The sequence below is a fragment of the Dasypus novemcinctus genome, chromosome 4, assembly GCF_030445035.2.
Source record: "Dasypus novemcinctus isolate mDasNov1 chromosome 4, mDasNov1.1.hap2, whole genome shotgun sequence".
Taxonomy (NCBI): Eukaryota; Metazoa; Chordata; class Mammalia; order Cingulata; family Dasypodidae; genus Dasypus; species Dasypus novemcinctus.
In genome coordinates this window covers 121,829,637-121,901,725 of record NC_080676.1, presented here as the reverse complement: position 1 = coordinate 121,901,725, position 72,089 = coordinate 121,829,637, and positions in this window count along the sequence as shown.

Genomic DNA, 72,089 nt, shown 5'->3' with positions numbered 1-72,089 from the left:
GTGTAGAAGACCTAGTCAGGACCTCACCTAAAAACTTGGAGGCTGAGTGAGAAGAGACATAGTATAAAACGGATTTTAGACGTGCTAATCATTTCCCAGGGACAACTAAAAATGAACATGTTACAATACTTCTTTGATATTTGGTTCAACTTGTTCTCAGTCTTTAAAATTGCCCATAATATTATTATTGAAATAGTACAAATGCAATAATAATGATTGAAATGATGAATGCACAACTATGTGATTATACCAAATACCACTGATTGTACACCTTGCATGATTTGTATGCTTTACTAATATGTATTAATAAAATTGATTTAAAAATAAAATAAACATTAGGAAGGCAAGTCATATTTTCTGTAGTGAAAATTAGATCAGGATTACCTAATCAAAATATTTATATTGTGTATACTGACTTATTCCTAAATATAGTCTTTAACATTACTAATGATTGAATGCAGCAATCTCCAATAAGATAGCATTTTGTAACATCTTTTATTATTAAAAGTTAAATATACATACCTACCTCATAAATTTAGTCCTTCCATTATCTGCATCTTTCTCTCCTATTCAGAGTCCATAGTGGTAAGTCAATTAATTTATTATTTCAACATGTGAAAATAATTTTGTTTTTTAAAGATTGCAGTTTCCTGAAACTGGGAGACTGAAAAAAAAAATTAACACAAATATTGGAATGGAAGTAGTGGTTTGCTGGAAATGTTTAACAACCATTTATCTGAAGAGGCTGGGGAGCTGATTTGAATTTTTCATTGTTTTCTACTGTGTGAATTCTCCAATCAAGTTTAGTATCAACCTATCAGTATGACATTACTGAAAAAGATTTTTAAGACATTGTGAGTTGACTCCAGTGCATATGATTCAAAGCCATGTAATACAAAACTATAATAACAGTGAGTAATTTCAAGGGCTATTAATAGGTGTTTTAATAGCCAGATGTAGAGTTCAGTATAAGAAGTTACTAATTTTGGAAGATTTAAAATGATGTGTATCATGTAGTGTTAATTTACCTGAGTGAATGTTTCAGTGAATCTACTCTTACAATTGAAATACATTTTTTCAATATTACTATTTTAAAATTATGAAAATTTTAGTGCTCATAATGAAAACTCTTCATTAAAAACATTTCCATTTTTTTCCATAATTAAACTAGTTAATAAGTCCCTAGTTTCTAGAAATAATTCTGATTAAATATACTGTTGCTCCCTCAAAAAAAAAGGTAAGTTAAGCATATTTTCCATTTCCATGGCTGTGATATGCTCTTTTCATGTTAAGAAAGAAGCATTAAGTGAGAATCTACAGGATAACAATATTTTGTTTAATCTCATAAAAGTGACTCTGAGCTATGTGAGACCTTGGAATTTTTACAAATTATTTACACAACTGCTTTTCATATAAGATTTTACACCAATTATTCCTTCTGTGATAAAATAATTTCATTTGTAGTTACATATAATACTATATTAGCATATAATGTAGTCACAAAGAAATGGAATATTTGTGTAATACATATTGCTGAATCCAGCACATGACATCACTAAGCTAACCTGCCTTCCAAAACCTCTGCAGGCATCTTTGTTATCATTCTCCTGTAATGAGAACTCTGACATACTGAAAACAGTCGCTCGGTTACAGCTTGTCATCTTGACTATATGACTTTCATGATTTGCACATACCAACTCATAGATTCTCTCAAACAATTCTGAAGAAGTTGTACTTTGTATAATATTCTAATATAATTATTTTCCATCTCTATTAGGTCATACACCGTAGCCTGAGATGAAGGCGGGAAAACCTAAGCACCACCAAAAAAAAATCACTTATAACTTCTTTTCTTACAGGACAACAATCACAGTATTTGTTGGCAGATATCTGGTCCTTATGCGGAATATGCGCTTTCTCTTGACCTCAGTAAAGGATAGCTTTCCAAGAGTGGCATATATGACAAATACTGGTCTTTAAAATGGTTGTTTTCTTTTTAAAATGAATAGAGGCATTGGTTTTAATTTAAGCTCTCATATCACATTTTCCAGGGACACTGAAAAAATTAACATGGGCTCAGAGGCAAATAATGTTCAATTTGAATAGTAGAAAATGTTAATAAGGAACCCAGGGATTAACTAGCAATCCTAACTTCAAATCTGAAGGCCATGTCCTCTGGAGATAAGTGTGTTTCAAGTAAATTTGGTGTTGGAAACTTTAGTTACAGATACTTTGTGTCTTATTCTAGAACACTGTGGCACAGGTAACATCAGTAACTCCATAAATCTTTTTTCACTTATATAGAAAGTTTGAATTTAAGCCATGTTCTCTGAAGTAAAGGGTCAGGGGTTTATCCACTAAGCCACCAAACCCTCATTTCAAGTATTTTTGAATCTGAGTATTTCTTTGGAACAGAAGACACTCATGAGGCATTATGTGCTGTGCCTGAGGGTGAAGAAGTACAAGAAAGACATCCTTATTAAGAGTACACGTGCTGCAGCCAAACAGAGTTTGACCTTCACAATAACACAAAAGCAAAGTTGAATGCAAAAGAGCTTCCCTGCCTTTAAATATTGTAACAAGTCAATCTTCAAGACCTCTGAAAAGAAAAAAGAAAACTGTTTATCACTATAGGCAGAATGAAAGGAAGTTTAGTATTGCTCTGAGAGTAGTAGAGAGAAACTCAAAGATAGCTTTAAAAAGTGAGAGTGAAAGAAGATACTAAGGATAAGAGATGTGAAGTGATTGGTAATCCTGTTTGATATTGTTTGATAATGCTTTGTCTCCCGTGAATGGTCAAAATGACAAACTGCTGTTGCCATTTTGAAAGTAGGAATGCTATTTTTGCCTAAATAGCATTCCGAAAGAGAGGTTACTTTTCAGGTTACTTAAAAAAATATATTAATATATTCTGATTGAAAAAATAAATATACCAAGGTTATCCACCCAAAAGAAATGAACAAATGTAGAGAATGTTATTACTTTCATTGTGTTTTTGATAAAATATTAAGGGGGGTGGGGAGTATTATAAAAAGAAGCTATGAGAAAACCTACCTTGTGCCATAAATACCATGTTGAACAAAGAACATCTGTGTAGTAATAATACTGCTGGAATAATTCATACTTACTTGAATAGCTTCAAGTAAAAAATATTATCACTCATCTGTCTTTTAGCTTTCACTAATGTATTTACTTGCCTTCTGTATCATCATCAGCAGAAAAATATCTCCTCTTCCTCTGGCTTTACCACAGCTTTGCCCCAAATCCCTTGTCTACTCCAAAGTGGTTTAATTCTCCTTCCAGTGGGGAGAAAACAATGAAAAGTTCAGTACAACCTTTGCCATAGAGTTGCCATAGAGTACTCAGCAGCATCATCCAATTATAGTCACAGAAGGTCCTATCCCAAAGATCTATTTTCATTTCAAAATAGAAAAATTTAAGAAATTAAAACTACTACATACGTTTTTATTATGAAATTTCTCAAGAGCACAAATGTTTCATAATTTTCAATGACTTTTTCCAATTACAAGTAATTAAACTATATTTAAACACAATAATTTTTATTTTTATTTTGTCACAATTTGTAAATAAAAAATTTAATGATTGAAAACATACTCATTGCAAGAAACAATTCATCTCATATAATACCTGTAGGTCAAAATGGATGATCATTTTTACTGGATTAATATATGTTAATAATCTTGTCATAAAAACAACACCTAGATATCTGTAAATATAAAAGATTTATATTAATGACAGGACCTACTTAGAAATGCAGATTTTCCAATACTAATATCTAGCTTTTTGCAAACGTATTTTTTCTCATTCACCCTATAGATGACACAAGAAATGGAGAAAAACTTATGCATCCTTTCTATATAATAGCAATTTCTTTACAAAACTTAAATATGGTGATTATAATTTCCCAGTCTCCTTTGATAAACCACAGGGCAAGTAGCACAAACTTGTATGCTAAAGGAGATACAGATACAAATGTGTTGGTCTGTTTATGTCCTCAATATAAGAATGCAATTCCTAGGGTATTTGAATTTGGAACTTCACATGGCAGTCAGAACCTCAGTGCATATAAAATACTTTATATTTTTATTCTAACACTTAGAACAAAGTATTAATTTTAGCTATAGTTTTTTTTAAGTGTCCCATTAATTCTTTTTGTTGTCCTAAACCTAATCTCAACATGTTTTTTAGTGTCTGGCATATGTCAGGTGTTTTAAAAGACAATGATTTGAATGACTGAAAGGTTGTGGAGTGGAAGAGTACAGCTGGCTTAGGTTTACATCACTGATTCATCAGGTAATTTAATGTCTCTCATACTCAGTTTTCTTAACTCTGAAATGCATAAAATATCCTACAGACACATGTTATAAATTAAGTAAAGCATTCATATAATAACTGACTCACAGGCATTTAAAAAACAAAAACATAGAAATAACTGATAACCAGCATAATCTAGAATCAGCATCAAGTGATTAAAAATATGTACAAAATAGACACATTTTCATGTTCGTTGCTTATCAGTCTTCCTCTTTTAAGTATCACAGGTAAAATATTGCATACACTGAGTTAAACAGTTGGATATTGGCTCAATATAAATCTATATGGATATATATATATATATATATATATATATATATATATATATATATCCAAAGCATTTGCATCTTTATGTAGGCAGAATTTCCCATACTTTTTCATCAGATTCATCCTGAATACTTGGTAAAAAGTAACACTGCCTAAGATACTTAACTCAAAATCTGTTGGGCAGTGGTTCTCAAATGATAGCCTGAAATCAGAATTATCTGAAAGACTTATGAAAAGAGATTCTTAGGTTCCATCTCCAGAGTTTCTGATTCAGTTGTTTAGCATGGGAGTTCAAGGATTTGCATTTCTCAAGAATTTCCAATGATGCTAATGTTGCTTGTTTGGGAACCTCACTTTGAGAACCATTGCCTAGTGGAGGATTTTTATCAAATTCTCTGGTGATATTGGTAATTAGCCAAGATTAGGAAAAAACTCTTACATGGTTGAGATCTAGCTAACTTCCTGATTCTCATACTCTTCGACCTGCTGTCATCCAAGCTTATCCTACCCTCTTACTGCATTCCTACCTGATACACTCCCATTCATATATGACAGTGATATTTCTGTGAACTATAAGTAAACACAATCATAAAATTAGAACTTGGAGAAGGAACTAGTTACTTATTTCTTCAAATAGTATTAAATTATTTTTCCCATTTTATGACACCGTATTCTAATTATTTATTTAACCTATTTCTCTATCCAGATCATGAGTTATAACTGCAAATGCCTGCAAGGACAGCAGACAAAATAAATGAGATAAACAAGTTGGATGGACACTGTGAACTGGAGGACCAATGCCCTGTTTAAGTGAAAAAATAAAATCATCTCCAATTAATTATTACTCTAAAACAATATGGGTCCAATATTAAGAAGCATCAAAATTTTTTAATGGAAGAATCAAAGTAGATGTACAGGTAGGTATGTGAATTCAAGTATTCGATATGTTTGTTGAGTAACTGAATGGATAAAATATCATGCTTCTTATTAAATAATCTGTGATTTTAATAAATTCTTTATTTTAGATTTGTTGTGGATTTATAGAAAAGTTGAAAAGACAGTTCAGAAGGTTCCCATATGACCCTCAGCTAGTTTCCCATATTTTTAACATCTTATTTTTTATAATATATTTGTCACAACTAAGGAACAAAAATGGATGTATTATTATTGACTTATCTTCACAATTTATTTAGATTTCATAAGTTTATATCTAATGTTCTTGTTTTTTTCAAGGATGCCATTTACGATACCACCTTGCATTTAATCATCATATCTCCAAGATATCTAATCATCATATCTTCTTGACTGTGACAGTTTCTCAGTTTCCCTCCTTTTGATGACCTTGAAAGATTTAAGGATTATTGACATATCATTTTGTAGAATATTACTCAATTGGGATTTGATGTTTTTCTTATGATTAGATTGACGTATACAATATGTAAGAAGACCATCGAGGTGAAATACCATGCATCATCAACTCACCACTGATGTTAAAGATTCTGCCCAAGGTTCTGCTTGCCAGATTTCTCCACTGTAGAGTTGCCCCTCCCCTCTTTCTATATTCTCTTCTTGGAAAACAAGTTGTTAGGCACATATCTGAAGAGGGGTTAGGGACAGTTAATTCCATCCTCTTGAGGGGGATGTATTTTCATAAATTACTAATTCTTCTATAAAAAAGATTTGTGTTTCCTTCCCTATAACAATAAATCCTTTATTTAAAAAAATAATAGGCAACCATGCTTAATTTGACATAATATGACACTTTGAGGGAAAATATAATCTTCATTTTATTCTGGTGGAACAATTTGATAATTAAAATATTGCTTTCTAAAGTCATCTGCCTTGTGATGCCTTAATAAACATCCTTCTAAAACAAGGAGCATATTGATGAATTACCATTATTAGAAGTGATCTAAATAGTGAAGAGGAACACAAACCTGAATGAAAGCAAATTTCCTCTGGGACAAATCATGATAATGTAAGGTTTTGTGTAGCATGGAATATACAAGGTGCAAGGATAAACAGTGCACAATATACTTGATTTAGACCTCCTTAAAATATTATAGACTGCAATCCCTTACCATATGTGACAATTTGAAGTTCTTCTATGAATCCCAAAAAAGAGAATGATTACGTTTTTGAAGTAACCCATTTCTGTGGGTGTGAAAGCCTTTTGATTGAACTATTTCAGTGAGGTGTGATGCAGCCTGAGCTCTACTCTCTTATTAGAGCAGATAAATAGAGACACAGAGAGAGATGCAGGAAAAGGGTATAACATAATTGATTCTATAATGTGAAAGAAAGAAGGCCATGAAGAGAGGAGGCCAAGAAACAGACAAGCCCTATGCCTGATTGTCCAGAGCTGAGCTCTGGGAGGTGGTAGATTCTGGAGGGGATGGCAGAGATCAGCAGCCATCTATACCACATGGCAACATGCCAGGATCAAGAGTAGTTGGCTTTGGTGAGAAAGTATCTCTGATGGTGCCTTGATTTGGATATTTTATGGTCTTAGAACTATCAACTTGTACCCCAAATAAATCCCATTTAAAAAGTCATTTCTGGTACTTTGGATCAGTAGCCCTGTGGCTAACTAAGATACCATATCTTTACTTTCTTTGTTTATGATCAACAAAGAGACTAAAACAATGATAAAGATAATAATTGATTTTTAGACCAGAAAGGAACTTCAGTCATCATCTAATTTAATAAGATTATTCCATATATGAAGAAATGTTTAACCTGAAAATGTTGAAGATTTGTATTGTGGTATATAGCTATTAGAGGACTACATAGCATTATCTGCCACTTCACTAACACTCAAGTCGATGCTTACTGTCACACATATTTGGATTGCAGTTGGTTAGGAATGGAACTTATTTGAGTTTTGGAGGCAAAATTGAAGCAGTAGCCTTATTCTTTGAAGGTTCTCACAGGCAAACTCAGTCACAGATATTTAAAGAGTTGTCTGTGAATCCTAGCTTAATTTTGCTCTCTTCTGCTCTATTTAGACATGGAGCTAGCCTCTGCTGCTCCCAGTGCCTCCAGGCTAACCATCAGGTTCTTGGCCTGCAGACCCATAGAAGGGGTAGTACCTAGGCAAAAGCTTTCTGAGAGATAGAAATTTCCAAAATCCCTTGGTAAATGTCCCTTTCCCAAGTCTCCTTTAGGTACCAGGTGTGCTTGGTTTATGGGATTTTCTTTTGAGCTCTTTGTGCAGTCATGCTACAGTAGAACTGGTCAATTTTTATCTGATTATCTGATTTCCTAATTCCAGACCTTTATTTCTCTAACACACACACACACACACACACATTTCAGTAAGATCGAATTCATATAAAAAAAATCTCCTTATTCCCACATTGGTTAATAACTCTATTTTCATGGCTAATATCCACCAACCCTGACACAAGCAGTTGACCTAGCCTTCCCCTGAGACCAGATATGGTTGAATCACTTCCCCTGCTCTTTTGTGTCTTTTGTGCTGTGTGAATAATAAAATCGTCCTTTGTTGAGAATCACTTTTTCGTATTTAAGTCTGTGTTCCCTTAATACACCATACAGCAATTTGCTCTGCACTATTGAATCAAAATCTCTAGGAAGCAGATGTACACATTTATATTATGATAAAGCCCAAATTATTCTGAAAAAAAAAACAGATTTAGAAACAGCTGGTTCAAAACAGAAAATCCAATGTACTGGTTATTTGTTTTCAGTCACATTACACCTTGACCCTAATCTGTACGATTACTCTATCTGATCAGCAGCTTGTACCTTGGACATAGAAAGTTGTACCATGGCAGATATTCCAAACATATGTTATGCTATGTTTAGAGTAAAAAGAAGAAGGATGCATAAAATTTCATGCCTGCAATTTACTCCTCTAACTGAATATGATTTCTCCGATAATTAAGTTTTTTTAGGTTTACACAAAAGTAAATGAAAAAAAGTTTGAAATCTATTGAGAACATTTATAGCAAAAGCTAAAACAAATATTATATAAATGTCAAATGTATCTAAACTTTTATTATACTTAAGAAGAAAAGATCAAGAATATAATAAAGGTTAAAAATGTGAGCTATTTTCTTGAATAATGTAAGAAACAATGAAAATCAAATTCTGTCAGCATATAGATCTTTTATAAATAAATGTAAGAGATTTTGGTGAAGTTGCAACTCTTAGAATTAATAAATGTTGGTAAAATGCAACCTCATCCATTTTTAAATAAAAATTTAAGAGTACAACTAAATCAAGCAGAATTACTTGTTTTAGAAATAAGAATTATATAGTGAATATTGGATTTAAAAGTAAATGGTTATTATAGAAATCATATTGAAACTTGCTCTTTTCTGTCTCAGCTAAAGTTATGACAAAACTGGTGATCCATTAAAGGAGAAATCTGAATTCCCACTGTGTGCAAACAATAAAACTAGCTATTTTTAGGGATCAGACAAAGGAAGAGACTAAATGGTCATGATTTAAAAATGTAGAATTTGTTAGGATAAGCCATTGGTAAAAAGAAATTATACATAGCATAAATTTTGGCTAAGAAAACATTGATTTAAAGAAATAAAGCAGAACAATACTAGAAACAATTTGTAAAAAGGTAGATCTTTATTAAATTAAATGGTCCTTCAGCCAAATTAATCATTTTAATTTTTCCAATGGATTATATTTCTCTTTTAAAATATGAGTTAATATTTGGTAGCAAGTAATGCAAATATATGTGATGAAGATACCGCAGGGTTATCAGAATGTGGACCAGGTGTGGAAGTTAATATTCTGTTGTTAAGACAGCACTTTAGTACAGTGATTTCGAATTTTTAAAATCATCACTTTTGTTCGTTATTTACACATGTCCATTGGCAGCTTGCCAATTACAATGTATGCACAAAGACAAAAGCCACATAATTAGCTGTGGATGACCTGTTTTGGCTGGAAAACTCTCTTTGATATGTCAGAAATGCAAATTTGAAGCAAATATTTTGATAAACTCTATTGTGGAATGGATATGATTGACACTAATAAACTTATGTTTATAAAAACGCACTCATATATTCTTTTAAAGGTTTTTTGTTGTTATAAACATTGGCTCGTTTGGAGGGCATAGATTGTTTTTTATTTAATGTTTGCTAATAATAAAGGAAAAATGTTTGCTATACGCATCAAGACAGAGAATAATGGGGCTGACATCTCAGTAATGACAGTGACTATATTTCTGTATTTTATTTTTATGTGCATTTTGAATTGCCTTTGTACTATATTTCATAGTTGATGTTAACATAGGATCCAGATGTTCCTGACACATCTGTTTTGTACCTTTATATAAATGAACTTGAAAATGATAGTAGCAACTCCAAGGACTGCATTAGTCACAATAAAAGGTACATGTTATTGCCTTGTCTACATGGGATCATCTATGTATAAAGTAGATGCCCAGGAGCTAGTCATTTTTCATGTGCCCTTGCAATGCTGTTATTTACATACTACTGATTTGCTATGCCTGGCCATCTGGTTATAGATGAAATGTTGCAGTTACTTTTTGTTCCCCCTTTGCCTTTGTTTAAATGAACTTTCTAAATATCATCACTACCAAATGTTCTAGGTTCCTTTATGCTAATAGCCTGTGAAAAAATAATATCTTTTATTACAGAATGTTGTATGGTGCTTTCATAAATTTACATACCATTAGATTTTTAGCTGACTGTGCAATGGTGTCATTAAATAGACTCTTCTGGATGTTTTTACATGTAGCGTGTAGCACAAACTCTTTATTAATAAAGATGCAAAATGATTGACCTATACCTCTTGTTTATTTACCAACAAATTGCAGCCTAGTGCTTAAAAATGTAAGCAGAGCAGTCAAAGTTTTGGGTAAGAATTTGTGTACTATGAAATTGGGCAAGTTATAACTAGCTCTAAATGTAAATTTCTTTATCTGTAAAATGGGGTTTGCATCAATTCATATCATTCATATCATTCACAGAACTGTTGTGTGGATTAAATTAGATATCCCATTTTGAGATTTTAGCATCGAGCATATAAGTACTCTATAAAGGATATTCATTTGAATATGATTAAATGGAGAGTAATTCACATATTTTATTTGGATATAAAGAAGTTGACTTTATCACTGTTTACTGTAAATAGTTTATTAATTTTAATATTAAAGATAAACGATTAAACATTATGTACCTTACTGTAATCCACTTATATTACATCCCAAAAGATTTGTGATAAAATGCTCTAAATCTCTTAAATGTTATTAAAAACATTTTAATGAGAAGTCTAAAATACTCTTTGATATGGATCACATTAATACACATTAATATATAGTATTTTTTCCTAAATTTCAAAAGATATATTCAATAGAATGTATATTCTAAAGTAAGGTCCATATATGTAGACACTTACATTGAATGGAAATCTGTAAATGTTACATCTTTATCTATAAAATGTATTTATACTTTACATTTTATTAAAAAAATAAATGCAGTATTTACATCCACAAACATAATACAACTTTTAAACAGAATAATGGATGATGAAAGTTCCAATTTACATTCTAAATGGAATTATTAGTGATCATATAGTTTGAAAAGTTTATCAACTGTCAAATTAAGAATGTGTCTCTTAGATTTTGTTAGGTTAAAGGAAATCTTGCAAAAAAAATAAGCATCTTAAGAAACATGGTAATTTTACAATGATAAAGGTATGAGGTTTTAAGAATCTTAATAATATCACTGCTTACACTTGGGTGTTTTAGTTATATTTTAGGAAACTGATCTGTATTTTGGGTTAATATATAATGAATTATTAAAAATTTTCCATTCTCACTTTTAAAAAGAACATCCAAATTTTAAGGAAAAATTATTGATGTTAAGTGAGGAACAATTACAAATACTGAAATTGTAAGATATTAAATGCTAATGAAACTCTAAAATATATTTAATAACATTGATAAAAACAAACATATTTGAACGAGAGCCCTTCTCAGAAAATAGGAATTTTAATCTATTTTGTTATTTTGTAATAGAGAAAGAAGTTCTATACCAAAGGCAATTGGTTATAAGGAGAACCATTTATGAACATTTAAGGATAAGGCTATATATCCAAAAGTTTTCAATTTTTGAAAAGATGCTGGTTTAATATAATGGCAGAAATAGTTGGGTTTTTTGAATTATGGAACTACAGATGGTATTTCTTATTTCCCCATATTTTTCTTATGTGCTGTAAGAGCATGAATAATTTTTTAAAAACACATCATTTAAAATTTAAATCCCTTCATGTTAAGGGATCTCGCATTCCCAGATATCCATAAGGAATAACACAGAAGATATTTGTTATCTGATTTTACCTAACTGGATTTTTGAAAAAACTCCAACTTCACTTTTGATCATAGTGTGCGCAATATATTTTATTCTTGTACAAGTTTCTGTGGTCGTGTGTATAACAAAGAACAAAATGGTTGCCTGCATTGGGAGTTACCAGAAGGGACCCCTTCATGAGAAAAGATTTTCCAGAAGACAAAAATAATTGGCATGTGGGGGCTTTCTGAGAAAATGGAATAATGCAACATACCCTGTTGATATGCAGATAAATAATATCAGGAAATATACCAGTTTGGGTCAAGGAGAGATAGCTTATCAGAATAGGCATACTATAGTAATCCGTGTTTATCTGCTCCCCTTTTTTAAAGACTTCTTTATGTAAAATAGCCATTCAGAGTATTTCTTTATTTCCTTACCACTTTAGGTTTGGCACTGCCCAATTTGCAAGTTGTTTGTGGCCTAAATAAACCATAACACAATTTTGTAAATACCTGTTTATTTTTGACAAATTTTGTATATACTACATGTAAAAATAATAGTTTATAGTATCAAGTATTTCTTTCTACAACTAAGGAATTTTGACTACTTTTAAAAATTCTTCAATATTTAGTTATCTCCAGAGAATTCACATATTTATTTTGTTAAATTTGCTCTTAGGTTGCTTCTAATTGTGTTGTTATTGCAAATAGGATTTTGCATAGCTTTTCACTGATAAATACTGGTAAACACTAATTCTTTCAAATGTTAGATATTTTTATCAAATCTAAAAGTTTTATGCGTGTCTGTGGACAGTGAAGAAATCATATGCACAAGAAAATAAAGTTAAATTTGTATTTACAAAGTCTGTGCCTTTCCCCCCTTCTCATTTTATCTTGGCATTTTGTATTGCCATGTAAATCCATTACAATATTATGTAGAGGTGATGATAGCAGGTATGATTTCCTGTCAGAAAAATATAAAATACTGTACAGATGATTTAATATAAGGACTTTGTTTAAAAGACACTGGAAATTTTCAAAATGCAGAAGGGAGAAGAAGCTTGACCAGGAGGTACAGAATGAAATAGGTAACGCCAAGATATCAGAACCTGCTAATGGCCTAGGGCTAAAATCCAAGAGAACTATAGTTGGTCTGTTGGAGACTGTCATGGTCTGTACTGGACTAACCATGAAAGAATGCTACAGGTAGGGTTTGAACTATCCAGACTGTACTTCCTCTCCTGCAAGGTCCATAATCATCTTACCACTTGCTGATGTAGCAATAACCATAAACAATTGCAAATACCTGCCAGAAAGAGGACCTTCCTTTCTTGCCCCTGCCTTCTGATCTTCTATCAGGTTCTCTAAAGAGCAGAGATTAACAGGAATTTTATTGACAAGGGATTCTGGGAAAAGCAATGGGCAGAATTTAAACCACAGCAATAGAGAGAAGAGTATATAGATAAAGTTGTTGAACTCAAGGAGGAAAGATAATTTATGCAAGACTTTATTCCTTTTAAGGATATTCTTTTCTTACTTGGCTATGATAAATTTTGCTTTTATTTTTTTGCATCAGTCATGTAAATTGTAATAAATACCTTTTTTGTTTTCTATAACTTTTAGGATAATCCGTTTCATGCTTAATTATTTGGTCAATATGATGTCTTCCTCGAATAAGTATTCTAATTTTGAAACATCCTTTTTCTCCTGGTATAAATCCATTTGGTAATTAGGTATAGTTTGTATATAGTATTGTATTTGATTTTTCAGCATTTTGCTTAGTAATTTTGCCTTGTTCCTTATAAATGAAGTTGGTTTTTAAGTTCTTTTCCTTTTCTTATCTCATTTGTAGATTAAGAATTTACTAGAATAAAATGGATTGAGCATTTCTACTGTTTTGTTATTACCTCAAGTAGTTAATGATATAAAGATTATATATTATTTAAATGTTTGTAAACAGTTCTTAAATAGTGCTTAAATTCTGTTGATTTTTTAAATTAACTTTATTTTAACTTCACAAAATGAAAGAACAGAAAAAGACAGCTCAACAAGTTATGGAAACATGACTCCTAAAAACATCTTTGTCAGGCTTTTTATCTCATCTAATTCCAACGGTTAACTTAGTTTGTACTCAGGTGTTCAGAAAGATACACAGATGAGCACAGATTAGCTAAATGACATAGTCAAGATCTCCTTGTTAATGAAAACAACTGAACAAGAGAAAAAAAACTTAATCATATTCATATCTCACAATACAAACCCATATCCTTTTTTTAATCTTTAGAATTAATATACTACCAACTTTGCTTTTGCCACATAAACATTACAATGTTATTAACTGTAGTTAATAACTGCAATATACAATATACAAATATAACTCATTATATTAGTTATGTTTTTCCCATTTATCACCACATTCATAACACCCTGTAGTAAAAGAACATCCCTGTATTTATATTATTAAATACAATTCTCATTTACTTCCAAAATCATTTTTATGTATTCTCTATATTATCCCCTACTCTCCTCCAACTAACATAAATCTTCCTAGACTACACATTGCAGTCATAATCACATCCAATCATTTATGGATGATTTTGTTTTTTAGGGGTAGAAAGGAATCATAGGTAATGAGACACTTGATTATCAATTTAATTTTCAATCTTCATTTGGCTTTACGTATATATATATATTAATATATGATGGTATATGTGTATATAGATATTTCTCTTGCTAATTGCTTATTGTAATATGTATTTCAAAGATGATTTCAGTTATTGATCAAATTTGCTTATTTTTTAGTGTGTTCTATTTTATTTATTTATGCTATGTATTATTTTCTTCTCTTTGCTACATTTAGTTCATTAAGGGTGATAATTTTCCTATTACTACCTATTCAATTATTTTTGACATATAGCATATCCATTGTGCTTCAGTTAAGATGATTTTTTTAGACTCAGAAGTAGCATAGCATTATTTTAAGTTTTCAATGTAGTTCTTATCCATACTACATTTATTTTTGTTTAAATTGCATTTAATTACATTCTAATTAGAAAATGCAATGTTTCTTATATTTGTATATAAAATAAATACATTAACAATATACACTCAATAATTTACTTTTTATTATTTGGAAATGTATTTGTGATTATTTAAAATATTTCATGTGTTGTTTATATTTATTTATATCTGGTATTGATTCATATGCTGATTTTGTTTTCTTTGTTGACATTTTTAGCCTTCATTAAACAATGGACTACTTCTAGTCCTCAAAATATTTAGGTTCATTTGAAAGGAAGTTTGTGTTTTCTGTTTTGTTTTGTTTGTTACTGATCTCCCTCTGCCTCTTCCTCCATCCCCTTCATGTCCTTGGACATGTCAATATCTTCTCATTAAAATTCCAGTCCTCTGCAAGATTATTAAGATATTGAGGCCAGGGTACCATACCAAAGGAAAACTTGGCTCAGCTATAGGACAGGAGCTTGGGTTTCTGCCCCCTATTACTTGGGCCAGCAGTTTGCTATCAAACATAGCCCTTCCTCCTTTCATGTGCAAGGAAATGTTACCTCCCCTTCTCGATCTAAGACTGAAGTCTGGCTTCAGGCCATCCATCTTGGATGAAACACATTTTGTGTATATTATCAAAAAAAAGCTGAAATCATAGTCTCAGTGCCTGCTTCTGGGGTCAGAGTTGAAATGGTAGCTACAAAACCACCGTCCCCATGGTATTTCTGGGGATTTTGTTTGTTTTGTATTTGTATTTGTATTTTTATCTCTTTTCTGGTCCACAGATAGGTTTGCATTTTTTTTTTAATCTAACCATGTACGTGTGTGTGTGTGTGTGCAGTGTGAATAGGATATGACAGTGTAAACTTAACTGCTCTCTATGGTCCAGAGTTCTTTTTTCTATCATTACTTTTATAGTATTAAGTAAAATAAATTGGCTGCCTACATTGGCATTGCTGGGAGCAACCTTTTTTTCAAGAAGTTAGAACAGTTTTGTAAAGCTTTAAAGATGGGGGCTTTCTGGAAAACAAAACAGAATAAACCCTGTAAAAGTTTCAATTAGAAATAAGCTGGTTTAAGTCCAGTAGAGATAATCTAGTAGCAATAGACAAGTCTGCTCTAATAAGCAATCTATGATCATTCCCTGACCCTCCTTTGTAATAAGGAACTTAAATGTCAACCAAGTATTGTAACTTCCTCTTTAGAAATTCCCTCTAAACTAATATAACTTACTAACCATTTACTTACTAACAACTCTTACTTTGGTTTAGGATCCAACTGCTAAAGCAGTTTTTCTTTCTATAAACACAGTATATTGATTATTGATTATTATTGGTGGCTCAGTTTCTTACGACATATGTTGAAGTATTGTGAATTGTCTGTCGTGATTATGCCATATTGGACATTTTCTACTACACATAAAAGAGTTTTGGGTTTAGTTATTGTTTTGGATGAGTAGCCTGAAAATTATTGGCAGGACCAAAATCTAAATTCTAAGATATGAATTTGTTCCACAGCTTAGAATACAGATTTTCATGACTCACAGCTGGCATCTTAGAAAAACCCTTAAACAAATATTTAAACTATACTTGTTATCCAGCTGATTTTCATATTTTAAAGATGTCACCATTATTTTCCTGTCATCAGCCATATGTAATTTCAGAGATTATTGTGGGATTCTAGAAAAATTTTGTGAAGATAAATGGAAATTTACCTGAATTTAAAGAATGAAAAGAATCCAACAACTGCTCATGTTTCTAATCTTCAAAACCTGGTAACACTAGTCTCTTTCTTACATGAAATTTTCTTCCTGAAGATTAAGGAAGTTATCATAAATCTTAGATAAAATATCATAGTTGGAAAAGCCAGTATATCATGAGTTTTATAATGACTTGATCTGTTCCAAGATCCTCAGATAAGGAGTAATGCTGAATGTGAACTTGGCTCATTGATTAAAAGGGATATGAAAGATGGGAATTTAGGTATAAGGCCTTAAAAACAAATATGGATTTTTGAATGCTTTTATTATAGCACCACATGAGATCACCCGTTGATCAATATCACTGTATTGAACGGATATTAATATATTTACCTTTCAAAGTTTCGCTTTGCTTACCTAGGAAATTACCCTCAACATAAATATCAGCTTATCTCTTGCTCCATATTAAAAATGGACAGCATTTCACATATTCCATTATATTTTTGAAAATGAAACAGTTTTTGAATTTAAAATGAAAAATACTGATGTTATAACTGCAGCCCTGTTTTGCTTTGGCACAGTAATTCAGCATTTCTTTTAATAAACAAGGATAAATTCCTGCTCCATAAAGAATAGTGTATATTAATTATTAACTAGGTTAAAAACCCTGGCCAATATAAAAATATGTACTATGATTACATAAATGGGTGTGATATTACATAAGTAGTAGTTACTATGTTGATTTGGCATCAGAAATTTTGCCTTCCATTTTACCTAGGTGAGTGCCAACAAGTTGCAAAACACTAGACTGGAGGGGAAAACTTTAAAGTCCTAATTTTTTCTCTGAATGAACTAATAGTGCAAACCACAGAAAGTCTCCATTTTCTCATCTAAGAAATGAGTACCTGTATTAAAGAATATTTTTGCCTTTCTACTCTACATGTTCTATATATTCCTAAGCCAACCTAGAGCTTTGGGGGGAAAATCTATTTAATAAAGTGAAATATTGGTGAATTAGTCAGCCAAAAGGGTGCTGATGCAAAATACCAGAAATTGGTTGGTTTTTATAAAGAGTATTTATTTGGGGTAGGAGCTTACAGTTACTAGGCCATAAAGCATAAGTTACTTCCCTCACCAAAGTCTATTTCCACATGTTGGAGCAAGATGGCTGCCGATCTCTGTGAGCGTTTCAGGCTTCCTGGGCTCCTCTGGGCTCAGCACCTCTGTTTCCTCCACAGGGTCAGCTGCAGACTATGGGGCTCTCTCCACAAGGTCATCTGTAGACTATCAGGCAAAGGGCTCTGTCTCTTTCCCTGGGGCTCCAGCTTCAGCATCAAACTCCAACATCAAAACTCCAAGATCAAAAACCCCTTAACTCTGTCCTTTGCCATGACTTTTATCTGTGAGTCCCCACCCACCTAGGGATGGGGACTCAATGCCCTAATCATAACTTAATCATGTTCAGGTACAGATCAGATTACAAACATAATCCAATATGTCTTTTTGGAATAATTCATCAATAATATCAAACTGCTACAATTGGTGATTCTGAAATTTCTTCAAAGAAGCCCAGTTTACGAAAGTATGAAATGATTAAACAAGTAGGAATCTGGGAATTTCAAATATCCCTTTTAGCAAGTCTGTACTTGAAATAATAGTTTTAGAAGTCTGAATCAAATAAGGCAGAACGCAGTTCTGACCAAAAGTCACCTTGCTCTAAAGTTGTTAATAAAATTCCTTTATGACTCTCTGTATTCCAAAGGAATAATGAAAAAAATATATTATTAAAGTAGATACAAAGATCTGTCTGTTCCAGTGAGAATTACAACCTAATTTAAATGATCCCAATAAACTCTTTGGCACCGAAAGGAATCCCATTACATTAAAGTGGATTCAGCCTGTGGCATGTTGTGTATGACAGTGGTCCAAGTGACAGCTCACTGAGACTGGCAGCCCCTCCATCAGTGACTGTCAGGAAGCAGACATTTCTTTGTATTATCAAGAAGCTCCAGGCTCCTCCGCCGGTCAGACCGCGGTGAAATCCTGACAGTGAGCTGCATCACAGAGACCAGCGAGAGGTTCTCAGTCTGTAGTTAAAGGACCCACGAGCAGGAAGGCAGTGTACCTGTGTCTTCTAAGTGGCATGTATGGAGAGATACCTGATTTCGCAGCTCTGACAGCCCACAGGAAACTTGATCGAGGCGGAAACAGAATGTGAAATAACAAACGTTCTCATCATTGAGTTTAAGAAAGAGCAGACTAAGAATCGGAGGCTCTCTGATAAATCATGCATTTGCTAGATGCGTTAAACACATACTTTCTATTAAATTCCCAGAAAAATATGCATACATGCTTAGAGAGTTTAAATAATGTGCCTTTGGTCAATAACAAATAAGTAACTATTGGGGGTGAAAATACCATAATCGGATGTGAAGCAGCGATTAAACCACAGCAAGTAAAAGTGGGGTCTCTGAAATCCAGCGACTTGGTTTGAACCACTTAACTAGTGATGAGAATTTTGACAAGAAAGTTTTTTTTTTTTTCTCAGTCTCCTTAACTGTAAAATGTGAGAAGTGCTCACATCACGAGATTGCTAAAATTCGAAGAAGACTATCTCTATTAATTGCATAGACAAATATATGATGTTTACTAATGACAAAGTAAATGTTATTTCCCAAGGATCTTCAACATTCATGCTCGTTCTAAAACGTCATGCAACCCCTTGTATTTATTGTGATATTTATAATACCCATTGAAATGTAATTTTCAACTTTTACATACCCTGTACATATTACACTCACATCATCCTCATTCATATAATTTTTGGTGATGGTATTTAGGACATTTGTGGATGTGTTTCAACCCAATTTACTTTACTTTGCTTGAAAGATACTATTTGATGAATTATAAGTAATCCACTATTATTATTAGAATAGAAAACTTGATGTTACTTTGTTGTCTCCAGAATTGTGATTAGAGAGCAATGAAGATATCAATAAAATAAGTAAGAAAGAGAAATGTATTAAGAAAAACACAGAAACAGATAAAATGCTTCAAAGATATCATTTTGTACCAATCACCTGAATGTCTCAAAGGTACCTTGAGTTCACGTTTTGAAAATGATGGATTTCCACATCCCTATTTCAAATTGGCTCTTCACTCTATTTTGCATATCCTGTTTAATGGCATAAATTAAAAATTTTATTAATTTACTCTTATTGAACCCAAATTCTTGTGATTTATACATTATGAGAAAAATATGTCCTAAAATGTACTTATTCATACATAGAGCCATTTATATAGCAAATGTTTACCTAAAATCTCCTACGGACATTCACTTTTTTTCAACTTTATGAATAATAGTGAACAAACCGAAATGATTCTTCTCATAAGGAATTTATAAATCTCTGCAGATAAAAGACAAAAATCATACATAACAGAATTATTAATTCTATTAAGTACCATAAAGCGTAAAAACAAAACGAAACAAAAAAGAATAGTGGAGGATGCTAGAAGTTCAGGGTAGACATCATAGTGCTGGAACAAACCTTCCCAAGAGTACATTGTCCTCGCCATACATTTTTTTTAAAGATATATTTTATTTATTTCTCTTCCCTTCCTTCCCCCTCCCCCCTCCCCCCAGTGTCTGCTCTCTGTGCCCATTCACTGTGTGTTCTTCTGCATCTGCTTGCATTATCAGGCAGCACTGAGAAACTGCATCTCTTTTTTTTGCATCATCTTGCTGTGTCAGCTCTCTGTGGGTGTGGTCCCATACCTGGGCAGGCTGTGCTTTTCTCACATGGGGTGGCTTTCCTTGTAGGGTGCCCTCTTTGCATATAGGACACCCCTAAAGAGGGGGTGCCCCTGCATGGCACGGACCTCCTTGTGTACATCAACAGCACTGCCCATGGGCCAGTTTACCACATGGGTCAGGAGGCCGTGGGGATTGAACCCTCCATATGGTAGGCAGATGCTCTATCAGTTGAGCCATGCCCAGTCCTCTATTCCAATGTCACCCTCTCATATTGCTCGTGTAAAATATCAAGCCTTCTCCCATGGGAGGAGGTTTGGATTTACCTTATCCTGCTATTGTCTTGATAATAATAAATATCGTCAGCTGATTACAGCATGTTTACTTACATATTTATTTTCTGTATCGTCCACTAGAATGAAAGATCTGAAAAGGCAGGGATTGACTCATATAATTTCTTTTCTTACCTCCAGAGCCTAGAAGGAACTGAGGTACTAGACATTCAATAAAGAAATAAAGATTGTTGAGTAAATGACACACTAAAGGGTTAGAGGTGGGAGGAGGCATAAATTTGTCAGTAAAGGGAACACAATATGTACAAGCAATGAAATGATAAAAAAAACTTGACAATTTGGGGAGTATGAAGACTAGTGTACCTGGAATATAGTGAAAAGGATAGTGGCTCAAGAAAGATTGGAATTGTAAATTTACTCAGGAATCTCTTTCTAAAATGTCTGGAATTTATTTTAAATGTATCATAAAGCTATTAGAGTTACTGAACTGTCTAAGAGTGTAATAATACCCCATTCATTTAATTTTCACTTAGTCTAATTCCCTTTAAAGTTTTGTGGGTTTTTTTTGGGGGGGAGGGGGCATATTTCTACATTTAAAAAACTTTATTGAGGTTTAATTTATATAAAATAAAATTCACCCATTCTAATTATTCAAGCAGATTCTGATAACTCTATTAAACTACATAGGTACAAACTCAATCAAGATTTTGAAGATTTCCATCACTCCAAATGAACTCTAGTACTCTTTTCTAATTAATCTGCACACATTGATGGATTATGAAATATAGATTTGTTTTTACTGTTCTGGAGATTTTTACAAATGGAATAATACCTTATATACTCCCTTATGTATATCTTTCTTTGCTCACAAAAATATTTTTGGAGAGTTATCCATGCTGTTGAATAAATTAGTAGGTTCTATTTGTTGCTAATACAAATGCACCACATTTATTTCAAAATTTTTACCCTCTCACTTTTTACAGACATTTGCATGTTTAAAGTTCAGGGATGTTAAGAATAAAGCTGCTATAAACTTACATCCACAAGTTTTTGTGCAGATATATATTCTGTTATCCTTGAGTAAATATCTAGGTATGGAATAGCTGAGCCATATAATAAGAATATTTTTAAATTTATAAGAAATTACCATACGGTTTTCCCAAATTGTCTCATGATTTTGCATTCCTACCTGCACTATATCAGAGTCCAAGCTGTTCCACATGTTCAAATGTGTTTGTTAATTTTAGAGATTCTAGTGGTTATGTAGCTGTTTTGATTTGCATTAATTTTATCAGTGTTTTAATTTGCATTTTCTTCTTGTATACTGTTGACCTTCTTTTCTATGTTTATTGGCTTTTCATATATCTTCTTTTATAAAGTGTCTATACAAAGATTTTGCCCTTTTCTTAAGAGAACATTTTTCCTTTTATTATTAATAAAAGGGAAAAAAATGTAAAAAAAGAATTCTTTACATTTTCTAGAAACAAGTTCTTCACATTTGTATTGTAAACTTTTCAGCTTGTCTTAAGAATTTCTTTTATTATTTTCTTAATATTTTTCAGTGCATGTATTTTTTGTTTTGCTAAATTAAATACATCAATTTTTAACTAGTTGAAGCCTTTTATTTCCTAGGAATTCTTTGCCTATTTCAAGTTATAGAATTTTCACAAATATTTTGTCTAATTTTCCATTATTTTAGATTTTAGTCTAATTTGATTCTTTGGTGATAAGGAAATACACTCTATGATTTCAAACAATTTAATTTATTGAGATTTGTTTCATGACCTGTATTTTGTCTATTTCATGAATATTTCACCTGTACATGAGTAATGTTTGTATTCTGGAATATTTTATGGTAGTTTTCTAAAATATCAATTAGGTAATTGTTGCAATAGTACTCAAGTTTCTAAATCCTTAGGAATATTTTGTCTACACTTGGGTGAATTTTGTCTGCACTAACACTTACTGAGATAAGAGTACCAAATTATCCCCTTATAATTTTAGATTTATCCATTTCTCCTTTCAGATAGATTTTGCTTCATATGTGTATGAAGAAGCTGTCTGTTTACTGAACAGTAATACATAAAACACAAAATTCCCATGTACCAGCCTATGATTAACACCTTGTACTGGTGTACATTTCTTGCAGTAAGCAAAAGCATATTTTTAAAATTGTATTTTTAAATATTTCTCTGCATCATCTCCAACACTAGTAATTTAATTTTCCACATTTTATTGGTAGCATTCTATTAGGTGTGAAATGTTACCTCATTGTGATATTGACTTGCATTTCCCTGATGGCTAATGATTTTGAAAATCTGTCCATGTGATTTTGTGCCATCTGTATATCTTCTTTGGACAGATGACAATTCAAATCTTTTGTTTATTTTTAAATTGTTTTCTTTTGTCTCTGTTATTAAGTTAAAAGATTTCCTTATATATTCTGGATATTAAACCCTTATCAGATATGTGGTGTCCAAACATTTTATCCCAGCGTTTAAGTTTTCATTATATTTTCATGATAAAGTTTTTTGAAATGCAAAATTTTTTATTTTGATGAGTTCCTATTTATTGATTTTTTTGTGTGTGTTGCTTGTGTTTTGGGTGCAAAGTTTAAGAAAACATTTCCTAAAACAAGTTCATGAAGATGCTTTCCCATGATTTCTTTTGTGAGTCTAATAATTCTAACCCTTATATTTAGGTCTGTGTTCCATTTTGAGTTGATTTTTATATTTCTTGTGAGATAGTGGTCCACCATCATTCTTTTGCAAATGGAGATCCAGTTTTCCCAGAACCAGTTTTTAAAGAGACTATAAATGTGAGGGTTTCTCTCTGAACTCTCAATTAAATTTCAGTTTGTCTATAAGTCCATCTATATGACAGAATTATGTTGACTAGATTATTATGGCTATTTAATAAGTTTTAAGATCTGGAAATGTGAATCTTCCAAATTCATTCTACTTCTTTTTTAATTCCCCCCTCCCCGCCTCCCTTTGTGGCTTGCTTGCTGTCTGCTCCCTGTGTCCATTCGCTGCATTGCATTTCTGTGTTTTTATTTGTCTGCCTTTTTGTTGCATCACCTTTCTGAGTCAGCTTTCCATGGGGCTTGCGGGCTGGGCAGCACTCTGCTGTGCTTCTGGGCCAGGCAATTCTCCTTGACACTTGCGGGCTAGCCTGCCTTCACAAGGAGGCCCCGGGATGCAAACACAGGGCCTCCCATATGGTAGACGGAAGCCTAACTAGATTGAACCACAACCGCTTCCCTCATTCTACTTTTTCAAGATGGATGGCTTTGCTTATTTGTTGTCCTTTACCTTCCATGTAACCTTGACAACTGACTTTTTATTTCTGCAAAGAAGATTGTTAAATATTTGATTGAGATTGTGTCAAATCTGTAATTGTTTTGGATAGAATATCATCTTAACAATATTTAGTCTTCCAGTCCATGCACACTGATTGTCTTTCCACTTATTTTTGTTTACTTTCATTCCTTTTAGCAATGTATTTTAGTGTTCTGTGTACAAATCCTTTACATACTTTGTTAGATTTACTCCAAGATATTTAATTCTTTTAGTTGCTATTGTGAATGGATTCTTTTTCTTGATATCTATTTCTGAGTTTTCATTGCCTGTATATAAAAGCAGTACTGAATTTTTGGTATTCATCTTGAACCCTGAGAATTTGTTGAATTCATTTATTAGCTCTAAGAGTTTTGTTGTTGTTGGGTTTTTTTGGATTAGCCTTATATAAGATTATGACATTTGAAAATAGGGAAAGTTTTCCTTCTTCCTTTCCAACTGAGGTGGCTTTGTTTCTTTTTCTTGCCTAATTGTTCTGAGGAGAACGTATAGTAAAATGTGGACTAACAATGGTGACACTGGCATCCATATTATATTCCTTTTCTTAGGGAGAAAACTTTCAGTTATTCACCATTAAGTAGGATGGTATAATTTTTTTCATGTGTGTCTTTTATCATGTTGAGGAAAGACTCTACTATTCCTAGATTTCTAAATGTTTTTTATCAAGAGACAATATTGTGTTTTGTCAAAAGTCTTTTATGCATCAACTAAGATGGTCATGTGATGTTTTTCTTTCCTTTCATTCTGTTAATGTGTGTATTACCTTAATAGATTTTCTTATGACAAATCACCGTTGCATATCAGGGATAAATGCCACTTGATTATGTTGTGTAACTCATGCAATGTGCTTATGGATTCCATGTGCTAGTGTTACTTGTTGAGGGTTTTTTTTTTCTGCATGTATAGTCATAAGAGATATTGGTCCATAATTTTCTTTTCTTGTAGTATCTTTATTTGGATTTAATGTAAGGATGACATTGGTCTCATAGAATGAATTAGGGAGTGTTCCATCCTCTAAGTTTTTGAAAAGTTTGAGCAGAAGTGATACTAAGTGTTCTTGGAGTATTTAGGTAAAGTTTCCTCATGAGGCTATCTGGTCCTGAGCTTTTCATTTTGTGAGGTTTTTTATTACTAATCCAATCTCTTTACAGTAGTTGCTTTGTTGACATTTTCTATTTCTTCCTGAGTTAATTAGAGCAGTTTTTGTGTTTCTAAGAATTTGTTAATTTCATCTATGTTACCTAATTTATTGCATTGCATATATTTGTTCATAGTATCCTTTTTAAAAAAATAAATTTTATTTATAAATATTCATAAAGCCTACAATCCACCCAATGTGTATAATCAATGGTATTTGGTATAATCACAGAGTTGTGCATTCATCATTTCAGCCAATACTAGAGTGCTTTCATTATTCCAATAATAATAATAAACGAAAACAAACAAAAAAACTCTACCCCTTAATAATCACTTCTTAATCAGTCTATCCTTCCTCTGCCATACATAGCTGCTATTCTGTTTGCATCGCTCCAATTTATTTGTATTTATATTTTGTATAGAAAAAGTCAAACAATATGTAGTATATTTGTCCCATTTCTTTCACTTAGTATATTTGTTTTTTCCCTTAATGGGAAATTATTAATACGTTGCTATACATTACTATGTATAGGTTGCATTGGTTGTATTTTTGCTTGATATAAAGCAGTACATTAGTTCTGATTCACACGTAAACAGTTTTATATATTCAGTATTACCCACACTCGTATTTTACTTGAGGTTTTACCATGCTATACAATCCCATGTTACATTTATATAGCATGGAAATCAAACATTTATTGGATATATGATGTAGCTGTTTGGTATTATTTATGTATCCCAAAATTAGATATTGGATTATGTTTATAAATTGTTCTGTTTCTCTGAGTACATTAGATTGTTTTGGATTCAGAGATTTCACTCTTATTTGATTAAATTATGATTAAGGTTTTGATTGGGCCACATCAGTAGGATGTTTAGTCCTCAGCTCCCTGGAGGGCATGACTCACAGAGAAAAGGACAAGGCAGAGTAGTTAGTTGGAGTTTTGATCCTGGAGTCCAAGAAGTAAGTACACGGAAACACAGATATGTGAGTAAAGAGAGAAGTCTACGTTAGATACGGCAGAGGGCCATGAAAGAGAGATGAGCCATTTGCCTGTCAGTTTACAGCTGGCCTTGTGGAGAGAGCAGAGCAACTGAGCCAAGAGAGGAATGAACCCTGGGAGAGAGATGAGACTTATTAGAGCCTGCAACTGATTTTGGAAGAAGCTGGAACCACAGGACCTTAAAAGGAAGAGGAAGCCTGAACCCTTGCAGATGTTGGCAGCCATCTTCTTCCAAAAAGTGGCAACATAATTTGTTGAGGGAAGTAATTTATGCTTTATGGCCTGGTAACTGTAAGCTTCTACCAAATTAAATACCCTTTATAAAAGTCAACATATTAATGGTATTTGATGTTAGCACCCCTTTGGCTGACTAATACATATGGTTTCCAAATATTTTCTCCCATTGAGTTGACTGCCTTTTCACCCTTTTGACAAAGTCCTTTGAGGTAGATAAGTATTTAATTTTTAGGATGTTCCATTTATCTACCTTTTCCCTCATTGCTAGAGCTTTGGATTTAAGATTTAAGGGACCCCCCCACCTACCACCAGATCTTGAAGATATTTCCCTACATAATCTTCTACCAATTTTATTGTCTTTCCTTTTATATTTAGGTTTTTGATCCATTTTGAGTTGATTCTTGTATAAGGAATGAGATAAGGGTCCTCTTTCATTCTTTTGGTTATGGATGTCCAATTCCCTCAGCAACATTTGTTGAAGAGACTGTTTGGTCCCATTAACATCACTTGGTAGGTCTGTCAAAAACCAATTAGCCATAGAGGTAAGGGTTTATTTCTGGGTTCTCAGTTCTATTCCACTGTTCAGTGTGTCTATCTTTATACCAATACCATGCTGTTTTTTTTTTCTTTTACCATTGTAGCTTTGTAATATGTTTTAAGGCAAAGTAATGAGAGCCATCCCACATCACTCTTCTTTTCAAGATGTTATTGATTATTCAGGTGATGTTTCCCTTCCAAACAAATTTGGTAATTTCCCTTTTAATTTTATAAAATAGGTGTTGGAATTTTGTTTGGTATTACATTGAATCTATAAATCAGTTTGAATAGGATTGATATCTTTGTGATATTTAGTCTTCAAATCTATTAACATGGAATGTCTTTCCATTTGTTTAGATCTTCTTTGATATCTTAGCAGTGTTTTGTAGTCTTCTGAATACAAGTCCTTTATATTTTGGTTCAATTGATTCCTAGGTTTTTTGGGTTTTTTTTTGCTATGGTAAATGGAATTTATTTCCTGATTTTGTCCTAATATTGTTCCATACTAATGTAAAGAAACATTATTAGTTTTTATATGTTGATTTGCTGCTTTGGTGAACACATTTATTAGCTCAAGTAGCTTTGTCATGGACATTTTGTGGAATTTTCTAAATATAGGATCATGTCATCTGTAAATAGTGGGAGTGTTACATCCTGATTTCCTATTTGGATGCCTTTTTTATTGTCTAATTGTTCTAGTTAGAATTTCTAGCACAATATTAAATAACAGTGGCAACAGTGAGTATCTTTGTCTTGTTCCTAATCATAGTAGGAAAGCTTTCAACCTCTCCTCTACTCTGCTGACTGTGGGTTTTTCATATAATTCTTTTATCATATTGAGGGACATTCCTCCTATTCCTATTTTTAGAGTGTTTTATCAAGAAAAGATACTGGATTTTTTCAAATGCCTTTTCTGAGATGATCATGATTTGTTTGTTTTTTTCCTTTCAATTTGTTAATTTGGTGTATTATATTAATTGACTTTCTACTGTTGAGCAACCATTATATAACAGGAATAAATCACACTTGACCATGGTGTATAATACTATTAATATGCTGTTGATTTCTATTTTTAAATATTTACTTTGCAAATTAGAGAGATTGGTCTGTAATTTTCTTTTCTTGCAGTTTCATTATCTGACTAATGTGTTGGTAATTTTCCCTCTTTTTCAATTTATTTGAAGAGTTTAAATAGGATTGGTGTTAATTCTTCTCCAGATGCTTGGTAGAATTCACCTGTGACATGATCTGGTCCTCGATTTTTCTTTTTTGGGAGATTTTTTATGACTGATGCAATCTCTTTATATGAGATTGGTTATTTCTTGTAGAAGTAATGAAAGTTGTTTGTGAATTTCTAAGAATTGTTTCATTTCATCTAGGTTGTCTAATTTGTTGGCATACACTTTCTCATAATATCCACTTATGATCCATTTTATTTCTGTGGGATGAATCATAATGCACCCCCTTCATTTCTGATTTTATTTATTTGCATCTTCTCTTTTTATTCTTTGTTAGGCTAGATAAGGTTTGTTAAATTTATTGATTTCTCGAAAAAAATTGGTTTTCTTGATTTTATCTATTGCTTTTTGTTGTTATTCTCAGTATCATTATTTCTGCTCTAACCTTTATTATTTCTTTCCTTCTGTCTGCTTTCATATAGCTTGCTGATCTTTTTCTAGTTCCTCCAGGTGCTCAGTTAGTTGACTTTAGCTCTTTCTTCCTTTTTAATATGTGTGTTTAAAGCTATAAATTTCCCAGAACAGCTTTGCTGTATCCTGTAAGTTTTGCTAATTTGTGTTCTCATTATCATTTGTCTAAAGATATTTACTAACTTCTCTTACAGTTTTTTCTTTGACCCATTGATTGTTCAGGAGTGTGCTGTTTAGCCTCCATACATTTGTGAATTTTCCCCTTTCCCATCTATTTTTAATTTTCAGTTTCATTCCATTATGATTTGAGAAGGTGCCCTGCATAATTTCAATCATTTTATATTTACTGAGACCTGTTTTGTGACTCAAAATGTGGTCTATGCCAGAGAAAAATAAATGACTACTTGAGAAGAATGCACAGTCTGCTGAATTAGAATGTAACATTCTGCATAAGTCTGTTCAGTCTAGCTCAGTTATCATTTTGTTCTCTATTTCTTCATTGATCTTCTGTCCTTTTTCTATCTATTTTTGTGAGCCACAGTGTTGAAGTCTTGAACTGTTATTGTAGAGGTGTCTATTTCTCCCATCAGTTTTGCAAGAGTTTGCCTCATGATTTTGGGGCACCTTGGTTAGTTGCATAGATAATTATAGCTGCTACTTCTTCTTGGTGGATTGTCCCTTTTATTAAAATATAATGGCCTCCTGCATCTCTTATAATTTTTTGCATTTAAAATCTATTTTGTCCAATGTTAGTATAGCTACCTCTGCTCTTTTTTTTTATTATTGTTTGTGTGGACTGTATTTATCGAACCTTTCACTTTCATATGATTTTTATCCCTGGATATAAGGTAAGTCTCTTATAGACGGTATATGGTTGGCTCATTTTTTTCTTTTTTTTCTTCTTCTCATTCTGTCAGCCTATATCTTTTGGTTGGGAGATTAATCCATTTACATTCAATGATATTACTGTAAATGAATTATTTATTCAGCCATTTTATTCTTTGACTTTCATATGTCATCATATTTTCATCTGTCATTGACACTTTTGGTTATCCTTTCTCTTAATTTTCCATTCTACACATTTCTCCAAGACTCTTTCTTTTGTCTCTTCCTTTTGGAATGTAGGGCTCCCTTTGTTTCTTCTTGCAAAGCCAGAATCTTTTTTTACAAAGTCTCCTAGTTTCTGTTTATTTGTGAATAGGTTAAACTCATCTTCATATCTGAAAGACAGTTTGCCGGATAAAGAATTCTCAGCTGGCAATTTTTCTCTTCTAGTATTCTAAATAGTTCATACTACTCTCTTCTCACATCATGGTTTCTGATGAGAAATCCATGCTAAACATTACTGGGTATTCCTTATATGTTATGGCTTCCTTCTCCCTTGCTGCTTTCAGAATTTTCTCTTTATCTTTGGCATTTGATATTCTATGTTGTATGTGTCTCTGAGTAGGTCTTTCAGATTAATTCTGATTGCTACATGCTGTACTTCTTGGATATGTAAATTCATTTCTTTCATGAGTTGGGAAATTTTCAGTCATTATTTTCTCAAATACTCTTTTTCTCTTCTATTCTCCTTCTGGAACTCCCAGGATATGTATATTGTTGGTCTTTGTTCAACTCCCAGAGTCCCTGCTTAATGTTTTTTTTCCATTTCTCTCTTTCTCTGTTCTTTCTCTCTCTTCAATTTCAGTTGTTCTATCATCTATATCACTTATTTTTTTCTTCTTTGATTTTGAGTGTGCTGTTATGTCTTTAATATGTTTTCAATCTTACCTATTGTGTCTTTCACTTCCACAAGCTCTATTATTTTTCTGTTCAGGATTTCAAACCTTTCTTTCTGCTCACCCAGTGTTTTCTTGATGGCTGTTATTTCTTTGGCCATATTGTCTTTCAGCTCACTGATTTGACTTAGGAGATTTGTATGAACATAGTTGTTTAGTTGTCTCAAAGCCCATCTCTCATCTGGAGTTTTGATATAGTCCTTTGCTTGAGTCATAACTTATTTTTCCTTAGTATGGCTTGTAATTTTTTGCTGATGTCTAGATATTTGATTATGATGGTGAATTTACTCTGATACTCAATTTCTTTCTCTTGCATAGGGATTTAGTGAAGGGATGCTCTGTGTTACTGCTGTTATGTGATTCTTGGTTCAACATATTCTAGGTCTTTAGGATTGTCCCTGTTTAACTGATCAAATCTGATCCATGGACCCAGTAATGGTTTGCAGACTTGCTTCCAAAGGCCTTGGAGAGGGAGGCTATAAAGGCCCCCAAAATTGTCTTTTATTTACTCTTATTTTCTTACATGCATGTCCTTGTTCTGCCACCAGATAATGCTCTTTGTCTGATCTCTCCACCAAAATCTTCCTCAAAACGTGTTTACTGCAATCTCCTCTGGAATATGTGACAAAGGATCCTCCCTCAGGACTATTCAGGCCTCAAATCAAACTTACTGAGAAACTGTTCTCCTTCCTTTGCTAGTAGCTTCCTCTCTTTTCCTTGGTAGGGAATAATTCCACACCTGTCTGTGTCGTCAACAACCAGTCCTAGTCAGTAGGGAGGTGTTAGATCACTTTAGTCCCCTGCTGGCTCCCAGGGCAAACAATGACATGGGCCAACCCAGACTGGAAAGTCTCATGGGACCCAGCAGAACAAATTTGTTTGTCAAAAGCTGAATCACTCATAGACTGCATCCCTCTCTTTCCCTTTTCCTGGTGAAGTGGACCCTTGCGGCCTGTTCTGCTTGTAGTTGCTGGCTAAAGGCCAGACAACTCAAAGCTGTCTGCTCCAAGGTGGGATGATGGGCACTGTCAGGTAGCTGCAGCTTTTACTCAAATTTTTTCCATCAAGATTCTTTTTCCTTTAGCCCTCTCTTTTCTTGTTGGTGTCCAGCCTTCCTCTTGTCCCTTATCCAAGAACAGATTTCCAGGCCATTTATGCCTGTCTTTTAGCTATTTTCCTACAAGAGAAATGAATCTTGCACCTCTCTAATCCTCTACTTTCCCAGAAGTCTCCATATTATCCTATTATAGTCATTTTATTTCAGCATGTTAGATAGTAATGCTCCCCTTTATGATTTCCAGTTTTCATTTTGTGTATCCTTTTTTATTCTTTACCAGTCTTGCTAAATGTTTAAGTTTTTTTGTTTTTTTCAAAGAAAAGCTTTTGATTTTGTTGATTCTATTTTTTTTTTTATCTCTACACCATTTAACTCTTGATCTAATATTTATTTGCTTCCTTCCTCTTGCTTTGGGTATAGTTTGTTTCATTGTTTTTTTCCTAGTTCTTCCAGTTTTGAGATTATGTCTCCACTTTTAAATATTTCTTTTTCTTTTTTAATGTAAGTATTTAGGACTACATATTTCCTTTTTAGGACTGTTTGTGCTGCTTTTCATAACCTTTGGTATGTCATAATTTCCTTTTCCTTTTCAAAATATTTCACAGTTTCCCTTCTGATTTCCCCTTAATCCATTGGGCATTTAAGAATATGTTAATTTCCACATATTTGTGAATTTTCCATTTCTCCTACTCTTTTTTAATTTTTAGCCACATTCCTTCAAGATCAGAGATGATACATTACATGATATCAGTATTTTTCTAATTTAGGTTATATCAGTCAGCCAAGGAGTGTTGATACAAAGTACCAAAAATCTGTTAGTTTTTATAAAGGGCATTTATTTGGGACAAAATCTTAGAGCTATAAGACCCTAAAGAGTCCAACTTAAGGTTCATTTTTTTGTGCTTTCTTCTCAGCTGCTCCACTGCAAACTAGCAGGTGAATGTCTCATCTTTCTTCTGGGACCATGTGATCAAAGTTCTTTCCCCTTCTGTATTTATGGAGCACTATCTTCCTGTGTGTCTTATTGAGTAAGTGTTCATTTGTATCAGGCCACCCAGGGTAGTCAATCTGAATCATGCACTACTGATGTGGTTGAATCAAAGCCCTAATTTGGTCTTATCAAGTACACTTAAATTTTTTAATTTAATATAATCAATGGGTATCACACCAATTTAGAAGCATAAACATTATTTTTGGGATAAATTAATAATATAAAACTGCCATATTCCACCCTCTTAATTAAAAAATATACTATAATATTCAAAAAATTTAAAGCAATAACCATACTAAGTAAAAATCACATCATAATCAGCTTAAAGAAATATATTTTGTCTTGGGACAAAGTCCCCTTGGCTGTAGACCTGTGAAACTTAAAAATTTATTTATCTTCTTCCAATATACAGAGGGGCAGACATAGGATAAACATTTGCATTACTGTAAGGAGAATTTGGGAGAGAAACATGAGTCTCTAGTCCCCAAGAGTTCTGAAAACCTGCAGAGCATACTCCATTAGATTTCAAACTCTGAGAGTTATTCTCAAGATGATGTTTTTTTTTCTCCCTGCAGCCTAATGGGCCCACCATTTCCACAGGCTTGGCCAAAGACTATTTTATTGTTTCCCTCATCAAGCATCTGGATGGTAATCAGGCTCCAGACCTTACCCTCCAAGAATGTTGAGGTGATGGCCATAATTTACCTAATCTTTGTGGTAGATTCTCAACCTCTTTAGTACAGTGAGGTAGGGGCAACATTCTCCCCAATCTCTGGCATACAGGTCCAACCCTTTAAGAACAAAGAGTTGGCAACTGGCCTTTCCTAATCTATGGGGGACAAGCTCACTGCTTTCAGGCCTATGGTGTGCTGACCTCACTCTCCCCAAGCCTAATGTGCTTCACCCTTTCTGTAGCCTTGTGGCAAAACTCTCCCTGAATAGTGGGCTGGAATTTCCACCCTCTTCAAATGCTGGAGCAAACTCACCCTCTCTAAAACGTGTGTGGTGTTCCTTTCTTACCCCAAGGAGATTTTTAAGTTCCAGACCTTAGCTTCCATGGTTTTCCTCTTAAAGCTGTTTTCCCTTCTATCTCTCCCTTTCATGGCACGTTTAGTCCAAACAGAGATTTGTTTTGTTAATATGGTTCTATCAAAAAGCTTGTTGCTTTAGTATGCAAGAATCAGGGGTTCAAGCCATCAGACAGTAACACTTTCCACAAGCCTCTCCTGTATAGCTGCATTTTCAATTCTGGTTTACAAGTTCTAAGTTTAGTTATGTCCTCAAATGTGGCACTATCATCTTGGAGCTTGATTTCTGGAGGAGTAGAATTTCTGGAATCTGTTATTGGTTTATTTGTGCCCAACAACTTAGTTCTTGGCCTATCTTTTTCCTCTAACATTTTTGCTATAAGCTGCAAGGAGAATCCAAGCTGAATTTTTCACTTTTAGTTTGGAAATCTCCTTGGATAAATGTCTAAGCTTGTAGTATTCAAGTTCTCCTTTCCATACAACATCAGGGGTCAGTCTTACTAAGTTCTCTGCAACTTTAAAACATGGATCACCTTTCCTCCATTTTCCAATAATAGTTTCATCATTTACTTCTAAGCCTTCTTTAAAAGTCTGTTTAGTATCCATATTCCTACCAATAGTCTATTCAAAGCAATCTAGGTGTTTTCCATTGCACCTCTCACAATTCCTCCCAAAAAAAAAAAACCTCTTACTCATTTATAAAATTGTTCTAGCATTTTGGTACCAAATTCTGTGTTAGTCAGACAAAGGGGTGCTGATGCGCAGTACCAGAAATCAGTTGGTTTCTATAAAGTTTATTTATTTGGGTAAAAGCTTACAGTTATAAAGCCCTAAAGAGTTCAACTCAAGGTTGGTTTCTCACCCAAAGTCAGTTGCAGTGTGTTGCAGCAGGATGGCAGGCCTGGTCTCTCCTTCCTTAGTTACTCAGCTGCTCATTCTCCTCAGCTGCAGACTATCAGGCAAATGTCTTATCTCTCCCTGAGACCACAGGATCAAAGTCCTCTTCTCTGTCTATGGAGCTCTCTCTCTTTTCTTGTGTATATGTTTCTGTCTCCTTCATTGTTTGTCTGTTTATATAGTACCCCAAGGGGGTAGGGACTCAACCCTGAGTTGCCCTAATGACATAGTCAAATCAAAGTCCTAATCTTGATTTAATCAAATAAATGTAAAAACCTTTTAATTTAGTACAATCAAAGGGCACCATGCACAGAGGAACAGACCCGTTTACAAACATAATCTACCTACCTACCTACCTATCTATCTATCTTTGGAGTTCATAAAAAATCTCAAACTGCCACCACTTCTTTCTTAATGTGTATTTTGGAAAGCTTGGCAGTGTTCCAAATATTTCTTAGGCTATTTTTGCTTTTTATAATTATTTTTTCTTTTGCCCCTCAACATGCCTCATTTCAATTGTTTTGTCTTTAAGTTCACTGATTCTTTCTTCTGCCAGCACCAGTCTGCTGTGAAACTCTCCTGGAAATCATTCATTTCAGTTATAATGGATTTTAACTCAAGTAGTTCTATTGGGTTCATTTTTAGTATTTCTTTACTAAGATTCTCATATTGCTCACTCATTGCTCATGTCCATTAGTTTTTTCTCTGTATTTTCCTTTATCTCTTTGAACATTTTTAAAAACATTTTTTCATGAATTTGTTCAGCATATCCACATTCTGATCTTCTTCCTTTTTTTTCTAGATTCTTATCCTTTTCCTATGAGTTGGCCATTCTTTTCTGTTTCTTACCTCTTTTGTTCACACACTGTATATTTTAATATTTAAAAATGTTCCCTCTGGAATTTATTCCCTGAGATGTTTGTTTCTTGTTTTATTACCACACTGGTCATAATACAGAGATTTTCTTGGGCGTCAGCTCTCCTATCAGGAATGTCTAACCAAGGAGAATGAAAAATGTAAGGTTCTCCCTGTCTTTTCTTGTCCTCCCTGTGTCTTCTCCTGGGCTTGTGCTTGTTTGTTGTTTCAGTGTTCCCTTTTTACCAAAATTTAAATGCCCCTCTATTTACCAGAAGACTGACACCCTTCCCCTGGGAGTTTAAAGCAGGCAAATATTTGTTTCAGACTATTAGCCTCAAGTGTTTCTTATAGGACTTTTTTCCTCTCAAGGTCCTTTTCGCCTGGAGAGCCAATTTGGGAGGGGAGGAATTCCAGAGAGGAGTTTCCCAACTTAGGCTTTCCCAGTAAGGCAAGGGACCCATGACGGGGGCACAGACAACTACCAAACTGTCCTATTGGGGAACCAGGAGCTTCCTCCACAGTCAATGAAAGCTGTACTTTCTTGACCTGCTTAGCAAATACAGTCCTGAAGAAACATATGTCTTAAAATCTTAGCCTCCTTTGTCCAATGGGGGTTAGAACAAGGTGGTCCTCAGAGTCAGGACCACCGAGATCTGAAGTCATTAATCAAAAGCCATGATCAGTAATCTGCTGTGCTCACCCTTCATCTTGGAGAAGAGAAATTTTAAATCCTTTTCTGTCATCAGCAAGTTCAACAGGGGCTGGACCCCATGGTGGCCAGCAAGGAGAGTGGAGGGTAGGGACTGGTAACTATCTCATGGAGAGAATAGATTATTATTCTTTATCATAATTTAACAATCTCTTTCTCTCACTTATCTCTGGATGGTGTACAGTGTTCTACTGGACTGCAGAATCTTAAATACATGTTTCAGACAGTACCTGCCTATTTAATAGTTGTTTTGGTGGAAGGATTGAATCCTGGAACTACCTATTCTATCATCTTTCCAAGATTCTTTGCTCATTTATCATTTATTTTTAACTGGTGTTGTAATGAGGATGTATATTTTGAATTTCTATGTCTGCTTGGTCAATTAAAGAATTTATTATCTGCCATTTCCCTCTTGTCTATAGAAATCATGTTTTTTTCTGATGTAAACTTTGTTTAATATTAATATAGCCACTTCAATTTACTTTTAACTAATATTTGAAAATAAATATATATAGATAGATGATAGTTTCCTTCTGAATTTTTATCCTTTCTGGATATTTTAGATATAAAAATGGAATTTTTGGTTCACATGTATTTAATACTATTTTCAGTATAGACAATAAAGACATTTTAATTTCTTTTTTAGTTGCTAATTTTTCTTTCTTTGTGTGTTTTTTATTTATCTATTTATTAATGAATTTCTTTGTAGTATTCCATTTTGTCTCTTCTTTTGGTTTATTGACTGTATATTTATTTTTATATCTGCATCTTAAATTTTATTTTCAAATATTAATCTTTAGTTTAATAGAACATATTTTCCTTAAAATGTACTTTCATTTATTCTTTCCCATCTAATTATACATATTTTATAAACCTCACAATACATTGTTATTATTAATTTGTACTTTTCAACAACAGATTTATCATTAGGTTGTTTTCTATAGCTTCTTTTTTCCATTGCTATTCTTGTTTTTGATTCATGATAATTATATTTTGCTTTATTCTTTTAAGCATAGTTTTGTTTAATTCAATATTTTAAATATATGACTAAATCCATGTTGTTTTTAAATATTGCATATCTTGCAAACTGTTGGGTTTGATTTTTAAATTTATTAATATTACTATTTAAATTATAGTTTCTTTCATGGTAGAAAATTTGCCCTACAGTTATTCCTTCTTCCTTTTCTCTTATTAAGGTTTTGGTCTCAGGTTTATGCTGATCCCATGATATAGTTGAAGAATACTAATATCTGAAAGGATTATTACAAAACAGTATAATTAATGCATGCATCAGTGAACAAAGCTATCTGGACCAGCAGATTTCTTTGTAGGAAACTTTTGAACTCCAAGTTTATTTTATTCATTGGATATAAGATTAAACAGAAATTTTATTTATCCCTGTGTCAATTTTGGTAAGTTGTTTTTTCATGAATTTTTATATTTTCATCTGCTTGTTTGATGTAGTTATTTATAATATCACCATTATCTGTTTAACATTTGACACTTAGTAGTTACTTAATTGAATTTTATTCAGAATAGTATTATATGTATTAATCTGAAGATTTTTAATATGTTATTTATTCCAGATAAAATGACAGGTTCTTAAGAAATGGATGACAGCTAAAAATATATTAAGATGTGTTAGCTGCTGTAAGTGGCATATTCCTATTTGTAAATACAACTTCAGTTAATGAATTTTTTATATAAAATTAAAAGACATTAATTTGTAAGATGATTGATGTTGTTACTACTGTCATCTTAAACCAAGACTTATAGGGAAAAAGGAATTATTTTGAAAATATATATTCTGATTTTTTTATAAGAAGTTAGATTTTAGTGTTAAGAAAATAACTTTTTTATTATATTGTCTTATTTGACTTAGTTTCTACACTCCACTATCTATAACAGGGGTTCTTAACCTTTTTTGCTCCATGGACCCCTTTCCCAGTCAAGTGAAAACCACAGACCCTTACTAAATCCACCCTATACTGTGTTTTATTTAATAAACATATCACCCCTGCACCAATATGCCCCACAAGAATTTTTTTTAATTTAAATTCAAGCTCACATACCCCTTCTTAAGAACCACTTTTCTATAAGGATATTTTCATTAAAAAAAAAAAGACCTTTCTATTGCTTTGAATCAACAGTTATTGATAAACAGTCAATAAAATTATTGTGATTGTATTACAGATGAGTCATTATAATTATGTTTCAAAATCATAGTATTGTTATAGAAATTTGTAGGACAATTAGAAATATGAGCTATTTTTCATGTACATTATTCTGTATCCAACTCACATGAATATCCTGAAATTAGATCTTATTAATATTCTGATTGTTTTATAACAGATACCTAAGTCTCAAGAAGATTCAAACTGAAGACAGTGAATTTTAACCCAGATATGTTTTAAAAACAGTTGATAATATCCCAATTCATTACCCCATGCAATGTGTACATCATAATTTAAAAAATAATAATTTGAGATGGTGATAAACCCTACAGAATAGATTCTCTCGCTTCTTATGTGGTTTTCTACTGCATTCCAGCTTTGAAATACACACAATTAAAAGTTTTTCCCTCACCTCAGCAAAATGACAAAGTGCTATTAAAATTCAGGGAACATTCAGGGATACCCAAAGATAGCTGAAACTATAATTATGAAATCTTTGAATGGCAATTCCATGTCCCCAATCCTATATTTTTCTTCACTATAATAAGTAAAGAGAAATCCAATTGTTGTCATATGTTATGTAGCATCTCAACATAAGTAGACCATTCAATATCAAAATCAATATTATGAAGAGCTTCATTATCTTTCACACAAAATAATAATCTTTTCTCAAAATATAACAACCATTGCTTTATTTTATTATAATTTTCCCTAATATTTGCTTATGTCAGGGCATTCCAAATACATTTTTAAAATTTGTATTTATGTGTATGTGTGTGTATCTTTTTATTAATTTTTCTGAATGCTTCTTTGGATAAAGGCACCAAATATTCTCTCACCTTGAATATAAATATCCTTCTCTGTCTTAATGATAATCATAAACCAATTTATATCAATAGTATAAAAGAAAAATATGCACATGCTTCTGTTTGGGAGTTTCACCTCAATTTACTATGATGTACTTACTATTTTCTATAAAATAGCTAACTTTTTTTTTTACCATCAACATGAGACTCCGAACTGTGCACTAAAAAGCATAAATGCTTATACAAATTGAAAGGATATTTCTAACCCTAAACCTCAATCAAGAATCTCCAACTTTTCTTGAAACATTCCCACCATTCATGATACTAATATCAGTTCTTTCTATTTTAATATTTATAATATAGTTAGTATTTGACAATTAACTAGAGACAAGTATAAAAGTCTGCTATTGTTAATATTTGTGCTACACTCATTGTAATTTCATTTTTCAAAGAAATTATATATGCATCCTTCCAACTTATAGAAACCTGATTTCCAAATATACCACATGTTGGCATATTGTTACTGTCCCTTTCCTTTTTGCTTATTCTTTCTACCATAGCACCTTTAATCACAATCATGAAAGTCATATAAAAGCTCTGAAATAACAACTGAAAAATAAAAAGAAAGAAAGAAATCTGCTTTTAAAAGTCAGTGATTGGGAAGTGGGTTTGGCTGAACGGATAGAGTGCCTACTACATGGGAGATCAAGGGTTCAAACCCAGGGCCTCCTGACCCATGTGGTGAGCTGGCCCTTGTGCAGTGCTGATGCATACAAGGAGTGTTGTGCCACACAGGGGTGTCCCTCACAAAGGGGAACCCCATGTGCAAGGAGTGTGCCCCATAAGGAGAGCCACTCTCTATGAAAAAAGTTTAGCCTGCCCAGGTGTGTTGCTGCACACACAGAGAGCTGATGCAGCAAGATGACACAACCAAAAGTAACACAGATTCCCGGTGCCACTGAGAACATACAGTGAATGGACACAGAGAACAGACAACTCGGCGGGGGGGGGGGGGGGTGTTGGGAGGGGGGGGCGGATGGAGAGAGAGAAAAAAATAAATAATAAATCTTAAAAAAAAGAATAAAAAAGGAGTCACTGATAATAAAAAAGAAAAATGTAAAGAGAAACAACACTGATAATAATTCTCAAAGGGTGGTTGATAGCTACCATTATATCTAAATATCCTGAGGTAATTGTAAAAATGCATATTTCCAGACCCTCCATGGATCTACTAAATCAGAATCTCTCAGGGTACAGCACCAATTAAATTCTAGGTTATGTTACTGCACAGAAATTCAGTAACTCAATTTGATAGACCAGGACTGGAGCCCATGAATCTGTTTTTTCAAAAATTCAATTATTGTAATGAATTTATTCATTCTGCAAAGAGTTTTCCCACAACTTTCCGCTGGAATAAGGAGTACTGGAATAATCTGAATCCTAATTTTGGAAATGAAAAAGTAATTTTGGAAAATGGCATGCACTGGGTGATAAGAATGAACCGCACAGACTAGTACCTGCAATATATTAGCCAAGGTTAATTTATCACTAGATAGATGGATATTCAATCATGGAAGATCTACATTAGGAGAGAGTGGACACATGGTTTCAATAGCTACTTACCATTGGCCTGATGAGAAAATTAATTTTCTTAGAATGTTCTGATTAAATATTTTGTGAAAAAACAGAAATCAATTGTATTCCAGAAATAAAAAGGAAACAGCTACTGGTGAAGAATGTACAAATAACTATGAGTCTTAGATCATAGTAACTAGAATTTTAAACCTATGCAGAAAATGTGTTGGAGAACATAAGTTTTACCTGAGGCAAGGAGTTAAAGAGGTTTGTTTCCATAAAGGAAGGAGCAGAAATGCACTGACCCATCAACCATAAGTAGGAACACATCTCTGCCTGGACAATCTGAGAGAAGTTTAGGATAAGATTAGATTCTGTATTAACAATCTATTGCTATGAAACAAAATACCTCAAAATTTAGTAGCTTAAAACAAAAATAAACATTTTAGCTTGCATGGGTCAGGGACTCACAAATGGTGATTCTGACTCTGGGTTTCTTATGAGGTAAAAAGTCAGATGTTGGCTGGAGGGTTGTCATATGAAGGCTTGACTGGGGTGGAACAGTCTTTCCAATGCAGTTAATTCACCAGCTTGGCAAGGTGGCCTGGCTTTTGTCTCACTGAAAGCCAGTAACTTTACTTTTGCTCTGGTTCTCTAACTCTCCTGTTTTGTCTTCTGATACTTATTTTCTAGGGTAATTTATGGTTCAAAGTGTAGTTGCCTGATAGTGAAAGATAGTTCAGAGAAGGCGAATTCAAGAACATGAGAAGGGAATCACCAGAAATATGGCATTGACATAGGTAGTCTGAGTTCAACTCTCTCTCTCAAGAAAAAAAAAAAAAAAAAAAGCAATGGAGAAAGTGGAAAAACCTACCTGAGGGAGCTGCTTTGGGGATTTATAGGACAGGAAAGTGCTGTGCAGCATCCAGAAGGGAGCAAAAAAAAAAAAAAAGATTAACGAGAACTGTAAGTTACTTGACACTGTGGTGAAACAGCACATGTACTGTACCCTTAAGGCAAATAGCCTTGGTAAAACCCCTGACACACTGCAACCAAAGGAGTGTAAGAGGGACTTCCTTGGGAGGAAGAAGGGTCAGAGGGTAGAGAGTTATTTCTTTTCAGTGAGTCTGGGCAGCTAAACCCCCTTTGAATTTCATAAAAGACCCCAACCAGCACTAAAAGAATCCCAGGGAGAGGGAAGAGGGAATCTGATCTGGCAGACTGTCAAACCCAGCTGCCCTAGGAGAGAGAGTGACTAGATGGGTATCAAGGCAGATTCAGGCAACTAACCAGCCCAGGTCAGGCAAACTGTTAGAAGTCCAGCTTACCTGAGGTAATGGGGTTGGAAGAGCTAGATAAGGTTTCAGAAGCCTACTTAATCCATGGAGGAGGCGTAGCTCAGTGTAGGAACTCCTGCCTTGCATATATGAGGTACCTGGTTCTATTCCCAGTACCTTCTAAGAGGAAGGGGTCTAGAGAGTGATCTACCAGGTTACCAAGAACCCAGCTAATGCCTTATGACAGGGAACATATAGACATATTTATTTTAGGGATTTTGAATCTGTAAATATTTATTTTTTATTGGTTCTACTGTTTTTATTTTATTTGCTAAAATCAGGTGCATCACCTGTGGAGGTGATGCTGCAGGTTGCAGGGTGATTAACTGATGACCATAGGTAGCCTGAGAAGCTCCCTAAGGTCCTAAGAGAAGGCATTTTTCCTGTTTTTTGTTGTTGTTGTTGTTGTGGTGGTGGTGGTTTTGTTCCTTGTTTGTTGTTTTTTCCTTTTGTTTCTTCTTTTACTTATTTTTTCTTTTATTCCTTTCTCTATCTTCTATTTTCTGTTGTTTTTCTTTCATTCCATTTCTTCTTGTTTAATCTTCATTTTTTCTTTTTCTCATTATTTTCTTTTACTTTTTCTTGGTTGTTCTCTTCTTTACAGCCATTTAATTCATTCTATTTTTCTCTATTTTGTTTTGTTTTTCTTTTTCTATCCCAACTTTTAAATTCTCGCTCCTTTGTATTTTTTTGTGATTTCTTACTTATACTACTTATTTATTTTCCTAGCTCTGTACAATTCTTCTTTTACATTTCTTATTAGTATTACTATTATATTTTTTCTATTCTTATATCTTTCATTTTCTCTGGTCTTATTATTTTTTCCAAGGGAACACAAACAACTGCAAGGATATTGAATAAGATGAATTAAGTGTCAAAAGGCAATCTTACCACACACATAACAACAACAACAAAGTAAAACTGTAGAATAGAAAAAGAAACTAACCATCCAAATAAACCCATCAAGATAAACAGAGATCTAGAAACAAACAAACAAAAAAAAAGTTGAAAGCCATACTAAGAAACAGGCCCAGTCAAGTGAACAAACAAAAAACAGGAGGAGAGGCAGAATTTGAACAACTAATCAAAGATGTCCAAACAAATATCATGAATCAATTTAATGCACATAACAGCAGGTTTGATCAGTCAGAGGAAAGAATCAGTGTGGTCAAAGACAGTATATGTGAAATCAGACAGATAGTAGAACAAATAGATAAAAAGATAGAAAAAATCCAGCAGGGACTCAGGGATTAGAAAGACAACACAAAACACAGAAACATGTGCATTATAGGCACCCCAGAAGGAGAAGAGAAGGGATAGGTGGCAAAAGGAGTGTTGGAGGAAATAATGACTAAACATTTCCCAAATATTTGCAGGGACATGGAAGCACATGTCCATGAAGCACAGTATACCCCAAATACTATAAATCCTAACAGGCCTACCCCAACACATATACTTATCCAACTGTCCAATGCTCAAGAGAAAGAGAGAATACTGAAAACAGCAAGAGAAAAGAGAGCCTTCACATACAAGGAAGCATGATAAAATTAAGTGCTGATTTCTCTTCTAAAATCATGGAGGCAAGAAGGCAGTAGAAGAACATAGTTAAGGTGGCAAAAGAAAAAATAAACAAACAAACAAAAAAAACAAAAACCAACTCTTAAACTAGGATTATTTATCCAGCAAAACTGGCATTCAAAAATGAAGGAGAGAGATAAGAATAAAAAAATTAGTGAAGAAAAATGAAGGAGAGTTCAAAATAATCACAGATAAACAGAAATTAAGAGAATTTGTCAACAAGAAACCTGCCCTTCAAAAAATACTAAAGGAAGTTCTATAGGTTGAAATACAAAAAAAAAAAAAAATAGTAAGGAGAGCATTGGAGGAGAGTGTAGAAAGGAAGATTATTAGTAAGAATAACTAAAAAGATAAAAAAGAAATAAAAACAACATATTGCATATGCAAACAAAGAAAATATGGCTAATGAAAGTAAAGCCTTGAGAGTAGTAACATTCAATGTTAATGAATTAAACTTGACAATCAAGAGACTCAGATGGGCAAAATGGATAAGGAAATATGACCTATCTTTATGCTGTCTACAAGAAACTCACCTTAGACTCAGGGACACAAGAAGGTTGCAAGTGAATGGTTGAAAAATGATTTCACATGCAAATAATAACCAAAAAATTGTGAAAGTAGCTATACATTATCAGACAAAATATACTTTAAATGCAAAACATTGTAAGAGACAAAGAAGGACACTTTTTAACAGAAGGAGTAATCTATCATGAAGAAAGAACAATCATAAACTTTTATACAAACAACCAGGGCACCTCAAAATATATGAGACAAACATTGGAGAAACTAAGTGGAGAAGGAAGCAGATATAGCTCAAGAAATTGGGCAACTGCCTACCCCATGGGAGGTCTTGGGTTCATTTCCTAATGTCTCCTAAAGGACATTCTTCAAGGTTGTGAGTTTACAACATGGGTTAACTTGGTGAGTTGATGCAACAAGATGGTACACTGATATAATGCAACAAAGAGAAACCATAAGGAAACACAAAGAGAGACACAACAAACAGGGAGAGGAGGTGGCTCAAGCAATTAGTTGCCCGCCTCTCACATAGGAAGTCCTAGGATCAGATTCCAGTGCCTCCTGAAAAACAGAAGACAAGCACAAAATGAACAGACACAGAGACTGGACAACAAATGCAAAAATGAGGGGGGGGGGGGAATAAGTGAACAAAACTAAAGAAGAAACTAGAGAAGTAGATGTCTCTACAGTTATAGTGAGGGACTTTAATACACCATTATGGCCATTAGAAAGAACATCTCAACAGGGGATCAATAAAGAAACAGAGACCTTAAATAATACCTTAGAGAATCTAGACCTAATAGACGTATACAGAATATTATACCCAAATATAGAGGAGCATATATTCTTCTTGAGAGCACATGGATAGACCACATGCTAGGCACAGGATAGACCACATGCTAGGCCATAGAACATCTCTTAACAAATTCAGAAAGATGGAAATTGCACAAAGTACTTTCTCTGACCACAATGGAATGAAGCTGGAAATTAGTAAAGGGCGGAGAACCAACTTAGGGTCAAGGAGGAAATTGCAAAAGAAATCAGTAATTTCCTTGAAATGAAAGAAAATGACAACAAAACATATAAAAACCTATGGGATGCAGCAAAAGAAGTGCTAAAAGGGAAATTTATAGCCATAAATGCTGTATTAAAAAGGAAGAAAGAGCTAAAATTGAAGTCTGAGCCACAAACCTGGAGGAATTAGAAAAAGAACAAAAAAACTAATACAAAGCCAGCAGAAAGGAGGAATAAAGATCAAAGCAGAGTTAAATGAAATTGAAAATAAGAAAACATTAGAAAAACTTAACCCATAAAACTGGTTCTTTGGGAGATTAATAAAATTGACAAACCCTTAGGTAGACTAAAAAGGAAAAAGAGAAGATGATAATACATAAAATAAGAAATGAGGAAGGGGTTATCACCATCATACCACAGAAATAACAAGGATCATAAGAGGATACTTTGAAAAATTGTATGCCAACAAGATGGATAACTTAGATGAAATAGACAAATTCCTAGAAACACACAAGCAGCTTACATAGATGAAAGAAGAAATTGATGAATTCAACAGACTAATCACAAGTAATGAGATTGAATTAGTCATGAAAAATTTCCCAACTAAAAAGAGCTTAGGACCAGATGGTTCCACAGATGAATTCAACCAAACATTCCAGAAAGGGCTAACACCAATCCTGTGTAAACTCTTCCAAAAAATTGAAGTGGAGGAAACATTGACTAACTTATTCTATGATGCCATCACTTTAACCAAAGCCTCATAAAGATGCCACAAGAAAGGAAAACAGACTGCGGACCTGGCCCAGTGGTTAGGGTGTCCATCTACCACATAGAAAGTCTGTGGTTCTTACCCTGGGCCTCCTTGACCCATGTGGAGCTGGCCCATGTGCAGTGCTGATGCGCGCAAGGAGTGCTGTGCCATGCAGGCATGTCCCCCGTGTAGAGGAGCCCCACGCGCAAGAAGTGTGCCCCATAAGGAGAGCTGCCCAGCGCAAAAGAAAGTGCAGCCTGCCCAGGAATGGCACTGCACATAGAGGGCAGACTCAACAAGATGGCGCAACAAAAAGAAACACAGATGCCTGTGCCACTGACAACAACAGAAACAGACAAAGAAGATGCAGCAAATAGACACAGAGAACAGACAACCGGGGTGGGAGGGTGAATGGGAGAGAAATAAACAAATAAATCTTTAAAAAAAAAGAAAGAAAGGGAAACAACAGATGAACCTCTCTAATAAACCTGGATGCTAAAATCCTCAGCAGAATACTTGCCAAGCATATTCAACAACACATCAAACTAATTGTACACCATGACCAAGTGGGTTTCATCCCTGGTATGCAAAGATCATTTAGCATAAGAAAATCAATCAGAGTAATAACAATATCAACAGATTGAAAGAAAAAATCACATTATCATCTCTATTGATGCAGAAAAAGCATTAGGTAAAACACAGCACCCTTTCCTGATAAAAGCACTCTGGTAGAAAGGAATAGAAGGAAACGTTCTCAAAATGATAATATATACATGAAAAAACCCACAGCTAATATATATGAAAAACCCACAATGGGGAAATTCTAAAAGCATTCCCTCTAATACCTGGAACAAGACAAGGATGCCCACTTTCACTGCTTTTATTTAACATTGGGATAAAAGTGCTTGTGCAAGCATTTAGGCAAAAGGAAGATATAAAAGTTATCTAAATTGGATGGAAAAAGTAAAACTTTCACTATTTACAGACAACATGGTACTATAAAGAAAGCCCTGAGAAATCTACAACAAAGGTTCTAGAGGTAAGTGATTTCAGTAAAGTGGCAGGATATAAGATCAACATGCACAAATCAGTAGCATTTCTGTACATTAATAATAAGAAATCTGAAGAGGAAATCAAGAAAAAAATTCCATTTACAATAGCAATTAAAAGAATCAAATATCTAAGGAACAAATTAAAACAGCATTACTAAAGAAAATTAAAGAAGACCCAAATAAATGGAAGATTATTCCCTGTTCATGGATAAGACTAAACATCATTATGATGTCTGTCCTAACCAAATTGATTTACAGATTTAATGCAATCCAATATAATTTACAACAGCATTTTTTTTCACTGAATTGGAAATGCTAAAAATAAAATTTATTTGGAGGGGCAAGGGGATCTGAATAGCCAAAGAAATACTGAAAAGGGAACAAAAAATCAGAGAACTCACAATACCTGACCTTAAAACATACTACAAAGCTATAGTGGTCAGAACTGCTTGGTATTGGCACAAGGATAGATATACTGACCAATGGAACAAAGCTGAGAGTTCTGATATAGATCCTCATGTATATGGTCAACTGATATTTTACAAGGCCACCAAACCCACTCAACGGGAGAGAATGGCCTCTTCAACAAATGTTACTTGGAGAACTGGATATCCAAATCCAAAAGAGAGAGGATCACCATCTCATACCTTATGCAAAAATTAACTCAAGATGTATCAAAGATCTAAATATAAGACCCAAGACCATAAAGGTCCTAGAAGAAAATGTGGGGAAGCATGTATGAGATTTTGTAGTAGTAAATCATTTTTATAAATTTACACCAAAAGCACAAGCAATGGAAGAAAAAATATATAAACTGGACCTCCTCAAAATTAAAAAACTTGAGCTTGAAAGGAGTTTGTCAAGAAAGTGAAAATCAGACTATTCAATGGGAGAAAAAAGTTGATAACCACTATCCTATAGAGGCATAATATCCAGCATATATAAAGAAATCCTATATCTCAAAAAGAAAAGGAAAAAACACATTTCAAAAATGGGTAAGATATTTCAATAGATACTTTCCCAAAGAAGATATGTAAATGGCTAGAAAGCACATGAAAAATGGTCAATATCCCTAGCTGTTAGGGAAATGCAATTAAAACTACAATGAGATATCATCTTTCACCCATTAGACTGGTGGCTATAAAAAAATAGAGAACTACAAGTGTTGAAGAAGATATGAATGAAAGGGAACACTTACCCACTACTGGAGAGAATGGCAAATGGTGCAGCCATTGTGGAGAACATTTTGTCAGTTTCTTAAGAAGCTTAATATAGAACTTCCATGTGATTCAGCAATCCCACTTCTGGGTATATATCCAGAAGAATTGAAAGCAGGGACACGAACAGATATACACACAAATGTTCATAGTGGCATTAATCACTGTTGCCAAAAGTTGAAAGCAACCCAAATGTCCATTAATAGATGAATGGATAAGCAAATTGTGGTATATACATACAATGGAATATTATTCAGCTGTAAGAAAGAATGCAGTATTAACATACAGGACAACAGATTAATCTTGAAGACCTTTTGTGGAGTGTAGCAAGCCAGATACTAAAGGACAAATATTACATGACCTCACTGATATGAATTAAGCAAATTGAGCATATTTACAGAGTTAGAGTCTGAAAATAGGTTAAGAGGAGATAGAAAGGGAGCAGAGAATGCTGAGCTGATTCTCATATGGGCAAAATCTGTAAGGTAGAAGGGTGTGGTTAGGCAACGGATGGCATGACAGTGGTGTAGTGATGTGTTTGCATTCGGGGTTGCTAGTCTGTGAGGGCTTCGGTGAGGCTATCCATCAAACTGGGAGGATGGTCGGGGGAAGGAGCAGGTGAACTCTGGGTATTTGCAGGTTTGTGGTTAAAACTACAATGTTGGGAATATGTTTTGGTATATATGGCAGTAGAGGGTTACTGGTATAGGGTGTCAGGTGTGGAGTGGTATATGGGACAGGACTGCCTTAAAAAAGGCTTCTGTGGAATATAAGTGTTCATCTTGTCATAGTGTATTATATCAGTGCGAGGAGACCCACACAATAAACAAGAAAGTATTAAACTTCCATTCTAAGGAGTCCTGCTATATTCTCAATTAGAAGGTTAAGAATCCCTCAAGAATATAGGCACTGCCAATAAAAGAAAACAGAGCAATATGTCAAGCACTAATTATTGAATGTAACTATGAATCTCATTCCTCAAAAATGAAATTTACTGGTTACCATAGGTTCTAAGGGAAGGGGAAGGGAAGAAAAGGGTAAATGGAACATAGGGTATTTTTAGGGTATTAGAATTGTTCTGTATGGTCCTGCAATAATAGATAAAGGTCATTTTAAATTTTGCCAAAACCTATAAAAGTGTATAGTTCAAAATATATACAAGAATGTAAACCATTGACAATTGTTGGTAGCAATGCTTCAATATTTGTACATTGATTGTAACAAATGTACCATCAGCATGTAAAATATTATTAATAAGGGAGAGTGAAAAGAGGAAGGGGAAGGCATTGGGTATATGGGAATCCCATATTTTCTCTATGTTACTTTTCTGTAACCTAAAATTTCTTTGAAGATAAAATTTAAAAAATAATACCCTGGGGTAATTTATGGAAGAAAATGTCACTGTACATACAAGACAACAGACCTTACAGTGATGAAAGACAAAATGTGTAAAATTTTATTATTTATAAATTTTATTTTATTTTTTGTATTTTTTTGTATTTTTTTGTTTTTTCTTTAAACTGTTATTATTTCATTTTCTTCTAAAGTATTTTTTGGTTATTTTGTTGGCTTCATTTTTGGAGAGGTTTTGGATCAAAGCAGGGACACAACTGTGGCAGGGTAGGATCACTGATGTGCGGTGTCTGTGATTGGGAAATGGCTGGGGAGGAGTTCACCTAGGGCATGCCTCTAAGGCATAAGAATATGTTCAAGTGTTCATGGGGCATTGTCTCTATGGGTGGAGACCCACACAATAACTAAAAGAATACTGAATTCCCATCCTGGGGTGTTCTGCTATATTCTCTAATAGGACAGCAAGAACCCCCTGAGTACAAGTATAGTACCTAGTGAAGGAAGGCAGACCATTATGCCAGACCCTTGATATTGATGACTGTACTTATTAACCTATTGTGAAATTGAAACTTAGCCTACTATTATAGGGTACCTAAGAGTTACCTCCTTAGAGCTTCCTTGTTGCTCAAATGTAGCCTTTCTCTAAGTCAAACTCAGCATCTAAACACACTACCTTTCCCCTGGCATGGGACTTTACTCCTGGGGCTGAGCCTCCCTGGCACCAAGGGATTATTACCAAGCACCAACCAGCAATGCATCTAGAAAAAGAACTTGACTAAAAGTGGGAAATATTAAATGGAAGTGAGTTTTAATGGCTAAGATATTTCAAAGTGAGTCAGAAGTTCATTCAACATGTTACATTCATGCATCTCTCAGCAGAGCCTTATTGACTTCTACATTAAACAGTGCCTCAAATAGCAGGGCTCCTGATGGCTCTAGAGACATCTAAACACTATATGCAGGGCAGACAAGCTCAGGAATCTGGCATCCTGTCAGTAGATCTTACTGTGGAATTTATGCTCCCCAGTGTAACAGAGTTAGACTCATTTATAGTTTCCCCACATGTGGCTCATCTGCCCCTCTTATATGAACCTATATTGAGCACTATACTCATTAAGTATATGTCCCAGAGACTTAAATCTTGGGTCCTTTCATGTGTCAGTTGAGCCCTGAATCTCAGCAGAGTTACAACACCTACTCTCCAGTTCACTGGACTGAGGACAACTAACAAGGAGATGATGATGGACAACACCCATCCCAAAGAACAGAGTGTCTGCAACAACAAGAAAGAGAGTTTCATCCATCTGCCCCATGGGATCTAAGCCCCCTTTCATTTAGAAACAGAGCAGGCATCATCATTCCATTATTCTCAAGATTGGGGCATGACCAATGGATTAAAGTAGACTTACTATTATTCTAGCAATGGAAGAAATACTATTATTGACATAAAGGCAGTGGCAACCAGAGATTCTGAAGGGAGGCAGAGGGAAGAATAGGTGTAATGTGGGGGCATTTTTGGGACATTGGAATTCTCTTGCATGGCCTTTCAATGATGAATACAGGCCATTATATATTTTGTCATAGCCTACAAAATAATGTGGGACAGAGTGCAACCTATAATGCAAACTCTAGTCCATGGTTAGTAGCAGGCTTTAGTATGTGTTCATGAGTTGTAACAAGTGTAACACACTAAAGGAGGATGTTGTTAATGTGGGAAAGTGTGGGAGGGGAGGAGGTGTGGATATGGGAATCCATATATTTTTTATGCAAAATTTATGTAATCTTAAACTTCTTTAAAAAAATAATTTAAAAAGAATATGGGATAGAGGCATTGTGAGTGTTATTTTCAAAATATACTACACACCAGGTAAGAACCCATCTTAAGGGCTAAACTTTGGCTATTTAATGTGTTTAGGATTATTTTCTCTCAAATATTTGTTTGGCCTATTCCCTCACCTTCTTCAAATTTTAAGGCAAATCCCACTTTCTCAAAGAACCCTGATCCAAACAATTTAATACTGTAAACTTTCCCATGCCTTCCCTCTTTTCATACTTCCAAGTTTCCATAGATGGTTTCAGATTTTCCCTGTAGTATTTACCACTTTCTAACAGATTATACAATTTACTTGTTTATTGTATTCATTATTTATGATCTGTTTCTCCTCTTGCATCTTCTCACTGGTTGAACCAATCTCCCCACAACCTAGCATTAAGATCCGTGAAGGAAAACTTTGTAGCAGTTTTGTTCATTAATGTTCCCCACGTGATAAAAATTGTGCCTGGCACAGAGCAGGCAAGCAATAAATAATTTTCAGAAAATACCAATTTTTATATAATATAATTGTTGAGTTAGGTTTGCATTTTTCAGGTATGTTGAATGACATAAAGAGGAAGGGGTGGTGAGAAAGAGAGATAGAGAGAGAGAATCATAAAAGAGATTATACCAGATAATCTCAAAACTTCCTTTGGAAACCAAGATTTTTTAAGTTTAAGAAATAACCAAGTACAATCTTTCAAATATTGCTTAGATTTTCTATTGCTTTCTGTTAAACTAGAAACAAAATAGAAAGGAAACCAACATCATATTTCTTATTAATGGAATTTCATGAACACTTTTCATCTCAATTTATATTTTATGGCATCCAGGTGCTAAATGCGGTTTCAAGCATATTCTACCCTCCTATAAATTATACAGTAACTCACCACTAGTTAATGAACACTTTATTTTTCATGCTTATTTCCATAAGTGCTCTTCTGATGTCTCTTAGTCATGGCTATATGCCCCTCTTTTCTTTCACATATTTGACTATATATCCATATTGATAATTCCAAGTTCTTTTCATCTTTGTTTTTTATGAACCCTGAGTTATTCAAAATTGTTATTTCAGATAAAAAATTCTGTGAAAACCATTCACAGAAAACCAACATACAATAAACTCCTTTTTTTTCCCTTTAATCACTCCTGCTAAGATTTATTTGAAAAATACTTTTCTGAAAAAGATGAAAGCATGACAACTTTGGAATAAAAAAAAGCCTTGAAAAGTAGAAACAGGTCAAGAAAGTATTTTTAAATTTCTAAGAACTTTGGCAAATTAAATTTATGTTATTTTGCTTGCTTGCTTTGTTTTGTTTTTTTTTACTCTCTTTTATTTGGGAGTAGGTTGACTTGGTGCCTATAGATATGGGAGGAAAGGTATATTTTAGTTTACAAATACATACCATTTAAGGTTATATTGTTAAAGATTGCTAAACTTTTATTTTGCTTCATCTTCTTCAGAAATATTCATCAAAATGTTTTCAATTACATGGTTACAAACAAACCCCTAGGCAATCCTGGTCTGCTGTCTGGACAAATGCTTCTCCATGCTGCTAATTCCTTGTACTGTTCACTAGCCTAGTCCCAGCTGTTCAATTTCCCATGTGCTCAGAATTTGAGTTTTCATATTTCAAAAGTTTCTAACATTTTTAACAAAAGTTTTAGAAAAAAAAGTTTTCCTTCTTAAAATGTTGTTACCCAATTTTCAAATATTGTGTACTTGGCCATAATGGTCAGTAATAATAAAGAGTGTCATGACTCCAAGTGTGAGAAAATAAGATAGAGGAATTACTACACCTAATTCTCTATGGTTCAACATAAAATGTGATTGCATCCTATATTTTCCTATTAAAATGTTACTGTTATTAAGTGGAAAATTAAAATTATGCTGTTGCATCAATTATAAACATTACTCTGGGTAAATGAAGGAGTGATTTTTTTTTAAGAAGTTGTGGGTTTACAGAAAAATCATGCATAAAACACAGGGCTCCAAAATACCACCTTATTATTATTATTTTGCATTTAGTGTGGTACAAATGATGGAAGCCACAACTTCTCTAATAATAAAAGAAAACAGTGAATCTTACGCAACCAGGGAAGAATGGAAAAAAAGCATATTTATTAAAAACATTCCCATATTTATTACATATTTGTTCATTTGCCCAAATGCTAGAAGTTTGAATAACATATATGACAGTTACCAATAACATGTTTTAGCTTTATGGTACAACATTCAAATGCAAGAAAAATGTCTCTTCAATATATTTTGATGTCTACTATTGTCACCAAAATTGAAATTTAATGCTGGGGTCATCATTTTTAAGCACATGTATAGATATTTTTAATATTTTTCAAATAAAATAATTTTGATATTGGGAAAATTAAAGAGTAAATTAAGTTATTATAATATTCAGGAAACAGAATCTCTTTTCTTGAAGCATACTTCATAAGTAACTCTTCAAACTTCAAACAATTTCTTTCCCTGAATTTTATGGAAATATTTCTAAAATATAAGTTTCAAGGACTTGCCCTCTTAAACAGAGTATCTACATATCCTATCCCTTCCTAGCTCAATATCTAATATCATTTTGAGCATTCTTTGGACAAATCATGAAGAACTGATGCCTTCAAGAAATAATAAAATATGTTGAACTTTTTGGCTATTCTGTGATAGGAGTCCTGGTTAAGCCTCAGTTTCCCTTCCCTGCTTTACCCTTATTCAGTTTCAGACTAGTACAAGTTACCCTCTGTAACATCCTCTCATCCTGTCAACACCCAAAGGTTTCCATATTTTCCTTATTTTCAAATCATCATGATGGTTTTTAAAACTATATATTCATGTAACCTCCAGAACTCAAAGTTTATCATTAGTACAATTGACATGGACCTAAACAATTTTTAATATATTTTAAAGTCACTCAGGAAATTGTCTTATTCGGCCTCGTTTGGGAATAATTATTCTAATCACTGCCTTCTCTCTGTCTTTGGGCTTGGAATTAGGATGGTATAGCATCATAAGTGTAATATTTTTCCTATCAGCCTGAAGATGAATCATCAGTGGGATTTTAGAACAAACAGCTTCTAGTTGAACATAAAAAAATTGGAGTTTTCCTTACTTTTTTCTATATCCCGGAAACATTAGTATGAATTGTATGAGAGAGATGGGGAGAATGAACTTTATTTTTCTGCATCTCTATTTTTAAATTATGTATCTCAGGAACAGTAGCCTAAGTCCTTTCTTAGCTAAAGGCTGAGAGATGCTGTATCACCCATCAAATATCTTCTGATAATTTTTCTGCAATCTTGTCCTACTATTTTTGTTAGGAACATCACTTTGGTTTTTCTTTGCTGGTGGCTGTTGACACTGCTCCTTTAGAAAATATTGTCAACCCTTGTGGTCAGTGTCCCTAGGACCTTCATCAGGAAAGCCATGTGAGATAAGGACTAGTGGTATGAGCCCAAGGCACAATGTAGATATATAATCATTTAAAGAGACACAGACCTAAGGTCTGACTCTCCCCTTCACCTCTGGGCTTATCTCTTTGAAGGACAAAATTCTGTGTAAATGAGATTATAAGCTAAATATTCAATAAATCTCTAAGTTGGTCTAAATTAGATATAGGTTAGAGGTAGGGATTTTAGAGAACTATTCTGGCATCGCAAAGTACTGTCTTTTTTGAGTGTTAACCCTGGTATGAAGAAAGATGGTTAGCTGTCTGGCCTTAAACTGAATAAAATACTACAGATATTGATAGAAAATTTAATACCTCTTGCTAATAACTATGACAAAATTGTATATATTTTTAACATATACAGTTTTATTTTATTAATTCTTTTTTCCCTTTATACCGGTAAAATATAAACTATAGGTCTTAAAAGCACCAAATTAAGAAGTAATTTTAAAGTAAAAATTGCATTATGAATTTATTGCTTGCCTCATAATTACAAGACCAAATATATGGTCTTCTTTAATTACTTTAATGCTATTATACAAGAAAATTGCTATTCCAAATTTCTGTTATGATTAAATATAATATATTCATGGCAGTATTCATCCTGCAAAAGTCAGTGTATCCCTGAATATTCTGTTGAAGTAAAAAAAAATGCTACTATCTTACATTAACTAGCAATAGCAATTTACAACTACAAAGTTAATAATAATTTTAATATTACAATAAAATGGGGAAAGAGACACAGAGAGGAGGAATAATTGAAACAGAGTGTGATATCCAAGTAATCTGGTGAGATTGCTTTTAGAGATGAGTTCTTTTCAATCTTTCTCTAAAAGTGACTAAGTTATAGAGCCTGGTTATTTAATAAGAATTATTCCTACAGTCATCCCCAACAAATTTCTGTCCTGAAAGATCTAATGATGTAAAAATTTGAGACTACATGCTATCTTTATAGCATTTTGTAATTGAAACCTAACATGATTTTTTAATATTAAATACAGTAATGCCATTGGTATACTCAGGATGCATTAATTATTAAAAGACCTCTAATCAATGTCTGACTTTCTACCACCTAAAATCCATTGATCTTATATTATTCAAAATGCTTCTTTTATATGTTATTTTCTAGAATGCTCATGACAAGAACCAAACCACATATTTAATACATAAAGTGAAAAAAAAATGTTGCTTGGACAGGTTGGTAAATGAGGAGACCAAGGTAAGTTGTTAGAATATAGGTTGTTGCAAAACCTAAGTTTTGTACTAAATATTTAGGTGATTTGTTGTGCTTTTTATAATTTATGAAAGAATAACTTTGTAGGAGACATTGAGATTCTAGTTTTAAGATCTTAAATTGAGAGACCTAGTAAATAATCAATTATTGGAAACATTGCAAAGACTAAAGTAGATAATTCATGCAGTTTAGCATAGAGCAGAACAAAAATAATAGGAGTGTGGCTAGAAGGAGAAAGGTAGATAGATTAAGTTTTCTTTTCACTTTTTAGAATAAGGGAAATATACATTTTTTTTTAGGAAAGAAGTAAAATAAGAATGAGATGTTGAATACACTAGAAAGTACAAAATTGGTAAAAAGAAGTTAGCCTGGGAAAGAAACCCTCATCTAAGTGAAGGGAAAATAAGAAAGAATGATTTGTTTAATGGAACATATATGTTCCACAGTTTCCCATGGGGTGGTCCAAGGTCACAGTTTATCCTTTCCTTCTGCCCTGTTTCTTTCTCCTTCCTTCCACAGGTTTTAAGCTCTAATAAATACCCAGCACGAGAACTTGCCACAGAGAATCCAATCAGTTACAAAAGATTGAAAATGTCTTCTCTAATATATTACTTTTCGGCATGAAGATTATTAGTAAAGCCTTCTCTGAGAATTAGTTTTGAGATACACAAAGTTAAAGATGATGCAAATCCTTTTTTTTATTATTTACTTTTAAATGTTACATTAAAAAAATATGAGGTCCCTATATGCCCCTCACCCCACCCACGCCACCCCTCCCACATCAACAAACTCTTCTATCATTGTGGCACATCCACTGCACCCGGAGAATACATTCTGGAGAACTGGTGCTGCACATGGACAGTGGTCCACATTGTAGTCCACACTCTCCCCCAGTCCACCTAGTGGGCCATGACAGGACACACAACGTCCAGCATGCATCCCTGCAGCACCACCTAGGACAAGTCCAAATCCTGAAAATGCCCCATACCATATCTCTTCTTCCTTCTCCCGACCATCAGCAGCCACTGTGCCCACCCTCTCCACATCACTACTACGATTTCTTCCCTTACTAATCACAATAGTTCCACAGTAGAACACTAGCAAGTCCACTCTAATCCATACTCTATTCCTCCATCTCGTGGACCCATCCCCCTCTACATCAAGAGGGGGTTTAAATTCCACATGGATGATGAATACAATTCTCCTGCTTACAGCTGTAGACACTCTTGGCTCCCTGATGTGATGGTTGACCCTCTTCATCTCCCTGTCAGCTGGCCAGGGTAAGTCCAAGAAACCAGAGTAGGAGCTGCAAGTCTGCTGAGGCCTAGGGCCTGGCCGTCATATGGACAGTTCAGAGATTCAGGTCTCCTGAGTATACACCAACCCAAATGCCAACCACAGGTCTGGTAAAAGTAACAGAAGAGGCATGTGTAGAAAGTTCACATCTGAGTCCAACTCCATCACACTCAGGAACACAAACTCCAAAGTAGGGCCAACTGACATGGCCCTGAACTCCAGAGCCATCTGCCTTGACCATAAAAGCTGTGGGTCATTGCAGCCCTCAGGAGAACCAGCACCTGGGTTTCCATCTCTCTTGGCTGTCTCTGGTACCCTGCTGAGGCATGCATAAGCATCACCCTTGATGACCTCCTGACTCTTTTTTGGAAACTCTTAGCTATATAAACTCACTTGTACTTTAAATAGTTGCTAGGAATAATAGTGCTGAGAACAGTCTAAGGAAACAAAAGCATCATAAGACTGTCCTAGGGGCCAAATTGAGGTCACAGGCTAAGACCACTCTGGACACTCCAAACTTCTTTAAAGTTATCTGATCTGTTTTATGTTAAGTATTTTTTCTTTGATAATTTGTGGGCCTACAGAAAGATCATGCATAAAATAAAGGGCTATATATAGCACCTTATTATTATCACCATCCATTGGTGTGGTACATTTATCACAAATGATGACAAGACATTTTATAACTGTAACTATCATCTATGGTTTAATTTGTGGTTCACTAACTGGATTGTGCAATTCCGTTGATTTTTCAAAAATGTTTATTCTAGTAACATATATACAACCTAAAATTTCCCCCTTTAACCACGTTCAAATGTGAGTGCTCTTAATTATGTTCACAATGTTGTGCAACCATTACCACCATCCGTTACCAAAAATTCTTCATCTTCCAAATAGAAACTCTAGACATTTTAAGCATTAGCTTCCTATTCCCTACCCCCATCCTGTACCCTGATAATACATATTCTAGATTCTGACTCTCTGACTTTGCCTATTCTACTTAGTTCATATTAGTGAGATTATGCAATATTTGTCCTTTTGAGTCTGAATTATTTCACTCAACATCATTTTTTCAAGGTTCATCTATGTTGTTGCATGTATCAGAACTTCATTCCTTTTGCATAGCTGAGGAATTTTCCATTGTGAATAAATACCACATTTTATTTTTCCATTTGTCTGTTGATGGACACTTGCATTGCTTCCCTCTTTTAGCAATTATGAATAATATCACTGTCAACATCCATGCGCAAATATCTTTTCTAGTCCCTGATTTCAATTCTTTGGATACATGCCTAGAAATAGAATTTCCAAGCCATATGGTAACACTATACTTAAATTTCTGAGGAACTGTGAAATTGTTTTCTACGACAGCTGTACCACTTTGCATTCTCAACAACAATCAATGAGTATTCCTATTTCTCCAGATACTTTCCAACACTTGTACTTTTTCCTTTTTTTAATAGTTGCCATTCTAGTTAGTGTGAAATGGAGCTCAGATTTTGTTAATTTTTGCAACTGCTTTTTATTAAACAGCAAAGCAAAATCGCAACACAATTTTCAAACGTTTGTAAATTAGGTCACAAAAGTGAATCAAAATGTTTGCAGTATGACTATTAAATATTCATACAGCTAAAGTCATTTATTGAATTTTATTTGTACCAATACAAACATAAGATTATTATTCCATGATTAAAAGTAGCCCAAATCTAAAATCACAAGCTTTATCAGTGGCACTCTTCCTATTATAATTAACATTTTAACGTTATTACTGATAAATTCCTTTACCAAGTGGAATCTATAACTGAATTTTAAAAACTCTTTAGGGAAAGGATGCCAAAAACTGTAAACTATGTAGTGGGAGTTACAGAAAATTCAAGAACTAGTGAAATAAAATATTGAGAAAGATTATCGATTAGTACATATGTAAAATTCTCCAATTTTCTTCATGATTCTGATACTAATATACTCTTAAGGGTTTTTGCAAAATTCATCTTCTGAGCACCATTAATAACCTTAAGAAACTAACCTCTTCATAATTTTTCTCTTCCAGATGTGGCTTACATAAGGTTATTCAGACTTAATCCACATCACATATAAAAATCTATGCCAGAGATAACTCAAATCTGGAATGAAAAGATTGGAGTTAGTTACTATTTATTGAGTATTTTTTCCATTTTATTTCTGTTTCCCAAAATTCTCTATTTTAAACACACACACACACAATCAGAGCTCATCTGTTCAGATACCAAGTGGATCATTTTGTGCAGAAGGAATTTTTGAACAAATCTTTCCAATTTGGAAATTAACAGTTTCAAAGAACAATCACCATTTTTATTGTCTCTGCTTTAAATTTATAAACAACAACAACAGCAACTAACAGGCCTATCTTGTTACTAACTATAACAAATGATAGGCCCTAACTGAGAACTTATTTTGGTTAAGTTTCAACAATAAATTCAGATTATTTTCATAAATGAATAACTATTAAACCTACTTTTAGTAATGTGGACCAACTGTTTTTTTCCTTATGTGATGGGAAATGGGAAGGAAGAGGCAAATGGAAAAGAGGCACGAGATGGTGGGCAGGGTACAAAAAGCCATACATTCAGTACATGATTTTGGTCACTTTTTTACAACATGGTAGTTATTTTCTTGCATCAACTTTTACTAAGCCCACAATAAAAGGCAGTGCTAAACCTATAAATCAAAGCAAATTTGATAAAACACTCGTTTTCAAGTTTTTCTAAATATATACAATTATAATTATAAGGTCTCTCCAATACATTTGCTTATTTTCATGGACTAAGATAATACACAAACTCATAGATGTCTCCAGTTATGCTTCTAGTGCCCATAATTTCACCCAAATCTGCCATTATCTTCATAAATATTCAATGAAGCCATAAACAAAGTACTGCAATTTTTGGAATCTATCCAAAATTTAAAGAAAAAAAAATGAGCAGCATTTCCATAAAACAGAGTGGATATCAACACCTTACTTTCTTTTGTTTTTGTGTCACTAGAACCTGACATGAGGTTTTATATATATTGTCCAAAAATTTGGTTTTCTCATTTTAGCTTCAGATTTTCTTTCTTTACTGAACTTTCTTTCACACTGGGCAGCTCTCCTTATGGGGCGCACTCCTTGCCGGTGGGGCTCCCCTATGCGGGGGACACCCCTGAGTGGTACGGCACTCCTTGCATGCATCAGCACTGCGCGTGGGCCAGCTCTGCACAGGTCAAGGAGGCCCTGGGTTTGAACCGTGGACCTCCTATGTGGTAGGCGGACGCTCTAGCTGTTGAGCCAAGTCTGCTTCCCTCCACCTGATTTTTGGCATCAACAACATTCATCATCTTGTATAACAAGCTTTTGGGCCTCAGACAAACAAACATTATTGAATGGTCTGCTGTTTGAAATGCTGGGAGAGGGAGGCATTGGGAGGACACCTTAGGCCAGGGCAGTTAGACCAAGATCCATTGTAGTTTTGATTTACATTTCCCTAATGGCTAAGGATGTTGAACATCTTTTCATATCTATTTGGCCATTTATATATCTTCTTTGCAGAAATGTTTATTCAAGTCTTTTGTCTCTTTTTTTAATTTAGTTGCTTATCCTTACTAGGTTTTTAGTTTTAGTTTTTAAATACACATTTATGACTTCCTTTTATCTGTCTGGTCATGTCTGCTCAGTCTTCTCTAATAATTCTCTCATCCTTACTTAATCTGTTAAATTTAAGGTATGAGGGTCTGCCTTAGAGTCACCGTACACCTTTTTTTTTATTATACTCATCTATTCTTATGCTTCAGTTATATTTTATATGCTGATGAATCCCCAAACTTATTTTTGAAGTCCACATCTCTCTCTTAAATATATAACCATATATATATTAGTCTATTCATCATCTCCAATTGGAAATCTCAGGCACCCCAAACACAACATACACAAAATTTAATTAATTTTTCTATAAAATCTGTATTTCTCATCTCTAATATTTCATTTAATAGGTTTAGCAAAAAATTATTTTGTGCTTAAGTCTTCAAACCAAGATACTGCTGTCGAACATAATTACCAAATATTGTCAAATTGAGATTCTATAACAGTGAATTTGTCTAATATAATATATCAGGGCAGCAATCAACATGCCCTGATAAGATAGAAGCCAGAGTTGTGGCCCTAGGTTCCGGAACCTCTATCCATGGAGGAATATTCCTAAGCTTTGAAACATAATGAAATTTGTCCTGCTGGATTTCAAAATTGTTTGGAACTGGTGACCACTTTTAAATCCCATTTTCTCTCTTTGGAATAGTAATGTCTATAACTGGTATACTATACCATCCCCACATTGTGTTTAAGAAGCAGAAGACTTGTTTCCTATTTTCACAATTCCACAGCTGAAGGGGAATTTTGCTACAAGATGAACAATACATAAAGTTTAATCTATAATAGATTTAGATAACACAGATGAGAAAATATGAAACATTTGAGGTGATGATATTTATGTTTTTAGGAAGTTTTACTGAGATATATTCACACTGTATACAATCCATCATTATTGTACAATGTGTAAAAAATATAATCATGGAATTGTGCATCCATCAATGCAATTTTAGAACATTTCCATTGCTACAATGAAATGCCCCCTATTGTTGACACTTACCCTATTGTTGTGGTATCTTTGTTACAACTGATGAAAGACAGTTAAACACTAATGTTACTATAGTTCATAGTTTTCATTAGGTGTATATACAACCTTTTACTTAACACCTTGTAATAGTGACATTTATTTGGGATAGTTCATGAAAGAGCACCCTTATATTTGTATGAATAGTGACAGTAGCCATCCCCAACATGGTTCACCATGTTACACAGCTCTATGTTTTATCCCCTTTCCTTCTAATGACAAGCAAACATAAACTTTCCCCTTCAACTACATTCACATGCAATTCAGCACAGTTAATTATAGTCACAATATTGTGCTACCATCACCTTCATCCATTTCCAACCATTTGCAATAACCCAATTAGAAATTCTGTACAAATTAAACATCAACTCCCATTCTCTGACCTTATTCTATCTCCTTTTATCCTATATTCTAGATTCTAACACTATGTGTTTGCTCATTATAACTAGGTCATATTAGTGAGAATATACAAAGTTTGTCCTTTTTGTGTCTGAATCATTTCACTCAACGTAATGTCCTCAAGGATTATCCAAGTTGTCGCACACATCAGGACTTCATTCCTTCCTACAGTTGAATAATATCCCATTGTATGCATGTACCATATTTTGTTTATCCATTCTTTGGTTGATGGACACTTGGGTTCTTTCCATTTTTTTTTTTTTTTGGCATTGTGATTAATGTCACTATGAATATCGGTGTGCAGATGCCTCATCCCTCCTTCCAGTTCTTTTGGGTATGCACCTAGTGCTGGAATTGCCAGATCATAGCACAGTTCTTTTGTTTGTTTGTTTATATAGTTAAAACATTTTTAAAGATACTTAGAATACATAAAGGTTATATAAAAATTAGAGGGATTTCCCATATGTTCCACTCCCTAACCCTTCCACATTTTCCCACATTAACAACATCCTTCAAGTGTGGTACATTTGTTACAATTCTATGCTTCGCTTCCTGAGGATCTACCAAAATGTTTTCTGTAGTGGCTATACCATTTTATAATCCCAGCAGCAAAGAATGAGTGTTCCTATTTCTCCAACACTTGTAGTTTTCTAATTTTTTTTTTATATTGGCTATTCTAGTAGGTGTGAAATGACATAAATTGTGTTTTTGACTTGCATTTTTCTAATGGCTGGTGATGTTGGGCATATTTTCATGTGCTTTTTTTGACATTTATATCTTATTTTTGGGAAAAAATATCTATTCAAGTCTTTTGCCCATTTTTAATTTAAGTTTTTTGTTTTTATTGTTGAGTTACAAGATTTCTTTATATATTCTGGATATTAATCCCCTATCAGATATGTTGTTTCCAAATATTTTCTCCCATTGAGCAGACTACCTTTGTGCCTCTTGACAAAGGCCCATGAAACACAAAAGTTTTCAGTTTTGAAGAGGTACCCTTTATCTGTCAATTCTTTCATTGCTTCTACTTGACTTGTAAGGTCAAGATAGGGGTCTTCTTTCATTAGTTTGATATGGATATTCAGTGATACCATCACCATTTGTTGAAGAGACTATTCTGTCCCAGATGAGTGGGACTGGCAGCATTGTCAAAAATCAAGTGATGGCTGATTTCTGAACTCTCACTTCTATTCCATTTGTCAATATATCTTTATGCCAGTTGCAAGCTGTTTGACCATATTAGCTTTGTAATAAATTTTAAAGTTAGGAAGTGAGAGTCCTCCAAATTCTTTCTTCTTTTTCAAGATATTTTTGGCTATTTAGGGTCTCTTACCCTTCCAAATAAATTTGTTAATTGTTTTACCATTTTGAAAATTAAGCTACTGGAAATTTGATTGGAATTGTGTTAAATCTCTAAATCAATTTGATTTGCTTGAAAAGATCCCTACTTCCACAAGATTCTGAAGACATTCCCTGTATTATTTTCTAGTAGTTTTATGATCCTGATTCTTATGTTTAGGTCTTTGTTCCATTTTTGAGTTGATTCTTGTATAGTGAGGAAGATAGGGGTCCTGTTTTATTCCTTTGGTTATGGATATTCAGTTCTTCCAGCACCATTTGTTGAAGGGACTGTTCTGTCCCTGTAAAGTGGATGTATTTGTCAGTCAAAGTGGTGCTGACACAAAGTACCAGTTCTCTGTTGGCTTTTATAAAGGACATATTTTTGGAGTAGAAGCTTACAGTCACAAGGTCTTAAAGAGTTCAACTCAAGGCACCATAAGAGGTTCTTTCTCAATCAGTCGTTGGTCACATGTTGAAGCAATGTGTCAGGGAAGGTCTGAGAGGGTTCAGCCTTCCTTCTTCCTCTTAAGGCTCTGTGGTCCTAGCTTCTTCCGATCTCAGCTGTAGGCTGACATATGGCTCATCTCTCTCCCTGGGGTTCATTTATCTCTGGGCTGGGCTACTCTGGTTTGTTCACAAGGTCAGCTGTAGACTATCAGTCTCATCTCTCTTCCCAGGGTACAGGATCCTCTATGTATCTTCTCTGTGTATCTAATTTCATGTAAGAATTTGTTTTATCAGTCCATCAAGCATGTGGGGACTCAACCCTGCATGCCCTAATGACATGGTTGAATCAAAGTCCTAATCTTAACATAATTTAATCAAATGCATCTCAGCTGAATCTCATACAAACAAAGGGCATCATGCTCAGAACAGACCAGTTTATAAACATAATCAATATCTCTTTTTGGAATTCATAAATAATATCAAACTGCTACAGTGAACTTGGGAGGATTATAAAAAATCAGTTGACCATAGAGGTGAGGCTCTATTTCTTAACTCTCAATTTGATTCCATTGATGAATATGTCTACCTTGATGACAATACTATGCTGTTTTGATAACTGTAGCTTTGTAATGTGCTTCAAGGTCAGGAAGCATGAGTCCTCCAACTTACTCTTCTTTTTTAGTATTTTTTTTGGCTATTTGGGCCCTTTTCTCATGCAAATAAATTTGGTAGTTGACTTTTCTCTTTCTGTTATTGAAATTTTCATTGGGATTGCCTTGAATCTATAAATCAATTTGGGTAGAATTGACATCTTCATGATATTAAGCCTTTACATACATGAACACAGAGTATATTTTCATTTATTTAGGTCTTCTTTGATTTCTGTGAGCAATGTTTTGTAGTTCTCAGTGTATAGGCCCTATATATCCTTGGTTAAATTTGTTCCTAGATATTTGATCCTTTTAGTTGCTATTGTAAGTAGAGTTTTTTTCCCCTGATTGCCTCCTCAGATTGATTATGAATGGTTTATAGAAACACTACTGATTTTTGCTTGTTGATCTTATTCCCACCACTTTGCTGAATTTGTTTACTAGCTGCAGTACCTTTTTAATTGGCTTTGTGTTAAGGTTCTTCTTTGACACTTGTTTCATCAGCTGCTTAAATTCATCAGCCAAAATCTGGATCATTACTGGGTCATGCCCTGTTCTTGGTGAGGAGAGCTTCTACAGCTCTCCCAGTGCAGTTGCCAACCAGGTAGTGACAGGACCTGACCCAAACTATCTGACTGGAGGTGCCAGCAGATGTGGTAGGATTACTCACAGTCTTTCACTCTAGTTTTTCCTCTTTTCATCCCACACTTCCCTGGTGCTACACAGTGTTCCCCTGTCTCCAGAGCCCTAGAATAGTTGTTTCAGATAATTCTACCTGTCCACTAATTGTTTTTGGAAGAAGAGTGAGCACTGCAGTTCCCTACTCTGGGATCTTCTGGGCAGTCCCATCTGATGATAGTTTTATTAGATTCTGGACTTAATTAGTATGTTGAGACATTTGAGCATATTTTGATGGGGTTACTGTATTTTGCATGTAGCATGGGTGTGTAATTTTTGAGGTAAGAGAGAAGCCTGTCAAAAGGTAAAAAAACAGTGCCACTTGGATGCTAAGTCCTAGTCCCAGAAACCTGTAATTTTTACCTTATTTTGAAAATGAGTGAGATAAGGAAATTATTCTGCGTTCTCAGTCTTAAATGTAAATGCAAGTCTCCTTTAAAGGGAGAGGCAAATGACACGACAGAGATTCACACAGATGAGGAGAAGACAGCATGACCACAGAAACAGCCTTTGGAATGATGCAGCCACATACCATAAATGCTGGCTGACACCAACCATTGGAACAGACAAGGAAAGGATTCTTTTCTAGAACCTCTGCAAGGAATGCAGTCTTCACCTTAATTTTCATCCAGAGACACTGACTTCAGGCTCCTGACCACCAGAACCATGAAAGAATAAATTTCTATTGTTTTAAGACATCCAGTATGTGCCAATTTGTTACAGCAGCCACAAAAAAAAAAAAAAATAATTCACCAGGGTAATTTATCTCTTCTCCATGAGTCTCTCGTCATCTAGCAGTCAAGCACTGAGCTTATTTTCATGGCTATTTCAAAAGGCAAAAGCAGAATTCATTAGCTGAATTAGCAAAATGGTTAGTGAGTTTCAAGTCTCTGCTTACATCTTATTCCCTGATATCCCAGTAGTAAAAGTATTTTATGTGGCTGGCTGGCTCAGAGTCAGAATGGAAAGTACAGGAGAGTTGCATGGCAGAGGATATGGAAACAGGGAGAATTGAAGACTCAGAACCATTTTTGCAATCTATCATCATCAAGTTTTTTCTTAATTTGATTTTTACCTTTGACTCTATCACTATCTAAATTCTACTCATTTTCAAATTTTCCCCTTTCTTCATGGCTTAGCTGCTATAGTATGATAAATTTTAACTTCATGATTAGCAGTTGTATCTCAATTTTTAATTTCACACATTCATGCTGTACTGTAGTCTCAGAGGGGTCTTTATCATCTTTATATCTCTAGCAACATATGTAGTCTTTATCTTTGCAGTTTTTATCATCTTTTTATGTCTAACAACATATGTAGAACCCTGGACATAGTGCATGACAAAATATGCTACTTGAGTGAATATAAAACCTATAATCTGCTATGTTAGGCCATTCTACTAATGTGCTAAAATTCCAGTACTTTTTGTATTCCAGGCATTTAAAACAAACGTGATACAATTTGATTTTCCTTTTGCAATTTTCTTATACATTTATTTTAATTGCTTGTATTATAAATGGTAAAATTTGATACATTTTTAAATCTTTCCTATTTTTATACTCACTAAAGAATAATGATTTCATTTAAGAAGTTGTCTAAACCAAAAAACATAATTATTGTTAAAGGCTCTCTGAAATTAACAAAGTATTGCCTACACTATATTATGTTTGAATTTCATTCTAACATCTTTTAAAAATTAGATGCCTATTAAAATGTTTCATTAAATACATCTCTAGTTGGCATATGATTACATTTAAATGTTACATATGATTATGTTTAAACTTATACTTAGAATTTTCTATTTTTATTTATATATTTTTATTTGAGAAGTTGTGAGTTAACAAAACAATCATGCATACCATACAGGATTCCCATACAATTTTATTTCTTTTTTTTTTCCTTAGGTATAATGGCAAAATAGCTTCATACAACCACCAATGATCAGAAAACAATTCTGAAACTTTGTGCCTGTGCTAGTAGCCTCTTGGACTGTAACATTCCTATATGCACATAAGCATCTTATCCAAGTGCAAATGATTGTTAAAAGAACAAATTAACAATTGCCTGAACAAAGGTAAATACATATTGTAAATTATTTTTCTTCTTGAATCACTTTTTCTGCATAGTAAATTGTAATTACATGTCAGCATCATGTTACTGCTTTATGGAATACACTTTGAACTATGAAATTTGACAACTCTCTTTGAAAGGAAGCTAATATATAAAAATAAATATTTTGAGTATTTTTTCTTTTCTTTTTCTTCTTCTCTCTCTTTTTTTTTTAGCTACCATGGATAGGTAAGACAAAAACATACAGTTTTCAGAGAACTTAGAAACATACTTTTTCTAATCAATAAAAAATAAATAAAAATTTATTTATAGTAATTCTCAGATATTTCCTATCATTTCTTAATTGGAGCATCGATGAATGTGCACATATAAAATATATATTGAATTGAAGCTAAGTTTGTTATGTAATTATGTATTAAACCAGTTATTAAAGAAAAAGTCTACCCTTAACTGTTCATTTACTTTACATCGAGTTGAGATCCTGATAGTTACATCCCAAATTTATAATTCAAGACTGCAGTTAAATACGTCTAAATCACTTGCATTACCATGGTAATAAGACGATTAGAAACCTTGTATTTTCTTAAAAAGGACATGCTTAACATTTTTTGACATTACTTCTAAGCTCACACGAAGTACAAACATCCCACTCCTCCAACTAATATTCAGTTCAAAAAGTTAAGTGTTGAGAATTGGTATAGAAAAAGCTATCACTGCTTTAACAGTTCCATCAGAGTAGATACCAATAAACAAGGTAACTGCTGTTTAAACATCTCATGGATAAGAAATTAACACAAACCAAATGACTGAAAGTAAAAAGTAAATATACTGCCATTCCAAATTGAATATTTTAAATGAGTTATTTTATACTTTCAAAAATAGACATTGATATTGCAGTTTTCCAGTTTTGAAACAAATTTATTTTAAGTTCTGTGCTCAGAGTACATATTTAGTTTTAAGATTGCATGCTATGTCATACATACATTTTTCAAACACTCCAGGAAATAAATCATAATTGGTTAAATTTCTGTCTTTGCTAACTATCACAAAACATCAGTGGAAATGAAGGAATCATAGATATTGAATGAAATTAAGAAAGCAATAGGATGCCAGAAGAGTTTTTTGAGTATTAGGTAAAGGGGTTTCAAGAAAATGCAAATGTGCAACATTGTTATGAAAGAAAAAAATATTCCATGCTTTGTTCACGTTAATATTGCACCCAAGAAAATGGCAGTCCTTTCTCTACTATCTGTAAGAGATGGTCTTTAGTACACAGTGCTGGGCAGGTACTTTAGTGACAACATAAAAATTATGATGGTTAGAAAAAGTGGAAAATTACCAGTTGTAAATTAACACCAATAACCAAATTTGTATTTTTGGCCAGACTACTAGAGAGGATGTGTGTATTTAAGAAGCTAATAAGAAAATCTTATTGCCTCATTTTTAAAACTTAAATTTATAATTCTGAAGATTCTCTTTAGAATAAAACATCACAGATTATTAAATTGCAAGAGAGGTCTTTGTTGACCAATCTAATAAGTGATTTATACCCAGGAAATCTGTGTTATCTGGCACTTTGCTAACTGGAATTTTTGAACATGCAATGCAAATCTTGACTCTATTAGACCACTACGCTAAATGTCCTAATCACACATCAGAATGTCTGACCACAATGGGATTGGAACTAGTGTTGAGACCAGCTCAAAGTAAGGAATGGCTCGAATGGGAGGCACTGAAGAATTTAAGGAAGAGACACTAGAAGTAAGAAAAGATGGGAACAGGGGACTCAAAGCCTCAAGGACTAAGAGCCTCAAGGACTAAGAGCCTCGACCCAAGCTTCCACATCATACCTATTGAATATCTCAGGGATGGGAGTATAGTTAATTTTTATTCTTTATATAACATTATACCAGAGCAATCACGTCCACACATTTCCCATGTATGCCTTGCAAGATTTAAATATTTCTTTCTGTAAACAATTACGGTTGTTCAGGACAGTGTTCCATCCTGAAAGGACCTGATGTTCTAAGATCTGTACTCTTGTTTGCATTATGGAAATATTTTGACCTCTGGCCATTTCTCTACAGATCAGCACTATGCTGTTTCAGGATCATAAGTTGTGGGAAGGAAAGGAAATCAGAAGGGAAATATCACCTGATTCAACAGGAATTAACTTACTATTCTAGCTAAAATAGCTTTTGCTGTATTATTACATCATAGGAAAGCAAAGCAAGTAACTGGGTGTAATAGGTTACTTTTCATAGTAATTCTTTGTACCAAGGGAAAGTATAGGAATCATTCCCATCAATAAAGCACCTCAAGAAAGTACTGAAAAAAGTGAAATACAAAGGAGTTTTGTTTGTGCTACCCTAAAGACATCAACTATAAAAAGTTAAGAATGCTCCTCTCCTATGTCACACATTACATTAGTAAAACAGAAAATGTTTTTCTTAGAACAATGTTTACATATATAATTAAGAATACAAAATGCATCTTCAGAGGAAACCTTCTTTTTGGGCCAGAACAATCTCACAGAATCATTAAGATAAGATAAATCAAACAGGAGTAATAGTCTATGCTACACATAATTTAAGGAGGTCTCTTCACACCTTAAAATTTATTTAAATAAATAAACTAATATATTTGATATTTATGAATTCAAAAAAAAGATGTAGATTATGTTTGTAAACTGTTGCATTGGGTGTTATACTCTTTGATGGTATTAGATTCAGCTGAGATGTCTTTGATTAAGTTATGTTAAGATTAGGGTTTTGATTTGAACATGTCAGAAAAATTGATTCAGGGTCCCTGTCTCCTTGGTGAACTAATATAAAAAGACACACAGAAGAAGATACATAGAAAGATTAAGAGTTCCATAGATGCCAGAGGAGAGAACTTTGTCATGATATGGAAGAAGGAAGGATTTTGACCCTTTGGTCCTGGGAAGAGAGACAAACCCTATGCTGGCTTGTAGCTGAGCAAGGAAGACTGAACCCTTGAAGAGATTGGCAGCCATCATGCTTCAACAGATGGCAACTCACTTTGTTGAAAAACAACCTTGGGGAAGCAGCTGTGGCTCAATTAGTTGGGCTCTCATCTACCATATGGGAGGCCCTGGGTTCACATCTCAGGGCCTCCTTGTAAAGGCAGGCTCACCTGCACATTTCAGAGAGCTGACAGCCTGCAAAAGCTGTGGAAAGCTGACTCACCAATGTGACACAACAAAAAGAGAGAGAAACAAAATAAATGCAGAAAAATGCTCAGCAAATGGGCACAGAGAGAGGACAGCAAACAAGCTGCAAGGGGTGGGAAAATAAATGAAAATAAATACAGACACAGAAGAACACACAGCAAATGGACACAGCAAAGTAGACAGCAAGCAAAAAGCTGCAAGACGGGGATAAAATAATAATAATAAAAACAACAATCTGGAGTTGAACTCTTCAGGGGTTTGAAACTACAAGTTTTACTCCAAGTAAATACCCTTATAAAAGCCAACAGATTTCTAGTATTTTGCATCAGCACTTCTTTGGTTGACTAATATAGAATTTTGTACCAGGAGTGGGGTCATTCTTTTGCAATTCTAACCAAAAATGTTGGAACAGTTTTATAAAAGGGCAAGGGGTATTTTTTTTTTTGAAAAATTGTGAGATGCTTGATAGAAAATGACCAGATTGCTTTGAAGAGAATGTTGGTAGGAGTATGTATGCTAAAGAGACCTTTGATGAGGCCTTAGAAGGAAATGATTAATTTATTATTGCAAACTGAAACAAAGTTGATAAGTGTTTTAAAGTTGAAGAGAACTTAGCAAGATTAACTCCTGATGTTCCATGGAAGGCAGAATTTGAAAATGGCAAGCCTGGGCATTTCGTTGAATAATTCTCCAAACTAAACTCAGAGAATGGGGCTTCGTTTCTCCTTATAGCTTATTGCAAAATGCTAGATGAAAGAGAAAGTCTCAGTACTGCTTTTTTGGGCACAAAGAAACCAGAAAATAAAGTCATAAATCCCAAACCCCTGGAAACCAACCTCCAGATGATAATGCTCCATTTGAGGAATTAACTCAATTTGGAATTTGTAAGCCTGTATTGAAAATGCAATAATCTCAAAAAGATTTGTGGCAAGTATCACTGTATGATGGGTTGAATTCCAGCTTCTTGCATGCTAAACCAGTAAACTTATTATGAGCATTGTATGAAAAACACTACTATCAGCCCAGACTAAAAAGGACATGAAAGGTAGAGATAGAAGGGAAAAAAAAACTTTAAGAGGAAAACTATGGAAACTGAGGCCTGGAATTAAGACATCTTCTTAGGTCAAGAGAGGAATCCCATCCATGTGTATAGAGAGAGTGAATTTGTCCCAGCATTTGAAGTGGGTGGATGTTGCATCCTGCTCTTCAGGGAAAGTTTTGCTGCCCCAGGCTACAAAGAGGGTGGGCACACTCCCTAAGGATTGGAAAGAATGAAATTGACACTCCAGTGCTCTGAGAGGGGTGAGCTTGTTCCCCATAGGTTGGGAAAGGTCAGATGGCAAATTCACTGTTCTGAGGTGGTTAGGTCTGTATGCCAGAAATTAGGGAGAATGTTGCCATCACTTCACTGTACTAAGGGGGTTGAGACTATACCCCAGAGATTAGGGAAAGTGTGGCCATCATCCCAGTGTTCTTGGAGGGTGAGATCTGGAACTCAGTTGCCACCCAGATGCTTGATGAAGGTGGAACAAAGAAAATGGCAATTGGGCAAGC